Raw genomic sequence first — 72,089 nt, forward strand, 5'->3', positions numbered from 1 at the left:
CATGTTGAAAACATCATTGCCAAAAGATGGTAGGAGTCTGGTGCCCAACACTCAGGAAAGTTTTTTGGACTTGACATAACTGAGAAAAGTATTTATTGTATTAAGCCATTGATAGTAGGGGTTTTGTCTAGTATAACAAGCTACTTGTACTAGCTTGCCTTAACTACTTAGTATTGCCTTAACTAATGACTTTTCTTTAGGTATTAATTTCCTAAAGATGGGAGATACAGCTTCCAGGATTATCCAAGATGTCTGCTCTGGCTTCCAAATGTGTCTGCAAATGGGGAGTTGCCTCTCAGGGTGTGGGCGTGGTTGGCTGGAGGTCCTGGAGGCGGGGTGCAGTTGGAAGGGCAGGGTCCTGGAGTTGGGGTGTTGTCAGTCTGGTTGAGGGATCCTGGAAGCAGGGTTCAATCAGTAGGTCTGGGGGTCCTGGTGGTAGGGTGCAGTCAGTCGGTCTGGGGGCCCTGATGGCAGGGAGTAGTTGGTCCATGTGAGGGCCCCAAAGGCAGGGAGTGATCAGTGGGCTGAGGGATCCTGGAGATGGGGCTCAGTCAGTCCAGCCAGGGGTCCTACAAGTCCTGGCTATTGTCTCAAAATGACAGCAGCCACATATAACCCAACCTGCAGGTACTATGACAGTGAACTTCCAGGCAACAGCAGGCAGCTGGTGCGCCACTGGTGGTCTGTGGTCAGTCTGCTGACTGCTATCAGATGATCGGGAGGTGAACATCGGGTGGTGGGTGATGGGTAGGTGAAAGGCAGGCGATGGACGGGCAAGCAGCAGGCAAATGGTGGATGGTAGGCTCCAGACAGTGCTCAATTTCCTAATTAGAATAATGTACCATCTTTCTTACCTAAATCAAACTCCGAATGCATTGATATTTCCCACTTAGTTTCTTTAAAGAAGATAATTTTAAAATGCTCACAAAATGTGACTACAGAATTCACCTACACTTTTTCCCAAATTTCACCATCATCTCATCCTCACCTAATTTAATATTTTAGTGACTCACTTGCATTGAGTTGTTTCAATACATTCAATTTGGTGTTCATAGAAACAATACATTTTCCATACTCATATTTCATCAAGTTCACATAAATATTTAATTAGATTACAAAAATATAGCAGCAAACACAATTGACTTAAACTGACTTGGAAACGTGTTACTATAGGAGCAAAACTGTGAGACTACAGTTAAACTCTGAGTGTTCATCCCTCTGTGGACACCAGTCAATATGTGGTAATGGGGGCACAGTGAAAGGATCAAGTAGAGGTAGATCAAGTGAACACACTGGAATTTACTGTCCTTGTTATTGCCCTTAGAATGTCTCATACATATTTTCACTTTAAGTTGTTCTTTAGTTTGATAGTTTTGTGATTTATATATCACATTCTAGTAGGAAGGTTGTGCCAACTTTATTGAATGCATTGGATCATAGGCTATGTCTCTGTCATTTACAGAGCATAACATGTTTCTCAAAAAAACTCATGAATAAAATAATTAGATTGTGGAGTCTCTTTTGAAGGTAAATCTTTTATAATTTCTTACAGGGTTGTTCTATTCCGATTATCCAGTTCTGAGTCAGTTTTGGCAATATCTTTTCTCAGAAAACCATCTACTTCATTAGGTAGATTTCCAAAGTATTAGCAAAGAGTCCAGCATAACATACTCTTCTAAGTTTCTAAGACTTTAATTATGGAAATTTTAAGCATACATGAAGTAGATAGAATAGCATAATGAATCCCCAAGTACCCATTACCCAGCTTCAGCAGTAATGAGCACTTTTTGCCAATATTCTTTTCGCCTATTTCCAAATCACTCTTTTAAAGTGAAGCACTGTATTCTAAAACAAATTCCAGACTTCCTATCATCCCCGAAAAGAACTTTCTTATATAAAAGTTTAACCTTTTCTGTCTATAATTTTATCTCATTTTAATTGTTTTGTCTTTTTTTTTCCCTAAGATTTTCTTCAACAGAGACATTGGTTTTCAGTAAATATACCAATTCCACAGTTTCTTCTCTCTAATTCAGACTCCTCTTAATCGTTTAATACTTCACACTCTTCCTCATGCCTTCCTGAAGTTAGTTCAGTTTGTTTTTCTTAGATTGAATGCTTGCTTGTTGAATGATGAGTTCCCTTAGGGATATCAATTTGCTGCTGAATACAACTGTGGCCTCATCCTTTATGGGATTCTTGTTTTCTATGTTTTTGACATGGTCTATAACTGCAGTTTTAAATTTATATATTAAGTCCTGAATTATCTAAATTTTTTTCCTGTTTTTCCCCTCATTTCTAAGCTTTCATTTCAAATGTTCACATCAATTTTCTATCATCTATTTCCTTCACTCACCTCGTGTTCCAGTGTTTATTATTATGCCAAATATTCTAATACTACACTGTCATAAAAATTACTGCTTTTAAATTATGTGTCCTCACATAATTTAAAGAATTGCTTTTAATACTTATTTGTGTATCTGTTTAAAATTAGTCGATTAGACTTTATTTAATAATTTTCAGCACTTCCCTCTTTAATGCTGTGACTTTCCCAACCTTAAATTCTTCACTTGGATATCTGTCTCAGTCATCTGGACCACATCTTTAAGAAATTTCCTGCCAAAATGGCAATGTAAGGGCTGGGGTTGTGGCTCAGTGGAAGAGTATTTGCCTAGCATGTGTGAGGCCCTGGGTTCGAACCTCAGAACCACACATAAATAAAGTTTAAAAAAGCTCATAGCCTTTTTTTTAAAAAATGGCAATGTAAGTATATATTTTGAGGTCCTTCACTCTGTTCCTACACATAAAGATAAAATACAGAAGAAAAAATATCAACATCACGGCCATTCTCAAAAACAAAATGAACCCACGTCCAGAACTAGAACAGAAAGGCAAGACCAGCAGTGGGTTTAAAGCAACAGATCTACTGAGCGGCAGGTCAGAAGCAGCCTGAACTGACCAGAAATGCAGCTTCGGAGGGACAATGGGCAAGGCTGGTACGAATGATGTTCTCACAGCCTGGGCACCAGCCAGTGAGAATGGATGCCGCCACCACGTTGACAAAGCTCCAGCTACACACAAACAGCAGGGCCACGCAGAAGCACAGTTTCCCATAGCACTAGGAGGAGCAGCACCCCACGGGAGGCCAGCTCATGGCTTCAGACAGAGAGGGAAGCAGGGGCTCTCCAGTTCAAGACTGCTGCCTGGGGTGCTCCAGGCTTAGGAGGGCAAGCCTCCTACTGGAGTCCCCGGCAAGCATTCCACAGGCTCGGAACTGTACCTGTAATAGCCGCAGTATCACTGTAGGACAGAAGCACACACAGAAGGCCTGAGGTCATCAACACTGTTGACCTATAATCAATAGTCATGTACTATAGGGCTGCGGCCTATAGAGTGCGGCCAGAGTGCTTACCTGGCACACACAAGGCCCTGGGTTCTTTCCCCAGCACGCAAATAATAATGGTACTAATAATGTATTGTATGCTTAGAAACTTGTTAGGAGGTTAGATCTCATTAAATCTTCTATGACAGGCTGGGGCTGTGGCTCAGTGGTAGAGCGCTTGCCTAGCATGTGTGAGGCACTGGGTTTGATCCTCAGCACCACATAAAAATAAATAAATGAAATAAAATTGTGTCCATCTACAACTAAAAATATTTTTTAAAAATATTCTATGACAATCAAAGAAAGAAAGAAAGAAAAAAAAAAGAAAGGAAGGAAGAAAGAAAGAAAAAGAGAAAGAGAAAAAAAGAAAAAGAAAAAGAAAATGACCTGGAGACTTTCACAGACAAGGAAGAGACCACCTCAAAACTGCTGGCAGGGGATTGTCAGGGAGGGAATCAGAAAGAAAAAGTAGAAAGACAGGAAGGACCTGCCAACTACAGTTCAGAAGAAAAGAAGAAAAATAATGTTAAAAAGATAACCCACACTATCTATAGATGAAGTTACTATAGAAACTCAAAGAAAATCAAAAGAACAAACTTTCATTTTCTAATAAAATTATCTTATAGTCACCTCTAAAAGATAAAGAAAAATAGCCAGGAAAAGTAATAAGAAATTATGAGGCAAAAAGAAAGAAAACAGGAAAATGTTGACATAAAAAAGAAAATATTATCAAATAACTTTTTCAGGAAAGTTGTGTGTGTGTTTTATTTCATGAGCCTCTGCAAATCTTTCTTTCTTCCATGTTTATACCTGAAAAACACCTGAACTGAATAAAAAATATTCTCAAGTCACACCTTTTATGCCCAAAATCCATAACCACCATTTCATTTTCTTCTGCCATTTATCTTTTCAGGGAAGGAGCCTGAGGCTGATTTGAATGCTCTTCTTTTATAGATGGGGAGACGGGTTCAGAGGGACTGTCCAACTGTGATGAGGTTCTTGATCTTTGCAATTCAAAAACTTCATCCAGGTGTGTCTAGATATGACTTTCTTTTCATACACTTTTTTGATAATTATTAAATCCTCTTCACGATTATCCTTATCTGGTTATTGCTTCTGCTAAGTTAAATAAGTACAGGCCTGTGGCCTGAGGCTGTCTCTGTACTTGGAGTTCCTGTATTAAGAATCTGCAACCTAACGTAACCTATACCAAAACCTAAGTAGGAATATGACAGCCAATCACAAGCAGCCAGGTGCAACCCAGCACAGGAAGTCAACTCATCACACCACACCCAAATAAGGGACTCCTAGTTGTAGCCAATCCTGGGGTTTCTCTACTTGACTTCTGTACTTGGTCTGTGAAAAGCTCCCTGCTCACACTGCTGGACCAAGGTCTGTGAACTCTTCTGATTGTCAGTGCTGCCTGATTCATGAATCATTCTTCGTTCAAAAAAAACTCTGATAAATTTAATGTGTCTAAATTTACTCCGTTAACACCTCTAGGTCAGCCAGGGTTCAACTGAAGAAAACAAGACCCACAAGTTGAAGGAGAGAGATCTGTATTACAAGGTATAAATCACCAGCACTGGAAAAACTAAACCTGTGCTGTCCAATGCAGGAGCCACAGGTGACTCTGAGCACTTCGAATGTGCCTAGTCTCACATGAGATGTTCTTCAGTATAAAACAAACAGAAAAAGAATATGCTATGTGTGTCTCAATAATACTTTGTATTGACTGCATGTGGAAACAATAATGTATTTGATATATTGGGTTAAATAAAATATATTATCAAAGTTGATGTGGCATATTTCTTGTACTTCTTTAACTGAAGCTACCAGAAATTTTTAAATTACATATGTCATACTAAATTTCTACAGGACAGCACTGTTCTAGACTGAGCTTCCATGAGCTGTCCCCAGAGTAAGAACAGGATTGCTCCAAACCTCTGCTCCTGCCACTGCAGAGTCAAGAGGCTGCCTGCTGAGACAGGAGTTGCTGCCACATCAGCTGCCCGCCCCCCATCTGGAAGCCAACTCTGAATTAGAAAGTCACCTCTAGAGTTGCCTCTGCCACTTTCAGTGCCAGCAAAATGGATGTCCCATGAGCTCCCTCTCTCCCAGGTGAGTCCTTTCTAAATCCAGTCTCACTTGTGTGCATCATCTTAGCAGAGCCTACATCACATACATAGCTGCATGCTGTTCTGGGAAGGGCAAGTTCTGACGTTCCAGCCTCTACACACTACTAGAGGGTGGAAAGCATATTGTGCAAACCAATCTATAGTAACAGTAAGGATCCTGTTACAGTAGCGCTTGTTTCTTTTTTACAACACAAATTCTTCCATTGACTCACTTTACATGGGGGATGTTTTCCCATTATTTTTCTCTGCACTCAAGAAAATGACATAAGTTTTCTTTCAACAGACTCCACTTGTTCTACCTGGAAGAGGAGAACATTTGGCATTTTGTGACTCAGACAATGTTCATGTCTTGTCTTTGTGCAGGCAAGATGATAGAGGCTCTTATTTTTGTTCTGAAGCTTGGTCACAGAGTGACCTCAGCAGATGCTGATATTCGTGAAATTGTCTACGTCCACTAAGAGCACATCCAGGCCCAGCTGTGTCAAGGACAGCTCATACCAATGCCAAGGGCATCAGGACTGCTTTTCTTTCTCACCACCTAGATGCCAGTATAATTCCACCTGAAATCCTGCTGGAGGGAAAGTGGTTGTCAATGTTTCCTTGACCTGATTCCCAGGATCTAACTGGTACTCATCTAGTGTCACTCTATCTCAGCTGCTGATTCTCTGACTCTCTGAACAGATGCACTGTGTTCCATCTTAAACTCATACTAGTGAGGGAGATATAGAAAGACTTAGGCAGCCAGGGCAACATGGTGAGTAAAAAGGTCAGGGGCAGGGCCAAAGCAGAGGAGCACAGAGAGGGTCTTCTGATGAAGTCAATTCCTGCATGGCAAAAGTGCTCATGGACACACCTTTCATACTGGTGCTCCTAAGCAGGGGGACCCAACAGAAAAACTAAAGCAGACAGGTGGACAGAGGGAACACCAACGATGAGGAGCGAATGGACAGGGGAGGAGAGAAGGAAAGGGGGAAATTACAGAGACCATAAAAAGAACAAGCAAAAAAAAAAAAAAAACTTATGTTCTGAGAATATTTGAATAATAAAATACTTGCTTTTCTTTTTTTTTTTTTTTTTTTTTTTTGGACGCTGTGTTTTCTCAATCCATGTCCACTGGCTATTCAATAAATGGAAGTTCTGGATTCTACCAATACATTGAGAATTTGTTCTGATTTTTGAAAATACATTTTCTTTTCTTTTTTTGGAAGACATACACTAGGAACTTTTAGACAGGCATCATTTTCCATTGGAATCTTGCCAATCTAGTCTTGTATCAAAAATATACCTGCCCTATCTAGTTTCCTTAGAAGTGTGGACAAACTCAGAAGTTTGTCCAAAAACAATGTCAAACTTCTCTTAGCAACTCTCACAGGAGCTTCAATGACCCACAAAAGTTCACTGAAAATGGTTATTTAATTAACATATCTAAACTGGGACCTGCCCACCTTTATAAAAATGAATCAAATATTAACGTAATCTTGACCTGCAGAAATGGGATATATATGTAGAGAATAATAACTGATTTTTCTAGCACCATGTAGATAGATACATGGACCTATATCTGTATATAGATAAAGATAGAGAGATAGACAGATATATACATACAACAACATCTAGCTTGGAATATACTGACCATAAGTCAGAGAGATGACAGATGATTGATAGATACATAGATAAACAGAACTAGAGCTAGTTGGGAATAATTGATTGGAGCTATTTCAGGATACAATGACCCAAAGTAATTTGGAGCTACTTTGGGTTAAAAGCTCATAGTCTTAAGGAGAAAACCATGTTATATGAGGAATAGGATGGAACTGAAGATGATCATCCTAAAGAAGAAATGATTTAAGTAGCAGGAGTAGGGGGATCCAGGGGAAGTAGAAATAATAATATTCATCAAATGCAAATATTTGAAAACTATCATGAAGAAGGGAAATTGCCTTGTTATAAATGGCAAGGCTAAGGTAAGAACCAAAAGCAATAGGTGAAAGCTTTAAGAAAGCAAGTCCTGGATTGGGGTTGTGGCTCAGTGGTAGAGCACCTGCCTCGTATATGTGAGACACTGGGTTTGAGTCTCAGCACTGTATATAAATAAATGAATAAAATAAAGGTCCATCAACAATTAAAAAAAAATATATATATATATATACACCATTCGTGTAATCATACATGTATATAGGGTAATGATGTCTGTCTCATTCCACCATCTTTCTTTCCCCTGCCCCTTATTTCACTCTACACAATCCAACATTCCTCCATTCTTCCCTTATCTCCCACCCATGTTATGTATCATCATCCATTTATCAGAGAAAACATTCTGTCTTTGGGTTTGGGGGAGTGGCCTCTTTCACTTAGCAAGATATTCTCCAACTCCATCCATGTACCTGCAAATGCCATCATTTTATTCTTCTTTATGGCTAATATTCCATTGCGTATATATACCACATTCTCTTTATCCATTCATCTATTGAAGGGCATCTAGGTTGGTTCCACAATCTGGCTATTATGAATTGAGCTACGATAAACATTGATGTGGCTGCATTACTGTGGTATGCTGATTTTAATTCCTTTAGGTGTAAACCAAGAGTAGGATAGCTGGGTCAAATGGTGGTTCCATTCCAGGTTTTCTGAGGAATCTCCATACCACTTTCCAGAATGACTGCACCAATTCACAATCCCACCGGCAATGTATGAGTGTACCTTTTTCCCCACATCCTCACCAACACCTATTGAAGCTTGTATTCTTGATAATAGTGATTCTAATTGGAGTGAGATGAAATCTTAGGGTAGTTTTGATTGCATTTCTCTAATTATTAGATGTGATGAACAGTTTTTCATATATTTGTTGATCAATTGTATATCTTTTATTGATTGAGTTATTTGTATTCTTAGTGTTAAGTTTTTTGAATTCTTTATAAATTCTGGAGATTAATGCTCCATCTGAAGTGCGTGTGGTAAAGATTTTCTCCCACTCAGTAGGCTCTCTCTTCACATTACTGATTGTTTCCTTTGCTGAGAAAAAAACTTTCTAGTTTGAATTCATTCCATTTGTTGATTCTTGTTTTTATTTCTTGTGCTTTGGCAATCTTATTAAGGAAGTCTGATCCTAAGCCAACATGATGAAGATTTGGACCTACTTTTTCTTCTATTTGATGCAGGGTCTCTGGTCTAATTGCTATGTCCTTGATCCATTTTGAGTTGAGTTTTGTACAGGGTGAGAAATAGGAATTTAATTCCATTTTGCTGCATATGGATTTCCAGTTTTCCCAGCACCATTTGTTAAAGAGGTTATCTTTTCTCCAGGTGTTTTTGTCACCTTTGTCTAGTATGAGATAACTGTATTTATGTGGGTTTGTCTCTACATCCTCTATTCTGTACCATTGGTCTACCTGTCTATTTTGGTGCCAATACCATGCCATTTTTGTTACTATTGCTCTGTAGTATAATTGAAGGTCTGGTATTGTGATACCACGTGCTTCACTCTTCCTGCTAAGGATTTATTTAGCTATTCTGGGTCTCTTATTCTTCCAAATGAATTTCATGATTGCTTTCTCTATTTCTATGAGATACATCATTGGGATTTTAATTGGAATTGCATTGAATCCGTATAGTGCTTTTGGTAGTATGGCCATTTTGACAATATTAATTCTGCCTATTCAAGAACATGGGAGATCTTTCCATCTTCTAAGGTTTTCTTTAATGTCTTTCTTTAGTGTTCTGTAGTTTTCATTGTAGAGGTCTTTCACCTCTTTTGTTAGATTGATTCCCAAGTATTTTATTTTTTTTAGGCTATTGTGAATGAGGTGGTTTTCCTAATTTCTCTTTCTGAGGATTCATCACTTATGAATAGAAATGCATTAGATTTATGAGTGTTAATTTTATATCCTGCTACTTTGCTGAATTCATTTATTAGTTATAGAAGTTTTCTGGTGGAATTTTTGGATTCTCTATCGAATCATGTCATCTGCAAATAGTGATAGTTTGAGTTCTTCTTTTCCTATTCATATCCCTTTAATTTCTTCAGTCTGTCTGATTGCTCTGGCTAGAGTTTCCAGGATGATGTTGAATAGAAGTGATAAAAGAGGGCATCTCTGTCTTGTTCCAGTTTTCAGAGGGAATGCTTTCAGTTTTCTCCATTTAGAATGATGTTGGCCGTGGGCTTAGCATAGATAGCCTTTACAATGTTGAGGTATGGTTCTACAATCCTTATTTTTTCTAGTGTTTTGATCATGAAGGGGTGCTGTATCTTAGCGAATGCTTTTTCTGCATCTATTGAAATGATCATGTGATTCTTAACTGTAAGTCTACTGATGTGATGAATTATGTTTATGGATTTCTAGATGTTGAACCAACCTTGCATCCCTGGGATGAACCCCACTTGATCATAGTACACTACCTTTTTAATAAGTTTTGTATATGATTTGCCAGAACTTTGTTCAGAATTTTTACATCTATGTTCATCAGGGATATTGGTCTGAAGTTTTCTTTCCTTAATGTGTCTTTGGTTTTGGTATCAGGGTAACACTAGCTTCATAGAATGAATTCGGAAGGGTTCCTTCCTTTTTTATTTCATGGAATACTTTGAGGCGTATTGGTATTAGTTCTTCTTTGAAGATTGTATTAAACTCTACTGAGAATCCATCTGGTCCTGGGCTTTTCTTGGTTGGCAGGCTTTTGATGTTATCTTCTTTTTCATTGCTTGAAATTGATCTGTTTAAATTGTGTATGTCCTCCTGATTCAGTTTGGGTGGATCATATGTCTCTAAAAATTTGTCGATGTCTTCAAGATTTTCTATTTTGTTAGGGTAAAGACTAACAGGAATTTTTTTTAAAATATTTTTAGTTGTAGGTAGACACGATACTTTTATTTATTTATTTTTATGTGGTGCTGAGGATCAAATCCAGTGCCTCCCTCATGCTAGGCTAGTGCCGTACCACAACCCCAGCCCCTAACAAGGATTTTTTTTTTTTTTTTTTTTTTTTTGCTGTGCTGGGGCCTAACAGGGATTTTTATAGAAAGTATTCAAGAACCCACAGGGCATTTCATTTAGAAGATCTTTCATGTCCTTTTCAATGTAATGACACCAAAAAACACTAAGAAGGAGATTTTAGAGACATGATGACTAAATGAAATGTGGGATCATGGATTGGATTCTGGTCAGAAAAAGAACATTCAAGGTAAAACTCAAAATTTTAATGATGTCTGCAAATTAGTTAATAATATTGTATCAATGTAAATTTCCTGATTTCAATAATTCTACTACAGTTATATAAGATGTTAACATTAGAGGAAAGTGGAGGAAGGGCACATAGGCACTCCATACTATTTTTGCAACTTTTCTGTAGCTATAAAATCATATTAAAATTTAAAAATTGTTAAAATTTAATAATAATATAAAAACTTCTCTCTAAAAAAAATAAGAGTCCATAATATTAAGTTCTAGAGACTAGTCTGTTGCCAACTCATTCCTCCACCTGGTCTCCCTGGAATTTACCTACAATTGTCATTTACTTAGTTTATCAAATGGGATAATCTTAGTAGTGCAAAAACTGAAAACAGCTTATGTTTATCTGATTACTCTTTCCAAACATACTCTGTCACAGTACCTCTTCCCACCTCTGGGTGATATCTCAGGCATATCTCACAGGTTTTGAAGTTGCTTTCAAGAATGAAGACATTAAAATGTCCTATTGAAAACTTCTATCTCTTACTCAGAATCCCCACCAACACCACACCCAGCTTCACCAGTGCCTGCAGTGTGGAAAGGAGGTGCTCTTTCTCCACCTCCTTCACTTTCTTTCCCCTCTCCCTGATGCTCCCGTCCTCTCCAGTGCCAAGGACAGGACAGGGGGATTAGAGGGCAAAGGTCAAGTGTATTTTCGTGGCAGAGGCTGTTGCAATACAGTGAGTAGACCATGCCTTGGTGTAGAAGGAGCACATGGTACACTGGCTCTCTCCAATGGGATGCATTTGTGGGGCTTTTGAAAGCTCACAGTAGGGTCCACCAGCTGAAAAATTCCCTTCAAAGCTAATGCAATTTCCCACCTCCTCCTGGAAGTTTCTTGCAAACGTCCTGCTACTCCCCGAAGTATAGTATAGAACAGATTTTGTTGTCCCTCACCCCATAGTCAGTGCTCCTGGTTCAAGGCCGGCTATCTTCCATGGTCACTCCTCGGGAAACACACATCCTCACCATTGCCAATTCTAGCAGTACAGACAGTTCCTGCTGCAGTCCTTTCCGCTCCTCTAGAGTTCTATCCAACCTCTAGCATCCTAGACTCACCAGGCAGTGAGACCGAGCTTCAACTCATCTAGGGCCATGAACTCTGCAAGACACCTGTCCACCTCATGAACTTTTCCACTCTGCTCTACTCCAATACCAGGACAACATTAGAACACCTAGTTCTCTTGAGGGCTTCCCCACAAAAAGAGAAAAGGAAACACCACTGTCCACTACCTAGAGACTCTCTTAAATGCCCATTCTCCTGCCTCAGCTGGAGATATGTGATAAAAGTTAATAACTGCTGTACAGGTTTCACAGTTTCTGCATGGATATATATGTATTGCTGGTACCCCACTCAGAAACCTGGGGATACTTATCACCTTTTGTTCTCAACTTTGGGACTTCGGATGAAATTTCAAGACATCATAAAAAGTTCCATTGGATATCCTGTTACACTTAAAGCACACCATGACGCCTTCCATATGAGCCTGCAGTCCCCATCAGGGCTATCTGCAGACTTCACACAATGGGAAACAGAGAAACTGTGACTATTGGCAGAGTCCTGCGTCTGGGTTGCTGAGATAAGGCTCTTGGAAAGATTCAAACCAGAGAATTTTGCAATGATTACACAATTTCTTCCGGCCCACCCTCATGCTGAATGCATTCCAGAAAACTGAACATTCCTTAGAGAGGCTATTACATAACTAAAAGAGAAAGGGCTGTAATTATTGTGTAGGAATATGCTTTTGGAAGTTTGAAAATATACCAAGTGAGAAGGAATGACTTACTTAGGACAGGATAGCTTCATGTGGTTAAAGGTCATACTGTAAGAGGGTATTTAAGTCTCTCTGAATCATTACAAAGACTACTTTATGGACACTAGTTTGGGACATGCACAAATATTCATTCACTGAGTTTCTGCCAAACTTCAGGCTATGTGTTGAGGCTGGTATGGACACTAGGAACCCAAAGAAAATTTCCAAAATGGGTTAAAGGTACCAGTTGAGTGGATCTACCACCCATGGATCTCACATGCACATCCTGGGTGGCTCATGAGAAGGAATGGTCGGAGATTAGAAAGTGAGTTGAGGGAAGCAATGAAACAGCTGATCTTTAGGATCCCTTCAACCCCTCCAAACCTGAAGTCCTATGTTCTGGAAGGCTCAGGACTAGGGCCTGACATCCTGCTGGCAATGTACATAAAGCAGAATGAAAGACTGGAGGAACTGGCTTAGTCACAGAAATTACTATCAAAGAGGCAATCAAACCACAGAGTCCAACGTGAGAGGTGTGTCCAGTGCAAAAGGACAGTCAGTCAACAGATTTTCACACATAGAACTCATCCAGTCAGACGGAATTCAGGTAGCTAGCAAGTGATGGAAAGGCATGGAAATGGTCTACCTGGGCCTGCCATGAAATGTAGAACAAGGGACAAAGACTTTGAGATATACCCAGCAAAGGGACCTTTTCTCACCCCTACATTGCAACCAAGGTAGTAAAATTGCTTAAATAAGTTGTGGAATATACCAAAAATCCATCTCTAGCCTGTAACCTAAATATAAGAAACAGGGAGAACAATAAAATGGTATAATTTGCCCTCCCCAACAAGGCAGGAGTCACTGCAGGAGAAGCAATGGCAGGGAGTGGAGGCAGAGTCCCCGCCAAGGGAAGGACATCATCTTGCAACCCTCTTACCCCTGCGCTTACAAGGAGACACACACTAGCAGACCTGGGAAGGAAATCTGGGGGCCTGTATATGGGATTCTACTGCTGCCATACCAAATGACCACAAACGTAGTGGTGTAGAACAACCCAAATCCATTATCTTACAGTCCACGGGGACTACATCTAGTGGGGACCTCCCTAAGCTGAAATAAAGGTGTCGTCATTCTGGAAGCTGTAGGGTCTCCTGTGTTTCCTGCCCATTCAGCTACATGTCATTGTGGGAATGAGGTCTCTGCCTACTCGTTGACTGTAACTAAGGGCCATTCCCAGCTTCTAGAGGTCTCTCCATGGTGGGTGGCCATCTTCCTCCAACTTCAAGTCAGCAATATTGAGAAACATCCTAATGTCACATGCCTCTGACCCTTAGGAGAGGTTCTCCACTTTTAAGTACTCCTGTGGTTGGACGATTAGACTGAGCTCACAAGAAAACCCAGGATAATCTCCCCCTCAAGATTTATAACCTCAATCACATCTGCAAAGTCCCTTCTGCCACATGAGATAAAGTCATAGTTTGTCCCTTTTGAAACTCACACTGAAATTTGATTGCTTTTAAGGCAGTGTTTGGTGTGAGGCCTTTAAGAGATGATTAGGTCAATAAGAGATTTTAATGCTTTCCTTAATGGGCTGAGTTAATTCTCATGGGAGTGAGAGAGTTCTCACTCTCATGGGACTGGATTACTTACTGAGAGAACGGGTTGCTGTAAAACAAGGCCACACCCCATGTTTTCTCTCTTCTAAAAGTACCCCTTGTCCTTCCACTTCTCCACCATGCTATGACACAGAATGAGGCCCTTGCCTGGTGGAACCACCCAATCTTGGACTCCCATCATCCAGAACCAAATAAATAAACCTCTATCCTTTATAAATTATCCATTCTCAGGTGTTCTGTTACAGCAACAGAAAATTGACAAAGACACAAAACACACTTACAAATTCCAAAGACGAGGGTGTACACATCTGCCTACCACAGATGGCTTGATTTGTGTTCCCTGGACCAGAGACTGTTACCTAATTCTCACCAGAAAAGCTCAAAGGAGAGGGGTTGACTGGTTCTGTCTAAGACAGGGAGCAAAGAGAGAATATGGCATTTCCAGAGTTTAATGCGACAAAATGCCATGATACGGGTAGACTAAATGGATGCTGCAGAGGGCAACCTGGCTAGAGCCTTCTTGAAAGAACTCCAACTCCACCAAAGAAGCTGCCCACCAGGATCCAGACTATCATAGCAGAAAGAGGCTGTGTGATAGGGATAAGGGTATGTCACAAGAACAACAAGAGAATGCCTCACCCTGGCAGGGAAATTGTGCAATGTCAGAGCTCGCCAACAGGAAGTCTCCAGAAAACTCACAAAAGCCCCCATCTTATTTTCTCTAATGTCAGAATTGAGCTGAGATTTGAAAAATGAGCCTGGTCTTAGTGAGAAAGGGAGAGAAAGGATCCCAGGAGGAAAGTGTTAAGCATAGAAGAAAAGCAAAAGCATAATAGGTGGGGATGAATAGGGCAGTTGTAGGAAAGAGACCAGAGCTAGCTGACTGGTTCAAAGTGTGTCTGGGAAGCAAAAGAAAGTTACCTAAGTAAGATAAGTCATTAAAACTGGAAAAAAAAAAAAGACCTTAGCCTTATTACAATGTATTATATATTACATTAGAGTTTCCGTAATACGGCACATGTCTTAGTCTATTTTCCATTGCTATAACAGAATACCTGAGGCTGGATATTTATAAAGAAAAGAGGTTTACTTAGCTTAAAGTTTGGGAAGTTGAAAGTCTAGTCAGCATGGCATAGTCTCTGTTGAGGGTTTTATGGCAGGTGACATCATAGTGGGAACACATTCAAGAAAGAGACATCAAAGTTTGGATGGGAAACCAGAGAGTGAGTCAGGTAAGCAAGTCTTGCTCTTGTATAACAACCTTCTCACTAAAACTAGCCAGGGTCCCATATAACCCTATTAGTTTCTTCTGAGGACAGTGAGCCAATGATCCAACCTCCTTGTACAAGGCCCCACCTCTTAGAAGTCCACTCACCACTCAAGGGTCAACTGTATGTGAATTGAGAACATCCCAGAAAACCTTTAGTTATGATAAGTACTCCAGGCATGTAGCAATGAGGTAGTAGGATTTCTTAACCCTTCCTTCTTTGTTTTACTGTGTGAGATACGATCTCCTCAATCCTTCTGAAATTGGTCAATTTGAGGGCAAGCAGGAAATTATTAAGCAACAGTTGCATCATTGTGAGATGTCATTCTTTCCTGGGGTTGTGTTTTATTTAGACTTCTATTTGCAACTGATTCATTCCAAACAAAACAAAAAATGATCATGAGTGTGGGTAAGCTCCTGATGTTTAATTTTCCATCATGCACCATTCTCCCTGCCTTCTGCATACGGCTCAGTTGGGTCTCAAGGGTACCAGCCACACTGAAGGCACTGGTACTTTTCAGGAAGGGCAGTATAATTCTTCTGTGGGAAGATGTTTCTCTCCCCCACCCCCACTCCCGTATCCATGACAACACAATTATTGCCATTGCAATACAATTATTCTCCTAATTTTTTCAAAGAAATATTCTGATCTCCTGCCTCCCATCAACTCCTAACTCCTCACCTGAAGCTGTGAAGTGCCTGGGGACCTGAGGATGCAGGAGAAGGGTGGAGAGTCTATGCTAATGAGGCTGAAGGGACACAGAAAGATAGCAGCCCAGGAGCTCCTGTCCCATAGGTACCACTTTTTCCTCTGTCTTCCCACTCCTAAGTCAGCTAATGTCTCCTCCCCATCCTCTCCATCTTTCTCTTCTCCTCCTTACCTCTGGGCAGTTGCCTCATTCTGGAAAATCTCCCTTCTCAATCCCTCTTCATGCCATTTTTAAGCTGAGAATAGCCCCCACCTCCAGTTAAAAGACCTTAATCATGACCAGCAAACATCTTCCTCTCCTTCCTCACTGTCTCAGAATGCATTTTTCCTCAAGAATCAACATTCATCTAAGTTTTGCTTTCAGTATTGGGGGTTGAACCCAGGGCCATGCATAACTTGGGCAAGGGCTCTACCACTGAGCTCCATTCCCAGCACCAACACTAATCTGCTTTTAAACTCTTCTCTCAGTTTATATCTCTACTTTTCAAAGCGTTCTCTTGTAAGACTCTTATTTGAAATGCTTCCAATTTTTTTTTTCTTTTAGGAGATTACAGGCTTTGGTGGACTGGTCTAGGAATCTTGGACACCATGTTACAGCTCTGTTTGTATAAGAACACATATTTCTGGGGCTGGGGGACTAAGTCAATATAGAGTGCTTGCCTAGCATGTGTGAGGTCCTGGATTCTATTCTCAACACCACAGAGAAAACAAAACAAAACAAAAAAAAAAACGTATTTCAAGTTCAAAAAGCTGAGTTACAAACTTCTGTACCATAGCCGTTTTTAAAATCAAGGAATGTTTATCAATTAGACATTATGAGATTATGATACTTCAGGTAATTGACAGTTGCAAAATAAATGATGTGCATAATAATTACTTTCTATTTTAATGAATCTTCCTTTATCCAAAGAAAGCTCCCAGCTAAAATCAAAACAAGAGTTTGTGCCATCCAGCTATATTTACTACTATGAAGAACAATCTTGCCGTGCATGGTGGTGCAGTCCCAGTAGTTTGGAAGGCTGAGACAGGAGGATTGCAGGTTCAAAGCCAGCCTCAGTAACTTAGCAAGGCCCTAAGCAACTCAGTGAGACCCTGCCTCTAAATTAAAAAAAAAAAAAAAAAAAAAAAATACAAAAAAGAACAATATTTAAAAATGCAAAAATGAAAAGGGAAGAAGAATGCTAAAGAAAGAGACCATACCAAAAATTTAAAATACAGAAAACAAATGATAACTAAATGATATAATACTATGAACAGTAAAATAATTATTGAGGGTTTGTTTTTAATGTAAAGTTAATTGTAATACAAATATGTAATAATATTTTTTCACCTTTTTATTAAAGACTTAACTCTATTAGAAGAAAACCAGTTGAAATCCAGTCATTTTAACACTACTATGGTCATTTTTGCATATTTTTACCTAGTACCACTCTGCCGTGCCCAAATGCATATATTTTTACACACATAACTAGTAGCTTGGGATACAAATAAGGTCATTTTTTTAATATTTTTCATTTGTGGTTTATACATAATGATGGGATTTGTTGAAGGCCATGTTTATTTTAACATTCAAATTAACTCTAGCCTCTGATCCTACACATAGCCAGAGCATTGTTCTTTATTTCCTGCTCCTCTGAGCAGGCCAGGAATCTCAGGAGGGGCTCTCTCAGGCCAAAGTCAGTTCTGGTCACTTGCCTTAGAAGTGGAAAAAAGAAAACTGTGAAGAATGTAGAAATACACATGCATCCTAAAGAGTCATCCAGTATCGACCAGATAGAGTCTCCTCAGTGTAATGGTGCTCAGCCCTGGTCAAACATTTCTCCTGAGAGCATCTGTTCCTTTCCTATCAATTGTGTTCCCTCAAACCTTCCTAAGATCACTAGTAACAGTCTCTGGCCTTTGAATCCCAAAAAGAAAGGTGCAGGTCTTCACTATCATCCTCCTGAGCACTTCCCAGCCCCTATGCCAATCTGCCCATCTCCTCCTTAGCAATCCTCAGGTTCTCTAAAACAAGGGGTGGTAGAATATATGGAGGTGTAGGCTTTTGCCAAGTTAAGTCAGCGCCCACTAACTTCTTGTGCCTATAACAAAAAGGCTCACTCTGGGGTTGTCCCACACAGAGAAACTCTGCTCCAAGGGGACCTCACCACAAGAAATAGAAGTGAGAGCCACTTCTGATGATGAGTGCTCAATTTAAGCAGTAACACCGTCACCATCAAGTAATTAAAGTCAGTCAACCTAAGTCTAACCCTACTACACATATTCCTTTGTATTCAGCTTTTTTCCATGTACATTATATTAAAGCTTTGACCCTAGACTTTCTTCTACCATCCTCCTCTTCCACAGGGTCGGACATGTCTCTCTTCTCTCTGTGATGACTTCTTATCTCCAACAGCTACTGTGCCAATGTCCACTGGGTCATTCATTTGTTTGGACATTCTATAAGTACGTACTGATCATATAGGCTCTGCGCTAGATGCTGGGAACACACCAGCTAGATGACTGCAACCCCTGCCTTCTGGAAGCTACTGCAGGAGAGCAGAAGTCTAAATATGTAGTTACAACACCCTGGGAGGAAACTTGAGTGAAGACTCTACCAGCTACAGGTAGACGGAAGGAGAGAGTGACTGGAAGAGAAAAGGGGGATTTCTTAAAGGTGGGGTCTGCCAAGGGCGCCTTAAGTGATGAATATGGGTTCTAATGGAAAGAAGAACATTTCAGGCAAAAGAAAAATTACATGCAAAGATACCAAAGGATGACTTTGATGAGCTGTAGATGATATTGTTGTAAGTACGGCTGAAGACACAAGTGAGAAGTACCTGGGAGAGAGAGGCATGGAACACAGCACGGAAATGCTTCAGGTGGGACACAAAGCAGTTTATGCTCTAACAACTACTTTCTGCAGAAAGTCAAATAATAAATATTTCAGACTTTGCAAGTCATACTGTCTCTGTCCAAACCACTTGCATTCTGCCATTGTAGCACAAAAGCAGCCCTTATAGAAAATACATAAATGGGAAAAAAAGAAAAGAAAATACATAAATGAATAGTCCAAGAAGTTATGGATAGGTACTTAAATTTGAATTTCATATCATTTTTGTGTATCATAAAACATTATTATTCTTTGGTTTTTTTTTTTTTTTAAACCCCTCAAAAATGTAAAACACATGGAGCCATAGACAAACAGGCTGCCAGCTGGGTTTGATCGACAGGCTGTAGTTGGCAGACTTCTGCTCCCAGCCCGCAAGCTCCAAACTTTACTGCACATTAGAATCACCTGGGGAGTGTTTAAAATTCTCCATGCCCAAATTACACTGAAAACAAATTAATCATAATTTCTAAGCAAGGGAGCCAGGTGGTTCAGTTTTTTTTTTTTTTTTTTAAATCCCAGATAATTCCAAAGTACAGAAACGTTTGGAAACCATGACTCTAGGCTAAAAAGATTTACTACTCTCAATGGAAAAATGGCATACATATTTGGACTTTTGAAATAGTACTCCAAAATTGGGAAGAGATGTGTTCACTATTATGAAAATATACCCATATATATTTTCAGCAGAAAAATTGCAGGTTATGAACTATGTGTTATGGGCCCCTTTTATAAATATAAAAGTATTTAATTAGAAAAATAGAAAATGGAAGGGAAAACTATAGAAAGAACAATAAACAATAAAAAGCTTTATCTCTGGGTGGTAAGAGTATAGGTAACTTAATTTTTTATTGTTTGCTTGCATTTTCTGAGTTTTCTATAAAAGCCAAATACTTCTTTTGTTTAGAAAAAGCTTAAAAGAGAACAAAAGTGTTTTATACAAAGAAAGATGAGAAAAAGAGGGAGAAACAGAACAAGAAAGGTATTTGAGTATAGGTAGGGGTTTAGTATTATTGTGAAATAAATCTGAAATGTGAAATTCTCCAAAATCTGAAACTTTTGACCATATGAACATGACATCAATAGTAGAAAATTCCACACCTGACCTCACGTGACAGGATGCAGTCAAAACACAGGTGCACTAAAAATATTGTATAAAGTTACCTTTGGGCTATGTGTATAAAATGTACATGAAAGACAAATGAATTCATGTTTAGACCTGGATCCCATCCCCAGGGTATCCCATGATGTATGGAAATATTTCAAAAACTGAAATATGAAGCATTTCTGGTCCCAAGTCTTAAGGGATACTCAACCTATATTTACACAGTGGGAAAAATGGACAAGAGGGGTACAAGGACAAAACAGGAGAAACAGGAAAAGAAAATAGATGATAAATCATGAGAGCCTGAAATAAAACCACAGCAGTGGAAGAAGAAACATTAACACGCTTGGAAGTGAATACCTGCCCAAAGAGAACCTGAGCTAGCCAGGTTTTTCAGACAGTGAGGTATACTTCAGACCCACCCTGGGACTGAGACCGGGAAAGGCGGGTGGGGGACAGCTTCACAGCAGGGCCAATCTCAATAACCTCAACTCTGTGGGTCCTGGTTTCCTTACGCACGTCTCACTATAATTAAGTTCCCAGCATGCTCCAGGATGAGGGCCTCATGGGGTCTGGCACTGAGTTCAGCTCCAACCTCTCTAGAGGAGTGATTACTTTCAATGTGTTGAAGTAACAGAAGATACTACTAATGAAATGATTAGTAATTTTGTCATGGAAAATTTTAAAACTTATGCGAGAAAAACTCTAAAGTTGAAAAAGCAACTGATTTGATATTTATAGTAATTTTATTAGTTGGAGTTCTCCAGAGGAACAAAGCCAACAGAAAAAAATACATATGTATATATAAATATAAATATATATATATATCAAAAGTACATATATATCTTATATACATATGTATGGTACATGTGAGATACATATGTATGAGGGGATTTATTAGATTGATTTATACAATCAGAGGCTGAATCATCCCACAGTGGTTGTCTGAGGACTGGAGAACCAGGGAAACCAATAGCTGCTTAGTCCAGAAACTGGGAGTCTCAACAAGAGGGATTCATAATGAAGTCCCAGTCCAAGGCCCCCGGGAGAAGTGCTGGAGCAAGTCCATGTTCAAAGGCTAAAGAATCTGTAACCTGGGAGCTGAGGCTATAGCTCAATGGTAGAGAACTTGCCTCACATGTGTGAGGCACTGGGTTTGATCCTCAGCACCACATAAAAATAAAATAAAGGTATCCATCTACAACCCAAAAATATATTAAAAAAAAAAAAAAAAGAATCTGTAGTCTGACATCCACACAGAATAACAGCCACAAAAATGTGCTCAAAAGTCAAGCATGAGTTTCTTCTGCTTTTTGTTTCATCAGACTCCCCACCCATTAAATGGTGCCGTCCACATTCACACTGGCTCTTCCTCACTTGGTTCACTGATCCACACGCCAGTCTTTCCTGGAAGCACCCTCACAGAAACACCCAGAAGTAAGTACTACCAATTTCCTAGGTATCTCTCAATCTAGTCAAGTTGATGACCAAGATTCATTATCACAAGTATCTTCTGTGTTAGTGAACTTTCCATTACCATAACAAAATACCTGAGACAGTCAAGTTAGAAAAATAAAATGTTTATTTTGTTTCAGTTTTGAAGGTTTTAGTCCATGATTGCTTGAGGAAGTTGCTCTGGGCCTATGATAACACTGTATATCATAGCAGGAATGCATGGCAGGAGAAGGCCTGTTTACCTCATGGCTACCAGGAAGTGAAAGAGAGAGGAAGAGGAAGAGACTAGAGTTCCTTCGTCCCCTTCAGGGGCACACCCCCAATGACCTAACTTCCCACTAGGTCCCAATTCTTAAAGGTTTCCATCACCTTCCAATAACAACAAGGACCAGGTCTTTACCACATGGGCCTTTGGGGACATTCCAGATCCAAACTACAGCAGTAATTAGACAAGCAAAAGGTTAATATTTTTATTGTAAAGTGCTTTTTAAAAAGTTGGTAAAAACATTTTTTTTAAATAATATATGGAATGGGTTTAATTATTTTATTCCCTGCACGCAAGTGACTATACAACATAAACAGTTCACATCAAAAAATTGGAATTACAATTAGTAAACACAAATACAGGAAAATGTTCAACCCCTCTAATAATCAAAGAAGTAATCATTAAAATAACAAGGTATCATTTTACACCAATTTAATTTCTGATTACAATACCTGGGACTGACCAGGCAGTATACTTATATTTGCAGAAAATAAATGAATAGGTCCTATGTTCATATGTGAATACATGACCAGTGTATCCACATTATGGACCACCATGGAAATGGGAAGTTATGCTCCAAGTACATATGATATGCCAAAATACATTCTACTATATTGTATAACTAAAAAGAACAAGTTTTTAAATTTCTTAAAAAGAGAATAAATGGAAATGATGACCCTTTGAGAAAGAACAGTGAAGATAGATGAGAACTAAAAACATGATTCCCATTGATCTGAAAATCCTATTTCCTTCTGTTCATTTTAGGAAAATAATCCCAAGGTTTTCCCTTAACTTTAAAAATCTGTGTGTAGAAAGATTTTTCAGGGCAATATTTATAATATCAAAAAAAAAAAAAAAAACTAGACTGTTGGGAAATGGTCAAGCAAACAATGTTCTGTCTAATTAATGAAATAAAAAAGTCCTAAAAAATGAAAAGTGAGAACAGATTCATTTGGGGGTAGAAGGAATACAAACGCATTTTTTTTTTTAATTTAGAGTTCCATTTATGTTGCTATAATGATGTTTGTATAGTTGGTCTTGATCAATGAACTACTATGATCATCTTCAAAAATGATCAAGAATCTTCATTCTTCCTGCCTCTTTGCTTTTGCTCTTTCATGCAGCATGGAAAATTCAAAATGGCATAAGTAGTGTGACCGAATGTGTGCCTAGCATATATAAGGCCCTGATTTTTATCACAAAAAACAAAAACCAAACCACCATAATTCTTAGTTTATACTCTATGTCTGCAAGGAAAGACATTTCAAAACATGCCCTCTATTGTCCCCAAACATCAAAACTCCAGGCTGACCACTATAGAGACTCATGCGCAGTGAGATACTTCATTTATTTATTAACTAAATTTTTTTCTTTTTTTTATATTTTGCTTTTCCGTATTATCATCCTGAAGTAGCTTGTCTGTATTTTATTAATAAAATGAGAAAACCATCTGTGAATAGTAGATATATTTTCATCAAATCATTAACACTTTTCTTTGATAATTCCTCATTTACTTAGATCTCACTTGACATTCTTTACTAAGAACTAACCAAAAAGAACATGATAGAAAGAATTTTTTAAATGGTCCCAACAATATATAAAATTACTTTAACAGGCATTTCTTTCAAATCAAATAAAAATACTAAACAATAGTTTGTTTTTTGAGTCATGATCCAAAATTAGTCCAGAATTCTCATCAAAACTATTTAAAATAGAATTCTCTTTATCCTAAAGGACCAAATAAATAAATGAACAAAAGATTGTAAATCTTCTTATATATTTAATATTGAAAAAGAATAGCTGAGCCAAGGTTTTTATATGCGAACACAGAACATTTTGAATCAGATTTTACAGTGGTCTGTGCAGTTCTCTTACTTACTTACCTACATTTTTAAAACTCCATCCAGGACATTAAAATTTTCAAAGATATTTAAAATCAAAATGTTTTTAGTCTCATAAGATACCATGAAAGTTACAGCAGATTTTTTTATATTTCTGATTCTTTTTCATCAAAGTAATGGTCTCCTGGTTTTTAAGAGGCCATCTCCATTTGACAGGCATCATATTTTCATGAGGGACTGTCCATTCTATATCTTAGAATCATGTGGAAGGGGGACCCTTTAAAAACTAGGCTCTACCAAAACCCTATTAATTCCAAAGGATGGAGAATGGGAGCCAGCATCAAACTTCATAAAAGCTTCCTCTGAACCTATTCAGCTTTGTGAGTCACTACAATAAAATAGTATTACTATCATCTCTCCCCATCCCTGACTTACTCATTCCCACATGAGAAATTTATTTTTTTGTGAGTGTTAAAGAGTAAAACATGCATTGGTTCATGTTCCTCCATGGGTGGAACCGATGTTTTAAAAAGCAGTGCACCATTTCTTACAAAGTTAAACATATACTGACCATATGATCCAAGAATCACATTTCTGGGAATTTTCCAAAAGAAATGAAAACATTTAAGTCCACACAAACATCTGTATACAAATGTTTATCAACTTTATTCATAATAATCAAAATCTGGAAACAACCTAGAGATCCTTCCACTGGTGAACAGATAAACAAATCAGGATACATCCTTGCAATGAAATACAACTGAACAAGTAAAGAAACAAACTACTGGCATGTGCAGCAACTCGGATGCCACATACTGCACAACTCCGCTTACGTAATGTTGAATATGGAAAATGAAAAACCCCAAGATAGTGTGACCTAGGAAAGGGAGCCATACACTGATAGCTTTCATCTCTTTCAAGATAAAACCTTTTCAAGCTGCTGGCCATCAGTGAGGAGAAAGCGTTTCATCAAACCTAGAATGATAGTCTCTAGGAAACACTAATCTCTTCAAGATAAATTCTCTCCAGGTGCTGGCCACGGACGCCCAACCCAAAAACCTAGGATGTCCCGAGTGTCCAAACTGACATGCTCACTAAATCATCTCTCAGTATAATCTATATAAGCCCAAACTCCTCCTTTGACCAGTGGCTCATTTTCCACCAAGAGAGTGGAGTGGGTCCATCAGAACCATGACTCCATTCCTGAATAAAAGAGCTGAGCTGATTCGTGAAGTTTGCATCAAACCCTGTCTTTTTGTGCTAACACATAACATTCTACAAGGAAAATTATAGGGACAGAAATCTGGCCCAGATTGCCAAGGTCTGGAGGTGAGGGTAGAGAGAGGAGGAAATTAACTAAAAAGACATGGGAGGAAACTCCCTGGGGTGATGGAAATGTTGAGTATCTTGACTGTGGTGGTGGCTGTGTCATTCTATATATTTGTCAAGACACATCCAACTACACATTGAAAACGATGGATTTTACTATATTTTTTAAGTTAGATATGCCCCTTTTTTAAAAAATGGTACCCAGTAATGATTTTTCTGGGACTCACAAGTGTGAGATGGCAATTCTGGGTATGTGAGTCTGCCCTAAACACTCACACTCTCCTTTAGGTGGGTTAACCCAAAGTCTAGAACTTCCAGAAGAGACCCAGTGCTGGGTCCAACCACATCCTCCAATCCACTTTACAATAACAAGCCTATTTCCACTTCCTGAATGATCCCTCGATCTATACCTCAAATATTCTGAATTTGGAAAGTAAGAGAAGAAGTAGAATTAATCATCACCCCAACCCTCCCCTACCAATTGCCACATTGATCAGGATCTCTTGCCAGATGGATATGACACTGTAGCAGGGCAACTGAAATAACACGTGGAAAAACAAAGGTGAAGGGAAGCCCAGGGTGTAGTGCTTTTATCAGTGTTGACTGTTACAGGTTGTAACATATGTTTTGGATGAGATTTTACAGAAAAATAAAAAAAAAAAAAAAAGACTGGTTTTTATTGGCATTAGAAGTTTTTCTGGCAGACTTAGACCTAAGCAGGTGCAACTGAATCAAAGATTAGGTTACCAGCAGAAAGTATTTTCATACCAGGGAAGATTTACAAAACTTCATTTTGCCAGATTATTAAACATTGATGGAATAGTTTTTCCTCCCTTTAAACATGGTTCTTAGAAAGAACAGCAGGCTGGAACTTAAAATTACAAAAGACAGTTAAGAGTACATGGGCCAAAGAAGACTGGCCTTTTCATTTGTAGCATCTGTTGTTTACAGGTGGCACTAATTCAGGAGACACAAATTCTGTTCCCTTCTATCTCGTTTTGAACTGTAACAGTGGTAGAGCCAAGGAAAGAGTTGATTGTTACATAAATCCACCAAGGTTTTTTTTTTTTTTTTTTTTTTTTTTTTTACAGTCCTGAATGTTGGCTTCAACCACAAAAAAGTGGGAAAGTATTTTGATGGATAAGCAAAAAAGAATTGGAATGCAATATATAAACTTTGTTTGATCCTGGTTCAAAAGTCAAAAAAAAAAAAAAAAAACCACTAGAAAAGACATTTGGAAACTAAGGAAATTTGAATATAAACATAGTATTAGATTAAATTAGGAAATTTGCTCATTTTTCTTTGATGCAATAGTGATATATTGTTACACAGGAGATGTCCTTATTTTTATAAGGATGTGATATTAAGAGCAATGTGTTCTGATTTCCAAAATTTGCTTTCAGATGGTATAGAAAAAAAAAATATATATATATATATATTTATGTAAATATATATGTTCAGATTGACAAAGCAAAGGGAATATGGTTAAATATTATTGTTGAAAGTAGAATTTAAGTATGTCAGTGTCAATCATACTTTTCCTCAACTTTTCTTTATATTTGAATTTTTCATAATAAAAAATTAGAGAAGAAAAGAATATAGCTAATCATTCTATAGGGACATCTTATTGGCATGAGGAAGAGAGAAATAACTCAATGAAATTATTAAACCAAGTAAAATGAAATTACTGTAAGTCAGAGATTAAGAATAATTTAAACACAATAATGTAAGTGTAATTAATAGTACACAACTGTACACTTAAAAATCATTAAGATAATGTAGGCCCAGAGGTGTATGCCTGAAATTCAATCAACTTGGATGACTGAGGCATGGAAGACCATCAATTCAATCAGCCTATGCAACTTACTGAGACCCTGTCTCAAAATAAAAATTAAAAATGTCTGGGGATGTAGCTCAGTGGTGGGTTAAATTCCCAGTTCCAAAAAAAAAAAAGGTTTTGGGGTGAATTTCGTGTTGTATTTTACTACCATATTTTTAAGTCTTTAAAAGTTAATTTTCAAAATGAAAAAGAATAATTTAAAAGGCCTCTGCCTGCTACACTCAGTTTTGCTCAGGAAATAAGGAGAGAAAAGCATTGCTTTCCAAGGACATGTTTTAGTGTTACAAGGAGAGCAAGAACAGAGGAAAAGAAACAAAAAGTAAAAGAACAGGGCTCAATTAGGTTACACTCTAGAGGAAAAGAGAGAATTCCTTAGGAGGCATGAAGCCCTAGAGGAAAAGTTAAATCCATATAAAAGGAAAATAAAAAATCTTCAAAGCCAGGCCAGACCAAAAAAAAAAATAATAATAAAAAAGGATATATATCCCAATCTTATTGTCTATAAAAATGGAACCATAAAAATGAGAAGATGAATTGCTACGAGAAGCACTGGTGAAAGCTTATGGAAGAGGGGCCACGGTATCAAGGAGAAGCTGGAAGTGACCCTGTTACACACTGAATTGTGTCCCCAAAACTTCCTATGTGGAAGTCCTCACCTCCAATACTTCAGAACATGACCTAGTTTGGAAATAAGGTTGCAATTAGTCAAGATGAAGCCATACTGGAAGAGGATGGCCCTCTACTCCAGGATGACAGGTCTCCTTACTAAAAGGGAGAGACGAAATGGAGGCACACACACATGTAGAGAGAAGATGATGTGAAGAGATCCTGGGAGACAACCATCCAGGAGCCACGGTCTAGAGTAGATGCTTCCCTCAGAGCAGAAGGAACCAGCCTCGCCAAACCAGCTTCCAGCCTCCAGAATGAGAGCTGACGCACTTCTGTTGTTCAAGTCCCCCAGTGATATATCCCTCAAAAGAAGCCCAGGCCAGAAAACTACCCCAGAACAACCTGTTAAAGCCCATTGGCCGAGGAATCCAGGAATCCCTCAATTGCCTGGGAATGCTATTCCAGGTCGTTATGCCAGAATAAGTGGATGGATTGGAGAAGGAAGACTGAGATGGATCTTTAAGAATTCAAGTTTCAAGATGCATCATTGTCTTTTGGGGTCCTGGGTATGGAACCCAGGGGCTTGCAAAAGCTAGGCAAGTGTTGTACTACTGAGCTACATCTCCCACAAAAAAGACAGACAGAGACATGCTAATAGACACTCAGGCAAGACACAGTAAGTCCAGGCCGAGATGAGGGACTGATTTGATGGGAGAATATTTCTTATGTGGGGTTACCATTTTGGGGGTTGAAGACAGACAAGGTGTGTGTGAACAATGAATGCTTTAGGCAAAGCCAAAACTCCTTAACTTCAACTCTCTCATTAGGAGGAAGAGCCAGAGTAGAAAAATCTGGAAATGTATGTTAGGAAAAGAGAGGTCTAATCCAGAAAAAATAAAATAAAATAAAAAGACACTCAAATTCATCCATATTAGTTCTGTTTATGTTGAAAAGGAAAGCAATAATTTAAAAGACTAGATGTAGATGTTTTTAAACTCGGTTGAATTCCCTAGAAGGATTCGGGGAACCATGGAGGAAAATGGACCACAAAATCATATCCCATCACCTCAAGCAAAGGGGTCGTGAAGTAAGTTCTTTGTTCCTCTGAAATATCAGAAGTTAGGCTCAGAAAAATCATAAAACAGGAAAGACAAGGTCCAAAGAACCCATTGCGGAAGTATTGACTTTCAGCAGGTCTGTAAAACATCAGAGGCATCACCAGCAATTTCAAATCAGAAATCTGCTAAAGAGAGAAAAACTCCCATCCCCAGGCTAGCAGTCAGTGCACTTCTCTTGTAAAAGGCCTGTTAGTAAATGTTTTAGGTTTTGTGGGCCATAGAACTTCTGTTGCCACTACTCGGCTTGGAGAGTAAAAGAAGACATAGGGAATACAGAAATGAATAGACATGGCTGTGTTCCAATAAAACTTTTTTCATGGACATCGAAATTGGATTTGATATCATTTTCATGTGTCATGAAATATTGTCCTTTTGACTTTTTTAACCATCTAAAAATGTAAAAACCATTACATTTATTAATAAATATAACATACTTCATTTAAGTAAAATCTAAATATAAAAATTTGTTTTAAACCATATAAAAAAGGACAACAGATTGAATTTGGCCCATGGACCAAAATTTGCCCACCCGTGGCCCAGGCAATTCCAAAACAAGAGCCATGGTAACACATACCACTCATTCTAGAAAAGGACTAGAGATGTTTCTCCCTGAAAATGAGGAGGCAACCCTCTACAGAGCCCATAATTCACTCTGCCCATGGTGTGGTAGACACGGTCGCAAAAGGTTTTGAATATGCTAAAAAAAGAAAAATGGGCAGCTCAGTTAATTATCTGGGCACCACACCTTTATAAATTTCACAACTTTACAAAAGCCATTCTCTGAGAGAGGAGTCTTTATACCTATAGATGGATTCTCCCCAAGATGCAGTAAACATGGGGCCTTGTCCCATGGTTAATCCATAATTAGTCTCTAGAGAAAGTCTCTCCTGAGTTTATATTTGTTGATAGTGGCTATATCCTGGTGAGACTGTGATAGAATTTCTCTTTGTATTCATGTATTTCCACTGTCTTTTTCCTTCCTTCAAATACCACTGTCTGGAAAGATTATCTTGGTTGTATGCACTACCTGAAAGGTAAGGAATTGACTGTGCTTTTAAATTTTTCCTCGATACTTGTATGTATATAAATACATCCTAGTAATATTTCAGGCTCCTTAAAAAATAGGACTTTTGAAAGATTTTAAGTCGAATTAATTCAATTTCAGTATTCCTGAGAGAATATATCAGTCAGGATTAATAGGTTATTAGGCCAAAACATAGTTTAGACCATAAAAATTTCTTTCTTGTTCCACCCTACAAGTGTGTTGCAGGTCAGCATGGGGTTCTGTTTATCACAGTAAGTCAGGGGCCCCTCTGATGAGCGTCCCATCTCAACCCAATATTCTCCTGAGTCCCAGGGCAGAGGTGTAGCACAGAGCACACTGTCTCATTAACATTCCACCAGGAAGTAACTCCTACCATTTCAGTTCACATTCCATTGGTCAGTATGAGTCACATGGCCTCAGTCACCCCACAGGGAGGCGGGAAACTGGGATGGCCCTTCAAATCTACCCTGAGCTGGGTGTTTACACCTCCACACAAGGCCAGTCGCCCTTGAGGAGGGGGGAGTCCAACTCTGAGTCAAGTGGTTCTCATCAGTCATTTCCATGTTGCCAGTATCTCTAATTAAAAGTATCATCGAAACTTAAACACTTCAGATGTGCATGGGGCCTCATTTTTGTACGAGTGAACCCTCAATCCAAACCCGCTGTTTCACTAGCTGCTACACTCAGAATCCTCTCAAGCTTGTTTTAACTCCAACTCCCAAAACTTTTCCACGTGGGAAAGGAAGACAGGAACAGTGAATGGAGCCAGACTTCCTAGTTTTGAATTCCTGCCCAGCCACATGCTATGTCGTCTTGGGCAAATTACTTCATCTCACTAAACCTTGGTTTTCTCATCTGTAAAATAGGAATGATAAGTATACCTGCCTCAAAGGGTCTTTGTGAGGAGTAAGCATGTGGGTTTAAATAAAATACTTGGTAAATACTGATCATGTCTCAGGCACCCGCACCATATGGTACATCATCTTACCTAATCCTCGCAGGAATTCTACAAGATGTTTATTCCTGAAACCTGTTTGGAAATCTGAGGTACACAGAGTTTAGGGAGCTTGGCCGAGGTCAAATACCTGTTAAGTGGCCAAGCCATGGTGATACACCTACTGGACTCCAAAGATCAAGTTCTTTTTCTTGCATCATTTAGAAACGTTCTTCCTCTTCTGGTACTTCTACATTTTTTAACCACAACATGGAGGTTAAGAGTGCATGCTCCAAGGCCAGGGTGTAGCTCAAGGTACAGCTCTTGCCTAGCATGCATGCAGCCCTGGATTTGATTCCCATTTACCACAAAAGAAAAATAAAAGGGTGGGAATTGTCCCATGGGAAGGCTACTTTATTAGATGATCTTCAATGAATTGTTTAACCTCTCCTTCCATGATCTGGGACAAGTTACTTAACCTCCACAAACCTCGGTTTCCCCACTTACAATATAGGAATTTTAACTGCACTACCTACCTCTGTGGGTTCAGAGGTGGTTAAATGAGATAGCATTTAACACAAAGCCCACCCGTTGTCTTAGAGCTGAAAGTGGATGTTAGCTCCACTTCACCTGACTGGTTCCAGTCAAGGGCTCAGCCTGTCAAAATGGCACTGAATCCCAGGAAATCCATGTGACTCCTGGTGATCACAATATTCCCTCTAAACGCCTTCTCCTGAATTGTTCCTAGAGATCAGCACTGAATTTACAAATTTTCTCTGAACTTTCTCAAACACACATGCTTCCCTATGTCTAAGATATATCTGCTTTAAACTAGAATTCTTTTCCTCACAGTCATGAACTCTGAGGTGATAGTACTGAAAAGAGGGAGAAATGAAAGCCATTGTAACTCACAAAATGCACAAGACCCAGAAGTTATAGGAAGTTGACTTCAGCTGTGATTCATAAGGGCCGTTTGCATCTGTTCCTACTGCTTTACCACAACTCACTTCCCACATTACTCAGTTCTATATATTCCTCACCCACAACTTTCAAATTTGAGGGCATTGATCACAAAATGTTCTTTAGTACATCAACCCAACTGCCAGGAGTGCGCCTCCCCACACTGGGCAAAGTTGGATTGACATCCACCTTTTTTGATATTTCAAGACCTGTGAAAACAACACCTCAATTCCCACCTTCTTCAAGATATTCAGCACTGTTCCCATTACTGCTGAGGAAGATGGAGCTGCTTGATACCATGATTCATATTTCCCTTGAAATCACAAACTTGATTAGAGATGGAGAGAAGACCTAACCCAGACCTCCCGCAAAGCTGGAGAAGCCGGGAGACTGCAAAGAGCAAGTTTTCCCAACCGGTCCTCCGTCCCTCTACCACTCCTGCCATTTTTGCACTATCTTCCTACCTCTTATGGGGTTGTGCACTTATTTTTTTAATCAACACATGTTTTGACTGATTAAACAAATTTAGGGGCTATTAGTCTAACCTGTAACAGCTGTGAGGTTTATATACAGTGTGTACTTTGTATAAGATCTCTTTTAAAGTATATTCATTTTCTAGGGCTGTCATAACAAATTACTGCAAACTAGTTGGTTTTGAAAAATAAAAACAAGAAAGGGAAGAAGGAAGGAAGGATGAGAGAAAGAGAGGGGAAGGGAGGGAGGGAAGAAGGGAAGACAAAACAGAAATGTACTGTCCGGTTCAGAAGGCCAAAAGTCCAAAACAAGGTGTTGGCAAGTTCCTTCTGGGGAGAGAAACTGTTTCATGCCCTCTCCTAGCTTCTTGGCATTCATGGTTCATAGACACGTCACTCCACTCTCTACCTCCATATCCACGTGAACTTTTTCTCTCTGTGTGTCTCTATTCAAACCACCCTCTTCTTTGTTTTATAATGATACCAGTCATTGAATTTAGAGGCAACCTTAAATCCAATATTATTCCATCTCAAGATTCTTATTTAATTACATCTGCAAAGACCCTATTTCCAAATGTCATGTACTGAGGTTCTAGGTGACCACGAACTTTGATAGGTACATTATCCAAACCAGTATAGTAAGTAAATAATGATTAAATTTTTGGGGGGCTGGGGGTGTGGCTCAGTGGTACAGTGCCTGCTTAGCATGCATAAGACCCTAGATTTGATCCCTAAAACTAAGAAAAAAAATTAAAAATGAATTTGTTTTGAAAGTTCAGCCAAATACCACCTGAAATCATCTTGCATCCTGCTAGTCAGAGGTTTGCAAACTGCGCTGGGGAAACAGACCTTGGTGTGCACGACCTCAGAAGGCATGTGGGCCCCTCTCCAGGTTTTAAAAGCAGATTTTGCAGTCAAGATAGGTGCACTTCCACCACTGTATCTGAACCAATGTATGTTTTGGTAAACCAAGATGTATGTCCCCTAGGTAGACCCGATTCTCTGGTTTTGAGAACTCAGGAAATGGTATTAATAATAGATTACTTCAAGTGCTATTTTAAGAAGGTAGATGAACACTAGCTCATTGCATGACTCATTGTTCACCGAAATCAGTAGCTATGTCTGTACAGGTCTCTGTGGGGTTGTATTTCGGGATGTTTTACATTTCCTTTCCATGGCGACAACCAAAGGATGGTAAGGTGGATTTGCAATTTAAAAGAAGCCATTAGGCCATATTGTACTCCATTTTGTGCAGGAAGGTGGGATGCCTGGGAGCTGTGTAGACAAGAACCCAAACTATACTTAGATTAAGCCCAAAATTTCAGTCCAGAGAAGAAGAATGGAGGGGAAGATTTTATTTAAAGCAGGTTTGTGAGTCCTAATCTCCCATTAAACTTGGATTTTTCCATTTGAGATAATATTGAGTAGGCCCTGATCTAATTGCACCAACTTTGGCTCAGGGGGCAGTACTGGGGATTGAATCGTGGCCTCACACATGCTAAGCAAGCATTCTACTACCAAGCTACACCCCAAACTCTCAGCTTCTTCTAAAGAGCATTCGCAGTATGATGAAATTAAAGAACTCAGCAGAGACGTTTTCATAAATTTTATTGGTCATTGTTATTTTTAATTTAAATGCTTTTTTTGCTCCCCAATACTAAAAAGTGTTATGTATCAAAAACATAAGGGGAAAAAAAATAAAGGGAGACAGGTGTGGTGGTGCACACCTGTAATCCCTGCGGCTCAGGAAGACGGAGGGTTCAAAGACAGTCTCAGCAAAAGTGAGGTGCTAAGAAACTCAATGAGACCCTGTCTCTAACAAAACACAAAATAGGGCTGGGGATATGATTCAGTGGTCGAGTGCTCCTGAGTTCAATCCCCAGTACCCCCCAAAAAAATAATAATATAATAAGGGGAAATTATCCTAAGTGAAAAAAATCATCAGATGATGAAGACCAATTATCACATACGCCTGATGTAACATATTATAAAAGATGCATAAGAGCAGATGCTGAGCTTGGAAATGACATGACAATAAGCACATTTCCATAAACACATATGGTGTAGGATCTTTCACATACATATCATTCAGTGTTTATACTGAGTTAAATAATTCAAGATGGTACAAGCAACTCACAGAAATGCAATAAAACATTTCAAACAAATTGCATTACTGCCATGAAAAATAACCTAAACCATAATAACAAAAAGCACTAAGAGGAGAAGAGAGAAGTCTATATTTCTTGGCAAAAAATCAAAGTTCAAGATGTTACTAACCTGCACCCTGTGTTTCCATCCACAAATATATTCAAAAGAAGCAGCTCTAACTTTCATATTTGAATAATCACTGACTTCAAACGGTATGTGTCACTATATGACTCATCACCCAACACCACTGCTGACAGAGAGCTTGGTAAAACTTCTCTTGCAGGATGCCCTCAAAGACAGATGCATACCTCCCAAGAAAATGTGCTCCTTCTCTTTTTGAGCACTCCTAGGTGTTCAGGACACCTGTTGCCCAAATGAACAAGAAGGCTTCGAAGGGTCAAGAACAACCAACTGGAGGTGAAAATGTATTGCTTTGCCAGATACTTACCATATTGAACAGGACAGTGGCAGCATTATAATATGCGTTTAGAGGGAAGGAAGTGGGGATGGGGAAGAGGAGGGGGACCCACTGGTGGAAGGGATGGAGAATGAAAAGGAAACCATTTGCTGGTACTTCCTCTGTTCCTTTTTCAGAAATTCAAAGTCAGCCTCGGTGTACTAAAAGCTCCTAAAAGATAAGAGGAAACAACCCCATTAAACTTGGTTTAACACATCTTTTCTCAAACTGACCTGGCTGCAGGGCCTCTTCTTAATACAACAATGTTTCACATCATGATTTGATTTGATGTGTTTTGGGGAATGTGGTTGCCAGTCTCTAAGATGATCCCCGGTGATTCATGCCTTCTGGGATTCACATCCTGCCTCATCCCCTCGTCCCTACATTTAATAGGGGTGATGCATGTCATGAAAAGGCTACTGCAGAGTTAATAGAGTATAACTTTCAAGGTTAAGCCATTAAAAACTCAGGCTTTCCCCTTGCACTCTCATCCTTGGAGAAGGCAGCTACCGTGTTATAAGGACACACAAGCTGCCTATGGAGAGTCCCACACAGGGAGGAACTGAGGAAGCTGACTTTTGTGAGGACACCATCCTGGAATCAGACCCTACAGCCCCAGTCCAGTCTTCAGATGACTTTAGCCCCAGCCAATATCTTAGGTTGCAAGTTCATGAGAAATCCTGAACCAGTCTGATTTTCAAACCACAGAGATTATGTGAGATCATAAATGTGAAAAGTTTTAAGTCAATAAGTTTGGAAATAAGAAATTATGCATTAGTAGATGACCAGTACAGGACTGTTAACCTAAAGCATTTGATGTCAATCATTTTGGCCCATGATGAAACTTCAGTGTGGACTATGTCTTTACACTAGTGTACCTCTCTAGATATAGTTAATTGATTGAGGAAGGGACTCCTACCTAAAATCAACCAGTCAAGGTCACTCCCTGGGTTTTTTGTCACTGAAGTTGGACAGAGACATTTATTCTGTGGTGGTAAGGCCAGAAGATGTGGAACTCAGAAGGTGTGGAACTCAGGAGCCACCAATGACCACCTTTCCTATTTCTCTAAGAGAAAGATATTGACAACATAGAAGCAGAAGAGTTGAGAGACTGAGAACAAGGACTTAGTAACATGGCAGTTACTTGTCCCTGTTCTTCACCCATCTCAGTGTGGCCCTTCTAATAAGTTCCCTCTTTGGCCTAAATTGATTTAAACTGGGTTTTTTGTTTTTGGTTGTCTTAGTCAGATTTTTTTGTCATTGTGACCAAAAGACCTGACAAGAACAACATAAAGGAGGAAAAGTTTATTTGGGGGCTCATGGTTTCAGAGGTCTCAGTCCATAGATGACCAAATCCACTGCTCTGAACCCAAAGTGAGGCAGAACATTGTGGCAGAAGGGTGTGGTGGAGAAAGGCAGCTCAGGACATGGCAGTCAGGAAGCAGAGAGAGAGCTCCACTCACCAGGGACAAAATATAAACCCCAAAGTCATGCCCCCAGAGACCTACCTCTTCCTGTCACACCCTCTCTGCCTAGAGTTACCACCCAGTTAATCCATTCAACTGGATTAATGCGCTTATTAGGTTAAGGCTCTCATAACCCAATCATTTCACCTCTAAACTTTCTTGCACTGTCTTATAAATGAGCTTTTGGGGGACACCTAAACCATAACACTGGTGTTTGTTTTGTTCGCGATACTGGGGATTGAACCCAGGAGTGCTCTACCACTAGGTTGCATTCCCAACCCATTTTTTTTTTTTTTTTTTTTTTGAGACAGGGTCTCCCTAAGTTGTGACCTCGAACTTGCAATCCTACCTCAGACTCCGAAGTTTCTGGGATTACAGAAGGTATGAGCCACCATGTCTAGCCTAAATTGGGTTTCTAAACCTTGCCTCCTCCAGATGGATCCCACCTAATTCCATACTTCCTATAGCACAGAACTGAGGACACTGAGGTCATTGCTGATGATAGCAATGACATTGTTCACCTTCCCCCTTGATCACAAAGAGAGTGGTTTCTGGTTCACCTATTCTGCCTCTCCTTGGAGACCGCACTCTCAAGTAGGACTGGATCCAAGATGGCAGACTACAGGGTGACTGCATCTCCAGTCGCTCCAGAACCCAGGATTCAAGGAGGGGAGGCATTGAGAGACTTGGATTAAAATACAGCATCGGGTGAGTCTCCTCCACCCGGTGAAGCGCTGCCCAGGCGGCAGGCCCGGATTCAGGTGGCTTATTAGAGTAGGGCAGAGCAGCTAGAGTCCTCCCCAGGCAGCCCTGTGCACTCCGGCGGTGGGCTCCTCCCACAGGGCCAGATTCTCCAGCATCTCGGAGCAGGCCCCCCAGTGAGAGCCTTTCTGCACAGAACCAAGCTTCAAGTCCCTGAACCAGGGTGGTGAGTTCCTGCCTGCAGGTTGCTTCAGGGACCAGGACAGGGCAGCCAGGAACTTCCCCAAGCAGCCCGCAGCCCAGCCCCCTCCGGCGGGAAGCGCCTCTCCAGGCTAGCTTCTCGGAGCAGACTGTCCAGTGAGAGCCTTTCCACACAGAGCCAGCTCCAAGTCCTGGAACCAGTAGCAGGCAAGGGGCAGCTTTCCTTAGAAGCATTCCATTATCAAGTTACTCCAAGACTTCAGGCTACTGAAGGCAGGAAGGTGATACACTGGAAATCTACAGGGACACTATAAGCCAATAGAAGAATTCTGCAATATCACAAAGTCCCACTGACATCTGACCAATATGAGAAAACAAGGGAAGAAAATGTCCCAAACAAACCTAGATACTATACCAATAAAACCCAATGACAGCACAGCAGAAGAAATATCAGAAAGGGAGTTCAGAATGTACATAATTAAAACAATCAGGGAAGCAAACAATGAGATGAAAGAGCAAATGCAGGCATTAAATGATCGCACCAATCAACAGTTAAAGGAGCAAATACGGGAAGCAAGAGATCATTTCAATAAAGAGTTAGAGATATTGAAAAAAAACCAAACAGAAATCCTTGAAGTGAAGGAAACAATAAACCAAGTTAAAAACTCCATAGAAAGCATAACCAATAGGATAGAACACCTGGAAGACTGAACCTCAAATTGAAGACGAAATATTTAATCTTGAAAACAAAGTTGACCAAACAGAAAAGATGGTAAGAAATCATGAACAGAATCTACAAGAATTATGGGATATCATAAAAAGGCCAAATTTAAGAATTATTGGGATTGAGGAAGGCTTAGAGAAACAAACAAAGGAATGAACAATCTATTCAATGAAATAATATCAGAAAATTTCCCAAATCTGAAGAATGAAATGGAAAACCAAGTACAAGAGGCTTATAGGACTCCAAATATACAAAATTACAACAGACCCACACCAAGGCACATTATTATGAAAATACCTAACATACAAAATAAAGACAGAATTTTAAAGGCCGCGAGAGAAAAGAATCAAATTACATTTAGGGGGAAACCAATAAGAATATCAGCAAATTTTTCAATCCAGACCCTAAAAGCTAGAAGGGCCTGGAACAACATTTACCAAGCCCTGAAAGAAAATGGATGCCAACCAAGAATCTCATACCCAGAAAAACTTACTTTCAGATTTGATGATGAAATAAGATCCTTCCATGATAAACAAAAGTTAAAGGAATTTACAAAAAGAAAGCCAGCATTGCAGAACATTCTCAGCAAAATATTCCATGAGGAAGAGATGAAAAACAACGATGCAAATCAGCAACGGGAAGAACTAGCCTAAAGGAATAGCCAAATAAAGGAGAGACCAAATCATGTCAAAAAACAAAAATGAGTCAAATGACTAGGAATACAAATCATAACACAATAATAACCCTGAATGTTAATGGCCTGAATTCATCAATCAAAAGACATAGACTGGCAGAATGGATTAAAAAGAAAAATCCAACAATTTGCTGCCTGCAAGAGACTCATCTCATAGAAAGAGATACCCATAGACTAAAGGTGAAAGGATGGGAAAAAACATACCATGCACACAGACACAGCAAAAAAGCTGGAGTATCCATCCTCATTTCAGATAATGTGGACTTCAAGCCAAAACTAGTCAGAAGGGATAAAGAAGGACATTACATACTGCTTAAGGGAAGCATAAATCAGCAAGACATAACAATCATAAATATCTATGCCCCAAACATTGGCTCATCCATGTACGTCAAACAAATCCTTCTCAATTCCAGAAATCAAATAGACCACAACACAATAATACTAGGCGATTTTAACACACCCCTCTCACTGCTGGATAGATCGTCCAAAGAAAAATTGAATAAAGACACCATAGATCTCAATAACACAATCAACAATTTAGACTTAACTGACTTATATAGAATATACCATCCAACAAAGAACAAATACACTTTCTTCTCAGCAGCACATGGATCCTTCTCTAAAATAGACCATGTCTTATGCCACAAAGCTACTGTTAGCAAATACAAGAAGATAGAGATACTACCTTGTACTCTATCAGATCATAATGGATTGAAATTAGAAATAAATGACAGAATAAAAAACAGAAACTTCTCCAATTCCTGGAGATTAAATAATGCACTATTATATGATGAATGGATAACAGAAGACATCAGGAGGGAAATAAAAAAATTTTTAGAAGTAAACGAGAACAAAGATACATCATATCAAAATCTCTGGGACACTATGAAAGCAGTACTTAGAGGAAGATTTATTTCATGGGGCGCATTCAACAAAAGAAGTAGAAATCAACAAATAAATGACTTAACACTACAGCTCAAAGCCCTAGAAAAAGAAGAGCAGACCAACACCAAAAGTAGTAGAAGACAGGAAATAGTTAAAATCAGAGCTGAAATCAACGAAATTGAAACAAAAGAAACATACGGAAAAATTAACAAAATAAATAATTGGTTCTTTGAAAAAATAAACAAAATTGATAAACCCTTAGCCACACTAACAAAGAGAAAGAGGGAGAAAACTCAAATTACTAAAATGCGGAATGAACAAGGAAATATCACAACAGACACGAGTGAAATACAAAACATAATTAGAAGCTATTTTGAAAATCTATACTCCAACAAAATAGAAAACCTCGAAGACATCAACAAGTTTCTAGAGACATATGAATTACCTAAACTGAACGAGGAACATACACAACTTAAATAAATCAATTTCAAGCAATGAAATAGAAGAGGTCATCAAAAGCCTACCAACAAAGAAAAGTCCAGGACCAGATGGGTTCTCAGCCGAGTTCTACAAAACCTTTAAAGAAGAGCTCATTCCAATACTTCTCAAAGTATTCCGTAAAATAGAAGAGGAGGGAACCCTCCCAAACTCATTCTATGAAGCCAATATCACCCTGATACCTAAACCAAACAGAGACACATCAAGGAAAGAAAATTTCAGACCAATATCCTTAATGAACATTGACACAAAAATTCTCAACAAAATTTTAGCAAATCGCATACAAAAATATATTAAAAAGATAGTGCACCACGATCAAGTGGGTTTTATCCCAGGGATGCAAGGTTGGTTCAACATCCGGAAATTAATAAATGTCATTCACCATATCAACAGACTAAAAGTTAAGAATCACATGATTATTTCAATAGATGCAGAAAAAGCATTTGATAAAATACAGCATCCCTTCATGCTCAAAACACTAGAGAAAATTGGGGTAGTGGGAACATTCCTTAACATTGTAAAGGCCATCAACGCTAAGCCCATGGCCAATATCATTCTAAATGGTGAAAAACTGAAAGCATTCTCCCTAAAAACTGGAACAAGACAGGGATGCCCTCTTTCACCACTTCTATTCAATATCATTCTTGAGACTCTAGCCAGAGCAATTAGACAAACCAAAGAAATTAAAGGGATACGAATTGGAAAAGAGGAACTCAAACTATCCCTGTTCGCTGATGACATGATTATATATTTAGAGGAACCTGGAAATTCCACCAGAAAACTCTTAGAACTCATAAGTGAATTCAGTAAAGTAGCAGGTTACAAGATCAATGCCCATAAATCCAACGCATTTTTATACATAAGTGATGAATCTTCAGAAAGAGAAATTAGGAAAACTACCCCATTCACAATAGCATAGAAAAAAATAAAATACTTGGGAATCAATCTCACAAAAGATGTGAAAGACCTCTACAATGAGAACAACAGAACACTAAAGAAAGAAATTAAAGAAAACCTTAGAAGATGGAAAGATCTTCCATGTTCTTGGATAAGCAGAATTAATATTGTCAAAATGGCCATACTACCTAAAGTGCTATACAGATTCAATGCAATTCCAATTAAAATCCCAATGGTGTGCCTTACAGAAATAGAGCAAGCAATTATGAAATTCATCTGGAAGAATAAGAAACCCAGAATAGCTAAAGCAATTCTCAGTAGAAAGAGCAAAGCAGTGGGTATCACAATACCAGATCTTCAACTCTATTACAAAGCAATAGTAACAAAAACGGCATGGTATTGGTACCAAAATAGACAGGTAGATCAATGGTACAGAATAGAGGACACGGACACAAACCCAAATAAATACAATTTTCTCATACTAGACAAAGGGGCCAAAAATATGCAATGGAGAAAAGATAGCCTCTTCAACAAATGGTGCTTGGAAAACTGGAAATCCATATGCAACAGAATGAAACTAAATCCCTATCTCTCACCCTGCTCAAAAATCAACTCAAAATGGATCAAGGACCTCAGAATCAGACCAGAGACCCTGCATCTTATAGAAGAAAAAGTAGGCCCAAACCTTCAACTTGTTGGCTTAGGATCAGACTTCCTTAACAGGACTCCCATAGCACAAGAAATAAAAGCTAGAATCAACCATTGGGATAGATTCAAACTAAAAAGCTTTCTCTCAGCAAAGGAAACTATCAGTAATGTGAAGAGAGAGCCTACAGAGTGGGAGAATATCTTTGCCACTCATACTTCAGATAGAGCGCTAATTTCCAGAATCTATAAAGAACTCAAAAAACTCTACACCAAGAATACAAATAACTCAATCAACGAATGGGCTAAGGATATGAACAGACACTTCACAGAAGAAGATCTACAAGCAATCAACAGATATATGAAAAAATGTTCAACATCTCTAGTAATAAGAGAAATGCAAATCAAAACTACACTAAGATTTCATCTCACCCCAATTAGATTGGCGATTATCAAGAATACAAGCAACAATAGGTGTTGGCGAGGATGTGGGGAAAAAGGTACACGCATACATTGCTGGTCGGGTTGTAAATTAGTGCAGCCACTCTGGAAAGCAGTGTGGAGATTCCTCAGAAAGCTTGGAATGGAACCACCATTTGACCCATGTCTCGTCCAGCGAGTACAATGAAGACTCGGCTCTCAAATGAAGTTTTAAGGTCTTTATTTTTATGGGAGAGCTTCTGAGCCGAGTGCCTGGTTCTTCCTCCTCCTCCACCACCGCCGTCTTCTTCTTCTTCTTCTCTTGTCGCGCAGCTCTCTCCTTCTTTTCTCTCATGCAGCTGCCGCTTCTCTCTTCTTCCTCTCTCGTCGTGCCGTCGCCGCCTCTCCTCTTCTCTCGTCCCGCAGCTGCTGCCTGCCCTCCTTGCCTTGCTCCTTTCCACCGCGCAAAATACGCAGCTTTATGGGATATAACAGCCAATCACCTTAACAGGTCAGGCGTTTGGCTCATGGAGACTTAATGGTGGGTAACGAGGACATGTACTGATCACGAGCTAAGCACGGACGCGGAGGAGATCAGTCAGCCAATAGAAAGCACTTCCTTAAAGTTGTTTTTCTTTGCAGTTGGGCTTCTCGGTGCCATCTTAGGGCAAGGCCAGCCACCACTGCGGGCCCTACAGGGCAGCGGTCTCCAACAGACCCAGCTATCCCACTCCTTGGCCTATACCCAAAGGACTTAAAATCAGCATACTACAGAGATACAGCCACATCAATGTTCATAGCTGCTCAATTCACAATAGCCAGATTGTGGAACCAACCTAGATGCCCTTCAGTTGATGAGTGCATAAAGAAACTGTGGCATATATATACAATGGAATATTACTGCACCATGAAAAATGATAAAATTATGGCATTTGCAGGCAAATGGATGAAATTGGAGGATATCATGCTAAGTGAGATAAGCCAATCTCAAAAAACTAAAGGACGAATGATCTCACTGATAAGCAGATGAGGACATATAAGGGGGGTAGGAGGGATTAGCGTTAGGGTTAGGTTAGGTTTAGGGTTAGGGATAAGGAGGGTGATAAGAATGGAGAAAGGAAGGACTGTATAGAGGGAAAAGAGGGGTGGGAGGGTGGGGGGAAGGGAAAAAATAACAGAATGTATCAAACAAGATTGCCCTTATGTAAATTTATGATTTTTAATTAAAATAAATAATATTTTAAAAAAAACAAGTAGGACCGTGACAACATTGTCAGCTGGGTTGATTCAGTCAAGCTGAGCCAATCAGATACTTCCTCTAGGTATTTAGAACTGAGTCATATAGGTGTTGAACACAGAAAACCCTTTACACTAATAATATAACTTAAAAGAGGTGATGAACCTCTGGATAGTAAGGGGCTCCAACTCCTTGCCTCCTCTGTGACTTCTCTAAGACCCTCCAATATTCTTCCAACAAGTTTGCAAGGTCATTTCTGCTTCCAGAAGCCAAAAGAAACTGGACTAACACATGCCCCCGCAACCTGTTGCCGTCTGTGTGATCAGGGACTTGTTCATCACTATCTCCAAGACCAGCACAGTCACTCATTAGAACTCGGTAAATCTCTGACCAACAAGTGACACTCGCTGCTCTGGGTGGGAGAGGCTCCTCTTCCTACTGAGGGAAACCTTGATTTTCTTTTCTCTCTTGTACTCATCCGCCCTGGCCTTGATTCTCCCTGTTCTGTCAGCCACTGGGACGATAAGCCCCTCATAGGCAGCACACCATATTTCCACTTACGCATCAGAGAACAGAGGTCCCTGGCCTCTCATCATCTGTGAAACCTGACCCTTTACAACATGCCCAGGATCGTCGGCTCTCTCTGCCTGCTTTTCCTGGACCCCTAGCTGTGCTGAACTAGAGCCAGGATGACCAACCTCCCTGCCGGTGCTGGCTTTACCCTGGCAGTACCACGCTGTCCAGGACCAGAGGCTCTTGACACTCACCGTGGTGTTTCTCTGGTCCTTCTTCTCAGCATTCTGGGGGTGGGGATGGGACAGGGGAGCTTTTCTCATGGCTTCTCTGCCTTGGACAGGAAAAAAAGAATGGGTTTGAGGGAAACTTCCACCTTCTAGAGAATTATCCTTCTAGGACAAACAGACCTCTCGTATGAACAGAATCAGAAGAGCAGGTAAGGACTGGCACAGAGCGTGGGGCTCAGGAGTTCAGTGGCTGCTAATTGCAAGAAGAACTAGAGAATCGTGGTTAGCAGAGGATAAAGCAGCAGCAAGTATCCTGGGTTGACTATCTGTACGCACAGCCCAGTCCCCACTACCCGTTTCTTCCCTTTCTAAAAGTACTTGAAGGAGCTGCCCCACCTCTCTGCTTAGCCATGGGTGGAATTAATAGCCCTTTAACTCCACGCCCTGAATAGCCTGATCCAATCACCTTTCACCCCAGTGATCTATCGCCAGGTGGTATTTCTCTGGTGGCAGCACTTGGTAAGTACCTGACCCAAACTGGTTTCATCAGAATAAAGCCCAGCATTTTCTTGGATAGTTGATGGAGTCGATTTTCCCCCTGACACGGAAGAAGTACATAGACCCAGGAGATATTAACGGCTGTCTTGCACCCATAAAAACAGGTCGCCTTGGGATAAAGTTGGTACCATGGAAGGCAGGGTTGAAAATGAAAACGATCAAAGTTCTGTGTTAATAACACTCATCTCCTAGATTAAACCAAACCTGAAGGCCACTGAAGGGCATAAGCCAATCAACTCTAACAATACATTTGAGTTCAATTTCTGGTACTTACCACCCAAAAGATATGAACCAGTAAACAAGGGCTAACTAGCAAATGACACATGCTAATCTGTGCAGAACTTCAGGAATGGTGGTGTTCTCAGAAAAGACTTTTCCAGTCTCTCAGCCCTGCCCAGTTTATAAGGATGCAAGCAAAACTTGAGTAGAAAAGGAAGGAGAACATAATCATAGGAAAGCAAAGAAAATCCTGTTTTCCTGGATTCCCAGAGGGGAGATGAGGGATAGGATGCATGGGTCCATCCTGTGAAATGTTTTCCACAGCCCTGCATTTGATTCCCCTCTGGCATGCTCCATTTCCCTCACATCACAGCCTTTGATGGTCAAATCCAGATTTGTGATAAATCCAGATTCTTAAATCCAAAATATTTATATACCAGTAATAGATGTTCATGAACGTACAACTAGCATGAGTTTCATGAGGAAAATGCAGTGGTTTGGCCAGGCCTGGTAATGCATGCCTGTAATCCCAATTACTTAGGAGGCTGAGGCAGGAGGATCACTTGACCTCACAAATTTGAGACCAGCCAGTGCAACATAGTGAGACCCTTCCTCAAAAAAAAAAAAAAAAAAAAAAATAAGGTAGTGACTTGTTTTTAAAATCTACAGCCAATCTAAGAAAGCTAAGAATGTAGTGTAATGTGAGACACCAAGAGTAAGACGCTCTTGTTTTTAATCTGGCCTTTATTGCTTGCTTACTCTCAGGCAGACAGGCAGTTAGGCACTGGGCTTAGTTAACCTAATTATATTTTGTATAGTCACTTTTAGTAAAGCTAAAAAATGGGGTCAAAGCAATTTTTCTTTCCCCTCCCCTTCACTGCCACGTGACAACAGAAGGGAGACAGGTCCTGCTCCACTGGAGAAGAGAGGGGCTGTTACAATCAACAAAGGTAAAATGTTAATTACCTTCATATGTATAGTTTTTTTGTTTTTTTTTTTTATTTGTCAATTTAACAAATTAAAATTTAAGTCAAAAAAAAAAGTTTAGGGAACTTCAGTGAAATTTTCCTTTTGGGACTGTTCTATTCAGTTTTCTCAGCCTGCAATAAAATAGCTGAGATAATCAATTTACAATGAGGAAAGGTTTATTTTTGGCTCATGGTTTCAGAGGTTCCAAAGGAAGGTAGCCTGCCGGTGTTGGTCCGGGCCGTGACAGCGCAGTACATCTTGACAGGAACACAGTAGAGCAGGCCTATTCCCCATGTGGTCATCAGCAAGTGAAAGAGAGAGAAAGTGACTGGAATCTCAACATCCCCTTCAAGGGTACACCTGAGTTACCTCATTTCCTTCCACTGGACCTCACCTCTTAAGGTTCCACCACCTCCCAATAGTGCCACAGGCTGCTGACCAAGCCTTTAGCATATGAGCCTTTGGGGGACACTTAAGATCCACACTATGGCAGGAACCTACACTATAAATCAGGCATTAGGCAATTATCTCAGTCAGCTTCCTGTTTCCAATAATGTTGCACACTTAAGAAGTGCGTGAATATTAAAAGTAATTGAATTATTTTAATCTTAAACCATTTCACTTTGTCATATCAAAGCTGTTAAAGCTCTATATAAATTTAGAAGATTCATTCAGAATACTTTATTATTGAGACAATAAAAATTGAAATTGGGGCTGGGGTTGTGGCTCAGTGGCAGAGCGCTTGCCTAGCATGTGTGAGGAGTTGGCTTCAGTCCTCAGCACCACAAAAAATAAACAAATAAAATAAAGGCATTCTGTCCATCTACAATTACAAAAGATTCTTTTTAATTGAATTGCATTTTCACTTTTTCATAAATTTGAGGTAGGAAAATTTTAACAAACTGCAAAGAAATTATTTTAATACTATTTTTTGCAATTGACTTTTTTATGGGAATGAAAATTTTTTTACCCTCCTTGTTATTGAAACTTCAGAAACAAATAACATACCAGGAATCCAAATGCTATTTAAATGTTATTTTAGATAAGCAGGTCTTCAGTTCCTAGGAGGAAAAAAAAAAATCCTGAATCAACAGGTCTGTTTAAGAAAAATATATATACGTCACCTTTTTTCCCTATCTAAAAAAGTTCAGTTCCAGTTTACTTTCATTGTTTAAATCCTGATCTTATACTGATTTCTGCTGTCTAGAAGTTTCCTCTGACTCTCCCTTTAGAAAAGCTTTCCTATGATTTCCCTTCAAGTTTTACAACTTGGTTTAAAACAAAATCAAAACTCCAGGCACACAAATACACATTCTGCTTTCCAAGGTCTCATCTAATAATCTAATTTAAGATTGGCACTTCCTCAGGAATCTTCCGCTGGTAGATTATGCTAGACAGGCATGGCATCCTGGCAGCCAGGGCGAGCTCTGGGCTGAAGCAATTGACGACACCAGACTGTGAAGCGAGACACTACCCCTCCCCTCCCTCAGGGACTGTGTTTTAGTCAGCTTTTTTGCTGCTTTGACTAAATGACTGGACCAGAACAACTGTAGAGGAGGAAGAGTTTATGGGCTTACAGTTCAGAGGTCTTAGTCCATAGAAGGCAGTTCCATTCCTCAGGACTCAAGGTGAGGTTGACCATCACGGTGGAAGAGTGTGGCAGAGGGAAGCAGCTCGCATCATCAGAAAGCAGAGAGAGACAGAGAGAGAGAGACTTCACTTGCCAGATACAAATATATACCCAAAGTCATGCCCCAATTCCCGTCTCCATTCACACCCTGTCACTTCAGTTTCTACTCAGTTAATCCCTATCACGGGATTAAATCACTGATTGGGTTAAGACTCTTACAACCCAATCATGTCTCCTCTGACCTTCTTGCATTGAGCTTTTGGAAGACACCTCACATCCAAATCATAACACTGTGCAAACCTGAATCAGGTGTCATCTGGACTAGGATTCAGATTTCCAGTACAGAGCATACCAGTTGCTCCAGACCAGAAAGATGCCTTAGATTGGTCTCACCTAAGAATGACCTACCAAGCAAGTTAAAACCCACCCATCTAAGCTAGCCTAACCCAGGCACTGACTCAAAACTAAACCAGCTCTTGCTCTTCCTCCAATGGCTTCATTAGCCTGAAATTAATCAAAGGGCTTCGACTGGGTTATAAGTCTACTCTTAAATATACTCCCTAAGTATCCTTTAGCAATGTATATTAATGTTCCATTTCATGCTGATGTAGTATAGTCATTAAAGCTTTATCCCAGGGGCTTGGGATATAGCTTCATGGCAGATCTCTTGCCTGAGTTTGATTCCCAGCACTGCAAAAAATATAAAAATAAAATAAAATTATATAACAAGATTATTTGACATTTAAAAATCTTGATTTTTCTGCATCTAGATTATAAGGATAAAAAAAATCCTATAAATAAATAGTGTGCAAGCAGTACATAATGTTGTTATGAGTCAGGCTATATGGCAATGTCCAGACTCCATTTTACCCTAAGATTCCATGTCATGTAGGAAATGCTTCTCCCATGAGAAAACTCCGCCTCTGTACCCATCAAATGTTGCCTAGCATAGCATGTTTGGCAACACAAAATGGCAATTCTTATACAAAGTGAGATTGTTCTCCCTCTGGTTTCCATTTTTCTTGGGCAGTGTACCCTAACATTTGTTTAAATGTTAGTAACCATTCTCTGATTGTCACAGCAACAGCCACTTATGATTAAGGTACTGACATGCTTTGCTTATGGTATAAAAAGTGTACTCTAACCCTTAGAGGGGGTAGGAGGGTGCAGACTTGCACCTGCCCCTCCGACCCACCAGCTGGTGAATAAAGATGGTTCCGTCTCCTACCTACCTTTTTCTCAGCAAAGGAAACAATCAATAACGTGAAAAGAGAGCCTACAGAATGGGAGAAAATCTTTTCCACACACACTTCAGATAGAGCACTAATCTCCAAAACTTATAAAGAACTTAAAAAAACTTTACACCCAAAATAAAAAGAACCCAATCAATAAATGGGCTAAGGAACCGGGCAGACACTTCACAGAAGATATACAGGTGATTAATAAATATATGAAAAAGTGTTCAACATCTCTAGTAATTAGAGAAATGCAAATTAAAACAACTCTAAGATTTCATTTTACTCTAATTAGAATGGCTATTATCAAGAACACGAGCAATAATAGGTGCTGACGTGAATGTGGGGGAAAAGGCACACTTGTACATTGCTGGTGGAGTTGCAAATTGGTGCAGCCACTCTGGAAAGCAGTATGGAGATTCCTCAGAACACTTGGACTGGACCCACCTTTTGACCGAGTTATCCCACTCCTCAGTTTATACCCAAAGGACTTAAAATTAGCATACTACAGTAATGCAGCCACATTAATGTCTATAGCAGCTCAATTCACAATAACTAGATTGTGGAACCAACCTAGATGCTCTTCAAAAGATGAATGGATAAAGAAACTGTGGTATATATACACAACGGAATATTATTTAGTTATAAAGAAGAATAAAATTATGGCATTTGCAAGTAAATGAATGGAATTGGAGAATATCATGCTAATTGAAGCCAATCCCAAAAAACCAAAGTCCAAATGTTTTCCCTGATAAGCAGATGATGATATATAATGGGGGTCGGGGGCTGGAGGTAAGAGAAGAATGGAGGAACTTTAGATTACGTAGAGGAAAATGAGAGGGGGGAGGGAGCTGGGATATGAAAGATGGTGGAAGGAGACAGGCATCATTACCCTATGTACATGTATGATTACACGAATGGTGTGAATATATATCATGTACAACCATAGAAACAAAAAGTTGTACTCCATTTGTGTACAATGAATCAAAATGCAGTCTGTAAAAATAAAATATAAAATTAATTTAATTTTAAAAATTAAAAAAAAAGATCCACTAGGTGATTTATTGCAATCTTGCCATAACAATGTAGCCTATAGAGACACATATATACAGTATGCTCATATATGTTTTTATAGTATGAAAGTTAGAAATGATAAAATGGGAAGGGGGAAAAATCCCATGATTTTCTCATCATCCAGAATATACATCACTCTCTTCCCAGTGCATAAGTAGCAGGATGATATATAAAATAATAACTGTTTTGTTTGTTTCTAACACTTTGGGATTGTGCCCCCGCCCCTGGAAAAGAAATGATTCTAAAACATCAGGACTTTGAGTGACTGAAAAACCACTGAAGCAACTTTGTTTACCTGGAAGTGATTGTAAGTGTACCAAAAAGAATAGGCAAGATATAGACTCTGGAGGGTGGGAGTATGGGAACAGAAATCAAAAACTGAGTTGTAGCAAGAAAATAAATTACATTTCTTGCATACCTAACTTTGTGTCCTTGATATATCAACCCATTACACACACACACACACACACACACACCGGGCATGCACACACATACACATACAACTTTGAATATGTATAAATGAAAGCCAAGTCACACAAACTGTGCTATAACCTATTTTTTCCATTTAATAACATGCCTAGAACACCTTCGCATGGACTATGTCGGGATGCAAAGTGCTCAATCCACTTCACTCTACCAGGTTATGGGAGAATGCATTTTCCAAAGAGGACTCAACAAAATTTCCTATTCCCTGTGCTCTTCCGTGATGTAACTTTGCCACTCCTACATTCCACTGTATCCGTGGAATCTGATACACCTCAGCTTGAATCTGAGCTGTCTCTGGCAGCAATTTGGTGACAACAGAATGTGGCAAAAGTGACCGTTTCCGGACTTCTGAGACTAGGTCAGAAAAGGCCAGGCAGCTTCCCTGGCATTCCTGCATGGCTCCTGGTCTAGATCCTCTCTTGGCAGCCACTTGTTACACTGTAAGAAGCCTGAGCCCACAGAGGCCAAACACAGGTGCCCTAGGTGACAAACCTGTTAAACAGTCCTCAAGTCAAGCCAGCCCAGGCATCAGATATGTAAGTAAAGGAGTCTCCAAACAACTCCAGATCCTTACTCCTTTTATATTTTTATTTGTTGTTTTTAGATATACGAGACAGTAGAGTGTATGCTGACATACATACATGAAGCATAATTTATTCTAATTAAGATCTCATTCTTGCAGTTGTACATGACGTGGCATTTCACCGGTTATGAACACAGGAAATTTATGTCCCATTCATTCTATCATATTTCCTATTTACACCCCATTCGTTCTATCGTATTTCCTATTCCCATTCCCCATCCCCTCTCTTCATTCCCCTTTGTCTAATCCAATGAACTTCTATTCTCCCCTCTTACTGTGTTAGTATCCACATATCAGAGAGAATATTCGGTCTTTGGTTTTTTGAGCTTGGCTTATTTCGCTTAACATAATAATCTCTAGTTCCATCCATTTATAAGCAAATGCCATAATTTCATTCTTATTTATGACTGAGTAATATTTCATTGTGTATATATACCACATTTTCTTATCCATTCATCTGTTGAAGGGCACCTAGGTTGGTTCCATAGCTTACCTATTGTGAATTGAACTACTATAAGTATTGATGTGGCTATGTCACTGTAGTATGGTGATTTTAAGTCCTTTGGGTATATACCAAGAAGTGGGACAACTGGGTCAAATGGTGGTTCCATTCCAAGTTTTCTGAAGACTTCTTTCCAGAGCGGTTGCACCAATTTGCAATTCCACCAACAACATATGAATGCACCTTGTTCTGCACATCCATGCCAACATTTATTGTTACTTGTATTCTTAATAATTGCAACTCCTTACTTTTTGAATCACCCTTTGCTATTCAAGTCTCCCCAGCTGAGACCCCAAACATTGTAGAGCAGAAACAAGCTATCTTCCCTGTCCTGGGAACATAATAAAATTGGTGTTATTTTACATCACTAGGTTTTATGGTGGTTTCTTCTGCAGCAATTGAAAACCAGGCCACAGGTGCAAGAGTTTCCAGGGAAAACTGAAAGAATGTTGTCATCAGACTGAAAAAGAATTAACAAAGTAATTCCTCCGTAAACAGCTAATGCAGTACAATGAATATCAACACCCAATTCAATTTTTTCTTTTTCTTTTTTTTTTAAGACACAATCATCACAACTTTAATTTGGTCATGTTTATGAATTATCATACAAACAAACAGGAGAAAGGCAAAAACAGTAAAATAAGGAAGAGCTGGAAGAAAAAAGGTTATCTGTTAAGCTCAGAGTCCCATTTTTGGGTATTTCTTTTTTCACTTTTTTTTTTTTTTTTTTAAATAGAATTGACATCAGCTGGGTGAGGTGGCACATGCCTGTAATCCCAGTGGCATGGAAGCTGAGACAGGAGGAACCCGAGTTCAAAACCAGTTTCAGCAACGTCAAAGAGTTAAGCAACTCAGCGAGGCTCTAGTCTCTAAATAAAATACAAAATAGGGCTGGGGATGTGGCTCAGTGGTTGAGTGCCTGAGTTCAATCCCCAGTACCCAAAAATTTAAAAAAAAGATAATCTTTTAAATATTATTTGTATGCACATATGTGGGCTATTTTTGTTACATAACATTTTATCATAAACGTTTCCTTATATTTAAAAAAGGTTGTAAGGCTTAATTTTGTCAATTTGAATATTGTTATTTAACACCACTCAAAAGCATAAACCATAAAATTGGAAGTAATCTTCAAAGATCATGAAGCCTCATTTTACACGAGCAAAACAGGAACACAGGGTAAGGTCTCATGGCTGGAGACTGTAGCACATCTCTGCTCGGTCATATGGTCCCCACCATGATGTGTTTGTTGCCTTATCACAGAAGCAACTGAGCAAACCAACCAGGGACTCAAAACATTAAAACTGTGAGCGAAAATTAAAAGGTATAGATTATCTCAGACATTTTGTCATAGTAACACAATTAGACTGTAAGAAACCTTCAATTGAAACATGTATTTATTTGCAAATGATCCTTTTCATAACATCCTGGGAAGATCCTTTTGAGAAAACCACTTTTTTTGACACTATATAACATGGAACTAAGCATATTAATCCCTTTACTTTGGATGTTAAGAAGCTTAGGATATTATTTCCAATTCTTGAAGCTTTCAAAGTATGCATTTCTCTTCCTCTTATCTCTAGCTTCCATTCTGTCTTTTCCTTTCACTTGAATTCCGTTTCATTTCAATCTTCCAAGTTACAAGTTATCTTAGCTTATTCTCATTTTGAATGAGTACCCACCTTCAGTAGTTTCCTGAGAAGGGCAAAGGCTGTATATGACAAAACAAATATATAAGAAAACATCAAACTGGAAAACACTGACATCATCTCCTCTAAAATCAGGAATGAGACATGGCGGCTTACCCACCACTCCTATTAAATGCAGTACTTGACATTTTAGCCAGAGCAATTAGACAAGAAATAAAAACATACAAATAGGAAAGGAAGTCAAATTATCCCTTTTTGCTGACAGTTCTATACACAGAAAATCCTAAGGCCCACATCAGAAGTGACTAGTATGGCTACTAACACTAATTCTCCAGTACACAAACATGGGGGAAGTCTTTCCATCTCATAATGCTTCTTCAATTTCTTACCAGGTTTGTTCTGTTTTTTGTCTGAAGGGAATAAGATTATTTTCCTAATTTCAACAAGTTCATTAATAATAGTGTTTAGAAAAGCTACTGATTTTCCTACTTCTGTATCCAGCTACATCACTAGTTCATTGTTTTGAATTGGTTAAGATAGTTTTGTGACTTATATATGGTTGATCTGAGAAAGACTCACATGTTGATGAAAATAACCATGTATTCTACAGCTGTTGGGTGGAATATTCTATAAATGTCTATAATGTTCATTTGATCAAAAGTATAATTGAAACTGATATTTGATTTTTTTTTTCCTGGATGACCCAGTCAATGGTCAGAATAGGGTACTGAAGTCACCCACCTATTACTGTTTTGGGCCTATCTCTTCATGTCTAGTAGCATTTGTTCATCTTCTGGTTGTTTTGAATATTCTGTTCATTCATTCACCTTACATACTTAATAGTTCATGATACTGATAATGTTTGATTCTTCCCTATTTCTTCATTTGCATATCTACTCTTCTAATCAGATTTATTCTTTTACATGTTCTTATGATTGTTCTTCCTCTTCTTGTAGGACTCCCATAAGTATGTTTTGTAATGTAGGTCTAGTGGTCACGAAGTCCCTTAGTTCATGGTTATCTTGGAAGGTCTTTATTTATCATCAATTCTAAAGGAATTGGTGAATACAATACTCTTGGTTGGCAATTTGTCTTGCAGGACTTCAAATACATGGATACACAGCCTCCTGGCATTACAGTTCCTTCCTGAGAACTCTGCAGTTAGTCTAATGTGTCTGCCTAAATGTGACTTAACACTTCTCTTTTGCTGCTTTTAATATTCTTTGTTCATCCAATATGTTTGACAATTTAACTGTAATGTGTATCAAGGAAAAGTTCCTTTCTTATCACATCTATCTGGGGTTCTGAAAATGCTTCATGTTATGTGGATGTCCATGTCCTTCTCAAGATTTGGGAAATCTGGTGCTATTATTTCATTTAAATAGGTTTCTCATGCCTCCAACCTGTAGCTCTTCTCCCTTGGGTATGCCAATGAACTGGATATTTGATCTTTTAATGTTGTCCCAAATCTCCTGTATGGCTATATCATGCTTCCTCAATTTTATTTCTCTACTTCTGACTGAGCATAACATTTCAAAAGTCTCATCTTCATTATCTGTTATTCTTTCTTTTACTTTATTCACTCTAATGGTGAAAATTCCAACTGAATTTTCTATCTGACTTATTGAGTTCTTCAGGTCTTCCTTGAATTGTTTTGTTAATTCATCCAGCTGTTTCTATCTCTCTGATTTCATTTACTGCTTTTAACCATCATTCTTCTGAAAGATTCTCTGTGTAGCGGTTCATCCATTTTGATATCTTTGGAATCTGTTACTGGAGAGTTATGAACTTTTGGAGGTGTCCTATTATGTTTAATCATATTTTGTGTGCTTCTAGGTTGAGATTTGCCAATCTGTTCAGTTGAACTCTCTTTCACTTTTATGTGATGGCCTTCTTGGTGAGTGTCTTTCTATTGATGATATGTCCTATGATGTTAAATTATTGTGTAATATTGAGTTTATTTCCAATTAAACTCTAGTGTAATGTCCCAGGGTTTCTTAGGGGATCTGAACATAATGCATGCCAAATTGGAGTCTGAGGTACCCACTATCTGTGCAGGTCTCACAAGAGTGGGAACCCTCTCAAAATTCAGGCAGGTGTAGTATAGGAGCAAGTACATGAAGGTACACCCTCTGGAAATCCCTACTAGGTGGTGGAAGTTTCTACAGACACTGTTGATATTGGCTCTATTACACAAAAGCAATTCTGATACTGATTACTCCAATTATGGGGAAGGGCCTTAAGTTCCTATTTCATGGGGAAAGTCAAGGATGAAAATCACAGCTTCCCCTCTGTGGTACTCACATCCAGTCTTGCCAGGAATGCACAATCTAACATATGAATGCGAATGATGCAGAGATGTGGTATCCACAACAGTTGTATTATTTCTCTCTGCTGTTACTGTTAGAGTATCCAACCAGGAATAGAACTTCAGACTTCCACTTGAGGGCACATCATTGACTAGGAGTTTTTGACCTTTATATTCTTTTAAGTTGAAATATCCACCAAGATTTGACCAGAACTTGGCTGCGGTTAGAACTGGGTACAATTCCTCAGCCGGGCTGGGAGTATAGTTCAGTGACAGAGCACCTGCCCAAGGCACATGCAGTCCCAGGCTCAATTTCCAGTAAGATTTCCGTAATTCATATCATCATCCCCCAAGGCTACCTTTACTCCACATCTAACTTTTCGGTTTCCTCAGCCGACCCCGGGGAAACCGCCCTGAACTAAAATTAGAAACCAGCATGGTGGACGCTCACGTGCCCGCAGCCTGCAGGGGCTCAATTTTTCTAAATTATCTCTGTTACCTCTCACCATCTTCATGAATGTATGGTCTCCTCACATATGGTCTATGCATATCATGTGTCTAGTATTTTAATACACAGCAAACATACTTTATTTGATTCACAACTCTGAAAGAAAAATATTTTATCCTTATTTTACAGACGACAATTTTGAAGCTTGACAGAGTTACTCAGTTAATAAACAACATAGCAGAGACTTACACTCCCACCCTCTGGCTCCAAATTGAGATGCTCTTCCTCTATACTATGACTGACAATATGGCATGGACAGGAGGCTTATATCACATAATCAAGTCAAATTTTACCATATCTGTTGGGACTAATGACAAGTTAACAAGCTCAGGCCTTACTCCCTGGCGAGGTGAGCAAGATCAAGGCCTCAAAGGAGGTTTCAAAAGTTAATCACGATAAATCAGACCCACCGTCAGGGATTGGTTAACAACAGCTCCACGAATGTGATCAGCTCATGCTTGCCATATAGTCCTATGGGACTCTCGCCTGCGTGAACCCCTCTGCCTTGCTGACCTTTAAGCTGATTGGTTCCCGCCTAGCCCCCACCCTATATAAAAGCTGTGTGACTTCCTCAATAAATGAGTTCCTGCTGTGACTGGTCTCCCTGATGTGTCTGATTGTCCTCCGTGGGTCCTACCTATCTGGGTCTGACCTTGTTGGGGAATGTCCCCTTCCCCTTGCCGCTGGTTGAGAAGAGCAAGGGGGCTTAAGACCCTGACACATATCCCTGAAAATACAGTGAGGACTTCAACGGGACCCGGTCATGGAGGGGGTTCCATTGCCTTGCTCCTAGTTCTTTTCTGTAGTGGTACAATCTGGAAACGCATCCACTAAACATTTTATTTTATGGGTATATTTATATAATATCCTCTCAGCCAAATGTTTTATCCAAGTAGTTTGTCTGGGGATTGGTGGCTCAGTAGTGGAGCATATGCTTAGCATTCACAAGGTCCTCAGTTCAATTTCCAGCACCAAAGCAAAAAGAAAAAAGGATCAATACATACATGTGTAATAAACGTCAAGATATATATTCTTCCTCCACCAAGAAATACTATGACCCCCATTGTTGGAGGTTCTCCTGCCACGTCCCAAGTGGATGAAGGAAAGAATTTCTGTCAGAGGACTGGACAGTGCTGGCTATCAATTAATCACCAAGAAACTTATCAATAAACACAAGAGCCAATAATCTTTTCAAATGGAAGCACATGTGGCGAACTGGGCCATGCCAGCGCCGCCTCCAACAAGATGGAGAAGCCCTCTTCACCTTTATTTATACTGGCACAGGTAAACAGGGATTGGGAGGGGCTCTTCTGTGAGGAACAGAATGGAGTGGAGTTAGGGAAACCATTTGCTTAGAGAATCAGCATTCCCTCAGGTGGTGAGCCACCTCTGTACAGGGCCACCTTACCCCCAACCCCATCTGAAACAGTCTCTCATGATTTCCAGTTCCTGGGAGTCAGACCTCTGTATCCCACGGCTCAGCCAAGCCTGATTCTGCTAAACTAAACTTGAATGGCTTCCCACACACCGTCAATACCACCATGCACTGAACTGTTCTTTTTTTTCTTTGATTTTTTAATCAGGGCATACGTTGACCCATAACTGGCATTCTGTGATTGTATTAAAAGACAGATAAAGTGGAGGGAAGATATAGGAAGACAATGGCTACAACACATGCATTTAAAATGTACCACAATTTCAGTATTAACACTTTTGTTTGTTTTAACCTCAAAAGGGGGTTCAAATTTTAAACCATCTAATGTATGATAATGTATGATAACCATCTAATGTATGATTAGATCATACATTATTATAAAATTTATAATTTTATATTATATATATATTATAAAATTTATAAATTATCATAAAATTTAATGATAATGGTTAAATTTTATATCAGCTTTGGTTTTCCTCTATCAACAACAATAGTAATACCAGAAGATCAACAAAAATATGAGCCCGTAATTCATGAGTACGTTCATCAAGCACCAGACACAAAACTAAATGCCTCTGCTCTACCTCATTTCTCTGTGATGTAGCCAGTTAAATTCTCCATATTTAACAGATGAGGAAACAGGTCTTTAAAGGTTGAGTAGTTGACCCAGAGTGGCTCAGCCAAGAAACTATCGGCTTGGACTTGAACTAGGGTGCATGTGACTTCATGCTCTCAATCCCACCTATTTTTGGATTTGGCATGTGTCCTATGCAGGACCTGCCCAACACTTTCTGTACATAATTTCTGTTTGCAGAATTCTCCATGAGACTCATCTGCAAAAATGGAAATCAGAGACACTTTCTCAGCCTTTCTTGCAGCTGGGGGATCTGGCATGTGATCAGATATACACATGTGAAAATTCAACCTGCAGCAGAATTTGAGGAAGCAGGCCCCACACAGTACCTATGCGTCTGAGAAGGTACTGTTCTAATGGGCACCTTAACTACCGCGGGCGGTAGAGGACGCTCTCCGGAAGTGGTCGCTGCCTGACAATGATGGACTCTTCGTTGTATCCACCATGTTGTTCGGGGGTTGTCAAGCCAACCAAGCCTATCCATGACCTCCCAGTTTCTCTGAACTCTCAGACCTTAAAAAAAATTTTTTTTTGTTTTTAGTTGAGATTGTAGCTCAGTGGTGGAGCACTTGCCTAGCATGTGTGAGGTACTGGGTTCAATCCTCAGCACCACATAAAATATATATATAAACAAAGTTATTGTGTCCATTCACAACTAAAAAAATTTTTTTTAATTTTGTTTCTGTTTAAACTAGCTAAAATTTTTGTTATATGGGACTAAGAACCCAAATGGCACAATCCCTGCAGAACTGAGGAACTAATATTTCAAACAGAACTGCAAATACCTATTTGTTTTTCATAAGTTACAGTCAATTTTATTATTAATTATTTATCTTAAATGACACAGATTTTTTCAGAGTGAGTCTTCTAATAATTCATCAAAAGCAGCAGGACAAGCCATCTTCCTCAGCTATGGAGAGAGGTCTGTTGACTTTTTCACCAAATGAGAACCATTTCTTTCATGAATTGAAGTCCAAAAAAACTTCAAATATATTTTCCCCCCTTGGAAGTATTTTCTTTTCTTTGCTTCTTTTGCTATTAATATTAATGTGATGTATCTGGTTCTAGCTGTGAACTTAATCAAACTCTTATTCCGTTGCTTTAACTTTATTCCCAAAGTCAAATCCTGAAACATTTGTTCATTCTCATCATATATTTCATTCTTATTAAACAGCATCCTTGTTCTCTATCTCTGTTCTACTGATGGGGTGACTACTGCACCTTAAATGGCATTACATTCTTGAGAGGCGTTTGGAACACTTTTTTTCTCTGATTTTTCCTACTTTGTAACTAATCACCAGTCTGCAACATTATGTGTGCTTTGGTATATGATATGAGGAATGTGGTAGCCAGTGTTGGCTGCCTACTTGACAACCATCTCCCCTTATTTCTTGTTCACAGGGTACAAATAAAAACAGAAGTAAGGTAGGCTCCTCCCACAGTCCCATCTCTTAAGCTCTAACAATTTCCCTTCCCTTTGCTGTGATTATTTTAGGGATGAGCATGCAGTGGGCATACGAATTTGACCAATCAGACTGAGGATGGTGTAACTTTGGAATGGTTTAACTACTTGATAAATAGAGATCTATGCATAAAGAAGACACCTGTACTTCTTATTTCCTGTGCTTTATGCTGACATGTGTGGATGTAATATTTAGGGTTAAGAGTCATTTTGCAACCATGAAGGTATACACATATACATATATATTTATAAGATCTGGAGAAGGAGAGAGGAGGCAATGGCAAAAAAAAAAAAAATGTTGGAATCCAGAAAACATGTGGATGAAGACAGAGCCAATAAAGTAGAATTCTAACTGGGCAAAGAGGAAAGCTGAGAACCAACCTAACACTTTAAAAGTCTTTGAAATTGGTAGCACCGGGACCTCTGGAACTTGGGTTTGAAGAAGACAATAAAATAAGGAGGCAGCAGTAAATCCCCTAAATTCCTTCCTTATCCCATAGAGCTAGGCCAATTCCCTCCTTCCACACCAGCACAGTGCTGTTGGTTTATTCCCTGAAGAAGGTGAAATAGAGTTTCTAGACTTGAGGACAGCTGATTCATACTGTATATGTTAGGAAAAATTAAAAAATGCAAAAATGCAGCACCAGATGTTAGGGGCAGTTGTGGCTCACTGATAGCTCCCAGAAAAATGCTCCTCAGACACAAGGTCTCACACAAGGGACTTTATTTATGCAGTCTGCTCAGGAGAAAAGTAGGGGCAAAAGAGAAAGATGGCGTGTGGCTTCTCCCAGATATTGGAATCTCGCCGGCTGGGAGGAAACCAATGGCATGTTAGGACATAACGTGGGAGGCAGGAAGATGGCAACAGCATAAGCCGAAAATTCCTGTAAAGTAAGAGGTGGGCACAGCGGAGATTGAGAGGTGGTGGGAAGGCCAGAAATTCATGTAATGGAAAAGGCGAGTGGCTTTATACCTTACAGTATGTAAATCAGAACTATTAAGTAATTGAGTATTCACTGAAGGTTGAAGGCTGAGACCCTCAACCATCCATACTCACTTGGATCCTAAAATATTGGCTAGACCTTAGTACTCCAGGCAGTTTCCCAAGTAATCTAACCGGCTTAAGAGGAAGAACTAAAGATATAGAAATGGAGATAGAGGATAATCACTCAGGGCACCGACAATGAGGTTCCCATGTGACAAGCTTCAGCCACACTCAGAACTGCAAGTTGTCTTTTGGGTTCTCAGTCTTAATCAGGAGCTGATAGCCAAGGACTTCCAATCCTCTGAGAAAATTCCCTAGAATAAAACTGGAAAACAAACAGAAGGAAGCAAAGCAAAGCAACTAGAAGAAAACAGAAACTGTGAAGGAAGAATAAAACTTCGAGAACAGTCTCTAATGTTCTCAGAAAGAAAAGAAAATATTTTGTTTCCATAAAACAAGAACCAAATTGTTGGCAATTTTAAAGTATATCTAAGTGTAAGAACAAGCATGTGAAATTTTAAAATATGCTAACAGAATTTAAAATCAAAATAAAGCCTGGAAGACAAATTTGTAGAAATCTCCTAAAAGTAGAGCATTAAGCAAAGCTATAAGAAATTAAACTTTTAAATTAGAGGCCTAACCCAGAAAGTCCAACATCCAGACATTAGGTATTCCAGAGAAACAAAACGTAAAAATAAACAGAAGAAAAGAACCAGAAAAATGTCTCAGGAACTTCAGGACAATAAATTAACACATTGAATAACTCCTGGGATCCATACACCGTGAGTGGAAAAAGAATCACTCATGGGTTGTCAGTGTGGAATTTCAAAACTTTACTGAACTAAGAGGTGATTCTGCCAGCCACCAGGGAGGAAAAGAGTGTACATATAAAGTATCAGAAATCAAAATGGATTCAGATTTCTCACTACAATGCTAAAGCAAAACCATTCTGTGAGTTAGGTTTTTGACCAGGAAAAACGAGCCACTCCAGGTACAGAAATAGGGATTCAAAGACTATATACAACTTACGGGCTGAGAGTATGAAGGTCAGGTGAGCTGCCACAGAAGCAGATGAGACTCAGGGACTAGGCCCTGGAAGTCCTAGAAAATCTCAGCACTCTAAAGTAAATCACGGCTTTCAATCCCAGCCGCTAGCACCACCAAAGCAGACAAGACTCAAGAGCTTTCCCTCCCGCCCGTGTGTCTACCTACAGATGCCTCTGTAGAATAGTGGTTTCTTCTCTTCTGATTTCCATCTCAGGTAAGTGCTTATCAGTAATACATTCGACTAGAAGGCATCTGGAGAAGGGATTCAGAGATATGCAGTTACAGTTTCTCCTTTTGATGCAAAGGGAACTTTAGAAGGGATAATGGAGATAGGAAGTTGGACAGCAGACAAGCCAGCACAATGACCATGGAGTGATACCTTCAAAATCCTGAGGGCAAATAACTTCCAACTTAGAATTATATTCCCAACTAAGTTGTCAAACAAGTAACCAAACATAAAACCAAGAGATTCCTGAAACACAAATGTTCTCAAAAATTTTAACTGCCATGTACCCATTCTCAAGAAGTTCCAAGCACATGCCAATAATTCCAGCAAATCAGGAGGTTGAGGCAGGAGAATTGCAAGTTTGAGATCAGACTCCGTAACTTAGAGAGGCCCAGTTTCTAAATAAAAAATAAAAGAGGGGGGCTGGGGGGAGATAGCTCAGTCGGTAGAGTGCCTTGCCTTGTAAGCACAAGGCCCTGGGTTCGATCCCCAGCACCCAAAAAATAAAAAAATAATAAAAATAAAAGAACTGGGGATGTAGCTTAGTTGTAAAATACCCCTGGGTTTAATCCCCAGTATATATATATATATATATATATCTATATATATAGATAGATAGATAGATAGATAGATAGATAGGCTTGGCTACACCACATATATAAAAGCAAGAAAGATTAAGCATTAAAAGTAAAGAGGAAGAAATGTGATGCAAGAGATATCCAACAGGAGAGAGATTAACGGGATTCTCAGAAGAATGGTTTTAGCATGATAGCTATGAGTCAGATACAGAGGATACTCCCATCCATGTTGGAGCTGGGTGGTGCAGAACATGGACACATCAAAAGAGTTTGTGTCCAAGAAACCTTTACCAATGGGCATCTTCTCAATGTGAGGACAGCAGGCATATTGGGTCTGGCCTAGAGATTACCTGTGCTTGTCCTGCCATGACTATAGGCCAATGAGTTTCTGCTGGCCTTGCTGCATTAGGCAGGATTCTAAAAGGGTCTCTAAAATCTCCACCCCAAACATTACTCCCATGATTACCTTACCTGGCAAAGGGGAATTTTGCAGGTAAAATTAAATTGACTAAACAGATGACTATTTAAGACAGATTATCCAAATAGGTCTGACCTAATCAATCACTCAAGTTCTTTAAACACAGTATTTTTCTAGCCAGTAGGAAAAAAGGAAGCCAGAGAGATTCTAGGCAAAGGGAAAATCTCTGTTGCTGAGTGGAGGGGACACTTGAAAGCAGCCTCAACTACCAAGAGCTGTCCCTTCTGACTGCCAAGGAAATGGATTCTAACAACCTGAGGAAGCTTGGAAATGGATTGTTCCCCAGTTGAGCCTCCAGCAGAGGATGCGACCAACCTACATTCATTTCAACCTTATGAGACCCTGAGCAAAGAACTGACCTGAGGAAACTGTGAATAATAAATGTGTTGTTGTTTCAACTGCCTCATTTGTGGTGATTTGTCATCTGACAATAGATAACCAACACACTCACATGCTGTCTGGATGAACTGAGAAAATTCACTTTAACCCCCAGAAGGAATCTGCTTTGATTTCCTCTTGAGAGGAAGAGAGAAGCCATAGAGAGTTTGGAAGCACCTGGGAAACTGCTACCTACTCTTTGATCATACTTCTACACAGGTCTATTACCTAACCCAAACTTCAGACCTCCCAGATACCCCAACTGGGATAAACAGTATAAACTCTGGACCCTGACCTCTGACTTCCCAAAAGGGGCTCATGAACTCTCACAAGAACGCTAACATCAAACTTGATTCAGAGATTCATTCAACTTAAGTTTTGAGAGTCTGCCACAATGGTTAGTCTTGTCATTCAGTTGTCAAATATATATAAATAGTATTCACAGATATGTAGACATAGTAAAAGTATAAAGCAAAGAAGGAATGATTATCAGAATAGTCAGCAGAGTGGTCACCTCTTGAGGAGGAAGATGGAGAACATGATTGAAGTGGAACACATGGAAGACTTCCAGGTTACTGGCAATGATTTCCTTATTCACCTGGATAACTAGTAAACAAGTGTTCATTTTACCATTATTTTTCGACTCTACGTATTTTTATACAGTCTTCTGTACATAAATGCTAGCAAAAATTAATATTATTATAAAATTAGGAAGTATAAGACATGAAGCTACAAATTAAAATTTTATTCTAGCTGCTTTGCCTTTAAATTTCATTCTTTAGGCCTTTAGAATGTTAAAAGTTTCATAGTGAATAGTCTCTGAAAATCAGGAACCCACTGGAGTTCTCCTAAGTGGGGAAAATGAAGGGACGGTCATTAAACTATATTAGATTGTTATACCAAAATAAGTTGCATATGGATCAAGATTTATAGTGAAAATCGAAAGCCTGAATGTAAAAAAGGAAAATACGAGAGAACTATTTTAAAATCCAGGAGTAGAAAAGCATTTCTAAGCATGATACAAAATATAGAAGCTATAATAAGTAAATAAGTTAAATATGAATACATTTTTTTAAAATTCTGCTTAGTGACACCACCACAAACAAACCCAAAAGACATGAAAAACTGGAAACAACTATTTTTATTCCTACAAACTGATAAGAAAAAGACCAATAATTCACTCAAAAAAAAAAAAAATGGGCAAAGATATGAACAGACAGTTCTCAGGAAAGAAATTTCAAATGGCTCTTAAACATATGAAAATATGCTCAATCTTCTCCACAATAAGAGACATCCAAATTAAACTACCAGATTGGCACAGAAAAAAATTTTGATAACACCATGTGGATGAAGGTTAGAAAAACAGATGCTCTCACATATTGCTGGTGGGAGTGCAAACTGGCTCAGCCCCTGTGGAGAACAACTTGACAGTATTTCTCGAAATCTGAAATGCATGTTTTGGCAGATACCATGAGTTGTGTACCCCAAAATCAATCCTCCATATTCCTTGCTAACAGAATCCAGTTGCTCTGGTGGCAGTGTGCCAAGTCCCAAGCAATGAATTTACGGATTGAGTTGTTTATATTTATTAAGCACTTACTGTGTGTTAGGTGCTGTTCTGGGCTCTGAGTGTCTGCTGGTGAAGGAAGATCAATCAAACTCTATCCTTCACGACAATCTGGTACCTACTGGTTGAGATGCCAGAGCAAAAGGGTAACAGTGGTATTCTGATGTATATTTCAAATAATAAATGATTCATATAATTTTTCATCCCAATTGAGACACTTTTGAGAGTGTATATTGTAGTAGAATATACACTGGCACAAACCAGGATTGTCCCAAGCAAACTGGGAAATATAGTCTCCCTTTGTAATCCTACAATAATTACATAAAACTGCCTCTGTTGCTGGAACGATGTCTTTCCATTCTAGAGTGATTCCACCAGGAAACTCTGGAAGAGAAATCGAATTAGTCCAAGAGAAGATACATACAACAGACAAATGAGCAAAGATGCTCAACCTCTCTAACAACGAAGATATTTGGAATTAAATCAATAATAAAATGCCTTGGAAGGATTTGAAAGAGAGGAAGGATGTGGTCAGATTGCCTTTAAAGCACCTATAACTCTGATTTGAAATTATAATGCAGTATATAATTCTCTGGGCATATCTCCTAACATAAAAATGATTAAAACATCACTGCTGAATTAAGGGGGGGAAAGTATTAAATGAGTTCAGTTCTTAAAAACAACCCAGAACACTAGAATATGAAAAAATATTAGAATTTCTATCCACTCCCTTTTTCTTGATTAGTACTTTCCCAGTTTCCTTGTTATCCAACAGTGGCTAATGAAACAGGGAAACAACTGCCAGAATTCTGGGAAGGCTTTCTTCCTGTTAAAGCCAGAATATCCAAAAGGAAAGTTTGCTGGAGCTGACTTTTCCCTCAGGCTCCAGTCTTGAAAGTGGCCATCCTGCAATCATGAAAAACAAGAGTCAGCTGACTAAAGGTTGCAGCGAAGAAAGAGAAGAACCCAGAAGCCCTGGATGACCTTGTAGAGTAGCCGGACCCATCCTGACAACACTTGAGAGCCTTCTGGTTGTGAGAAGGAACAGGAGACAGACTTTTGTCTGTAATACTTTGTAATATTTCTGAATTTTATTCTGTGAACATGAATCACTTATCCAAACAGAACTACAATATTTGGGGTCCTGTAATCATTCAGCCCGCAACTTTGTCTTTTTTTTTTTTTTTTTTTTTTTTTTAGTGAAAATGTAATTTTATGAAACGACATACTTTGATGTAAAACACCAAAAAAAATGGAATAGGCTGGAGCCAAGGGCGGGGGGCGGGGGGGGGGGGCCTTCAGCATCAACCCTTATTGATAAAGCTCAGAGTTGTAGAAATCACTATTGGCAGTCAAATTAAACCTACCCTACCCTTTCACCTAATTTATTTGCAAATTATCCAAAGCACTGATTTATATTGTATTTAGAGAACAAAACTTGAGTTTCTAATTGTAGAACCCAGAAATCCATGCCAAATGCTTTGAGCGTTCCCTGATGTACAGTTATGTATTTTTGTGAATGCCTGCAATCCAGTTGCTGATTTTAATGTCGGGGGAAAAAAATCAGTATCCATACTTGTAGGCTCCGATTAAATTTCAAAGACCCAGCCTGCCGTGCCCGGGGTGTGTGATTCCTTGGGAAATTCCCGACATTCCCCGGCCATCACCATAGGGAGGACGCTGTGTGAAAATGGCTGTGATCTTTGTTGATTTTGCAAGGTGCTATACCTCATTGCGACACCAGAGGGCGCGAGGAGGGCCAGCTCTTGTTTTCTTTAAATCTCAAATGGAAGCCGGTGCGGAGAACAACAAAAGACCCGGAACCCAGGGGCCTGCAGACAAAGGGACAAGGCTGCACGCCCTGTTTTACTGGAGTCGAATTTGTCGCTCCCCGCCTTTAAGGAACTAGAAATAAACAAAATTATGAAATCTTCCGCTAACAAAACCAGAGTAGATTAGAATAGGCAACACAGGGCTAGGGAAGAGAGCATCGCAGGTGTGCCTGGCCGCTGTTTTGTCTAATACTAGTAATTATAAAAAATTTAAAAAAAATTATATTTGCTTTTCTGAGTTCAAGAATAACATAAAACACATGGTAGAAAATTCAGAAAATATAGAAAAGCAAAAATGAAAAATCAACACATTCTAACACGGATAGAGCTATTTTTATTTGCACTTATTTCTTCCAGACTTTCAGTATTGATAAACACACAGGAAAATAGGACTTGGCATGATATTTTGTACTTTTTTTTTTTCCATTTACTAGATTTTTCAATTTCATTTTTACCCATAAATCCTGATAACAAAACTTTCCAATCACGAGTCCTTCACAGTTCGGATGAGACATTTCAAAAGTGCTACAGGCAGCTTATTCTCCTAAAAGAGCAACGACTTACATACCAGATCTCAGTCTGGCATTTGAAGCAGGAATAAAATCAGGAATTTTCCTGTGCACTGCATTTAGAAGAAACAGGTAAAGCCAAGGAGAGAAAGAGAAGAAAACTATTTCATCCCACCCCAAAGAGGCAGAATAAATTGTCCATTCCCAACAGCCTAAAGACAGTCTCCACAGGGCTATGGGTTGTGTGGGTCACCAGGACCTCTGTCTCTGGGTGGAGCAAGGGTTGCTGGGGCGGGAAAGATCAGCACTGCTAGACCAGACAGGTCATCATGTGATCTGCAAGACGGAAAAAGTCAGGAACAGGGAGGCAAAAAATAAAATAAAATAAAAAGACACTCAAATTCATCCATATTAGTTCTGTTTATGTTGAAAAGGAAAGCAATAATTTAAAAGACTAGATGTAGATGTTTTTAAACTCGGTTGAATTCCCTAGAAGGATTCGGGGAACCATGGAGGAAAATGGACCACAAAATCATATCCCATCACCTCAAGCAAAGGGGTCGTGAAGTAAGTTCTTTGTTCCTCTGAAATATCAGAAGTTAGGCTCAGAAAAATCATAAAACAGGAAAGACAAGGTCCAAAGAACCCATTGCGGAAGTATTGACTTTCAGCAGGTCTGTAAACATCAGAGGCATCACCAGCATTTCAAATCAGAAATCTGCTAAAGAGAGAAAAACTCCCATCCCCAGGCTAGCAGTCAGTGCACTTCTCTTGTAAAAGGCCTGTTAGTAAATGTTTTAGGTTTTGTGGGCCATAGAACTTCTGTTGCCACTACTCGGCTTGGAGAGTAAAAGAAGACATAGGGAATACAGAAATGAATAGACATGGCTGTGTTCCAATAAACTTTTTTCATGGACATCGAAATTGGATTTGATATCATTTTCATGTGTCATGAAATATTGTCCTTTTGACTTTTTTAACCATCTAAAAATGTAAAAACCATTACATTTATTAATAAATAACATACTTCATTTAAGTAAAATCTAAATATAAAATTTGTTTTAAACCATATAAAAAAGGACAACAGATTGAATTTGGCCCATGGACCAAAATTTGCCCACCCGTGGCCCAGGCAATTCCAAAACAAGAGCCATGGTAACACATACCACTCATTCTAGAAAAGGACTAGAGATGTTTCTCCCTGAAAATGAGGAGGCAACCCTCTACAGAGCCCATAATTCACTCTGCCCATGGTGTGGTAGACACGGTCGCAAAAGGTTTTGAATATGCTAAAAAAAGAAAAATGGGCAGCTCAGTTAATTATCTGGGCACCACACCTTTATAAATTTCACAACTTTACAAAAGCCATTCTCTGAGAGAGGAGTCTTTATACCTATAGATGGATTCTCCCCAAGATGCAGTAAACATGGGGCCTTGTCCCATGGTTAATCCATAATTAGTCTCTAGAGAAAGTCTCTCCTGAGTTTATATTTGTTGATAGTGGCTATATCCTGGTGAGACTGTGATAGAATTTCTCTTTGTATTCATGTATTTCCACTGTTTTTTCCTTCCTTCAAATACCACTGTCTGGAAAGATTATCTTGGTTGTATGCACTACCTGAAAGGTAAGGAATTGACTGTGCTTTTAAATTTTTCCTCGATACTTGTATGTATATAAATACATCCTAGTAATATTTCAGGCTCCTTAAAAAATAGGACTTTTGAAAGATTTTAAGTCGAATTAATTCAATTTCAGTATTCCTGAGAGAATATATCAGTCAGGATTAATAGGTTATTAGGCCAAAACATAGTTTAGACCATAAAAATTTCTTTCTTGTTCCACCCTACAAGTGTGTTGCAGGTCAGCATGGGGTTCTGTTTATCACAGTAAGTCAGGGCCCCTCTGATGAGCGTCCCATCTCAACCCAATATTCTCCTGAGTCCCAGGGCAGAGGTGTAGCACAGAGCACACTGTCTCATTAACATTCCACCAGGAAGTAACTCCTACCATTTCAGTTCACATTCCATTGGTCAGTATGAGTCACATGGCCTCAGTCACCCCACAGGGAGGCGGGAAACTGGGATGGCCCTTCAAATCTACCCTGAGCTGGGTGTTTACACCTCCACACAAGGCCAGTCGCCCTTGAGGAGGGGGGAGTCCAACTCTGAGTCAAGTGGTTCTCATCAGTCATTTCCATGTTGCCAGTATCTCTAATTAAAAGTATCATCGAAACTTAAACACTTCAGATGTGCATGGGGCCTCATTTTTGTACGAGTGAACCCTCAATCCAAACCCGCTGTTTCACTAGCTGCTACACTCAGAATCCTCTCAAGCTTGTTTTAACTCCAACTCCCAAAACTTTTCCACGTGGAAAGGAAGACAGGAACAGTGAATGGAGCCAGACTTCCTAGTTTTGAATTCCTGCCCAGCCACATGCTATGTCGTCTTGGGCAAATTACTTCATCTCACTAAACCTTGGTTTTCTCATCTGTAAAATAGGAATGATAAGTATACCTGCCTCAAAGGGTCTTTGTGAGGAGTAAGCATGTGGGTTTAAATAAAATACTTGGTAAATACTGATCATGTCTCAGGCACCCGCACCATATGGTACATCATCTTACCTAATCCTCGCAGGAATTCTACAAGATGTTTATTCCTGAAACCTGTTTGGAAATCTGAGGTACACAGAGTTTAGGGAGCTTGGCCGAGGTCAAATACCTGTTAAGTGGCCAAGCCATGGTGATACACCTACTGGACTCCAAAGATCAAGTTCTTTTTCTTGCATCATTTAGAAACGTTCTTCCTCTTCTGGTACTTCTACATTTTTTAACCACAACATGGAGGTTAAGAGTGCATGCTCCAAGGCCAGGGTGTAGCTCAAGGTACAGCTCTTGCCTAGCATGCATGCAGCCCTGGATTTGATTCCCATTTACCACAAAAGAAAAATAAAAGGGTGGGAATTGTCCCATGGGAAGGCTACTTTATTAGATGATCTTCAATGAATTGTTTAACCTCTCCTTCCATGATCTGGGACAAGTTACTTAACCTCCACAAACCTCGGTTTCCCCACTTACAATATAGGAATTTTAACTGCACTACCTACCTCTGTGGGTTCAGAGGTGGTTAAATGAGATAGCATTTAACACAAAGCCCACCCGTTGTCTTAGAGCTGAAAGTGGATGTTAGCTCCACTTCACCTGACTGGTTCCAGTCAAGGGCTCAGCCTGTCAAAATGGCACTGAATCCCAGGAAATCCATGTGACTCCTGGTGATCACAATATTCCCTCTAAACGCCTTCTCCTGAATTGTTCCTAGAGATCAGCACTGAATTTACAAATTTTCTCTGAACTTTCTCAAACACACATGCTTCCCTATGTCTAAGATATATCTGCTTTAAACTAGAATTCTTTTCCTCACAGTCATGAACTCTGAGGTGATAGTACTGAAAAGAGGGAGAAATGAAAGCCATTGTAACTCACAAAATGCACAAGACCCAGAAGTTATAGGAAGTTGACTTCAGCTGTGATTCATAAGGGCCGTTTGCATCTGTTCCTACTGCTTTACCACAACTCACTTCCCACATTACTCAGTTCTATATTCCTCACCCACAACTTTCAAATTTGAGGGCATTGATCACAAAATGTTCTTTAGTACATCAACCCAACTGCCAGGAGTGCGCCTCCCCACACTGGGCAAAGTTGGATTGACATCCACCTTTTTTGATATTTCAAGACCTGTGAAAACAACACCTCAATTCCCACCTTCTTCAAGATATTCAGCACTGTTCCCATTACTGCTGAGGAAGATGGAGCTGCTTGATACCATGATTCATATTTCCCTTGAAATCACAAACTTGATTAGAGATGGAGAGAAGACCTAACCCAGACCTCCCGCAAAGCTGGAGAAGCCGGGAGACTGCAAAGAGCAAGTTTTCCCAACCGGTCCTCCGTCCCTCTACCACTCCTGCCATTTTTGCACTATCTTCCTACCTCTTATGGGGTTGTGCACTTATTTTTTTAATCAACACATGTTTTGACTGATTAAACAAATTTAGGGGCTATTAGTCTAACCTGTAACAGCTGTGAGGTTTATATACAGTGTGTACTTTGTATAAGATCTCTTTTAAAGTATATTCATTTTCTAGGGCTGTCATAACAAATTACTGCAAACTAGTTGGTTTTGAAAAATAAAAACAAGAAAGGGAAGAAGGAAGGAAGGATGAGAGAAAGAGAGGGGAAGGGAGGGAGGGAAGAAGGGAAGACAAAACAGAAATGTACTGTCCGGTTCAGAAGGCCAAAAGTCCAAAACAAGGTGTTGGCAAGTTCCTTCTGGGGAGAGAAACTGTTTCATGCCCTCTCCTAGCTTCTTGGCATTCATGGTTCATAGACACGTCACTCCACTCTCTACCATATCCACGTGAACTTTTTCTCTCTGTGTGTCTCTATTCAAACCACCCTCTTCTTTGTTTTATAATGATACCAGTCATTGAATTTAGAGGCAACCTTAAATCCAATATTATTCCATCTCAAGATTCTTATTTAATTACATCTGCAAAGACCCTATTTCCAAATGTCATGTACTGAGGTTCTAGGTGACCACGAACTTTGATAGGTACATTATCCAAACCAGTATAGTAAGTAAATAATGATTAAATTTTTGGGGGGCTGGGGGTGTGGCTCAGTGGTACAGTGCCTGCTTAGCATGCATAAGACCCTAGATTTGATCCCTAAAACTAAGAAAAAAATTAAAAATGAATTTGTTTTGAAAGTTCAGCCAAATACCACCTGAAATCATCTTGCATCCTGCTAGTCAGAGGTTTGCAAACTGCGCTGGGGAAACAGACCTTGGTGTGCACGACCTCAGAAGGCATGTGGGCCCCTCTCCAGGTTTTAAAAGCAGATTTTGCAGTCAAGATAGGTGCACTTCCACCACTGTATCTGAACCAATGTATGTTTTGGTAAACCAAGATGTATGTCCCCTAGGTAGACCCGATTCTCTGGTTTTGAGAACTCAGGAAATGGTATTAATAATAGATTACTTCAAGTGCTATTTTAAGAAGGTAGATGAACACTAGCTCATTGCATGACTCATTGTTCACCGAAATCAGTAGCTATGTCTGTACAGGTCTCTGTGGGGTTGTATTTCGGGATGTTTTACATTTCCTTTCCATGGCGACAACCAAAGGATGGTAAGGTGGATTTGCAATTTAAAAGAAGCCATTAGGCCATATTGTACTCCATTTTGTGCAGGAAGGTGGGATGCCTGGGAGCTGTGTAGACAAGAACCCAAACTACTACTTAGATTAAGCCCAAAATTTCAGTCCAGAGAAGAATGGAGGGGAAGATTTTATTTAAAGCAGGTTTGTGAGTCCTAATCTCCCATTAAACTTGGATTTTTCCATTTGAGATAATATTGAGTAGGCCCTGATCTAATTGCACCAACTTTGGCTCAGGGGGCAGTACTGGGGATTGAATCGTGGCCTCACACATGCTAAGCAAGCATTCTACTACCAAGCTACACCCCAAACTCTCAGCTTCTTCTAAAGAGCATTCGCAGTATGATGAAATTAAAGAACTCAGCAGAGA

General features: G+C 39.4%; 1 long non-coding RNA gene across 1 annotated transcript; it reads right to left on the reverse strand.

Annotated features, from left to right (window-relative positions):
- Window positions 1-34,310: 34,310 nt before the first annotated feature.
- Window positions 34,311-48,356, reverse strand: LOC306662438. Its single transcript, XR_013764109.1, has 3 exons — window positions 46,975-48,356; window positions 43,676-43,755; window positions 34,311-34,710 (listed from the first exon to the last, which is right to left on the reverse strand). It is a non-coding gene; the product is annotated as an uncharacterized lncRNA (long non-coding RNA).
- Between the last annotated feature and the right edge of the window lie 23,733 nt (window positions 48,357-72,089).

This window comes from Sciurus vulgaris (assembly GCF_902686455.1).
Source record: "Sciurus vulgaris genome assembly, chromosome: 5".
Classification (NCBI taxonomy): domain Eukaryota; kingdom Metazoa; phylum Chordata; class Mammalia; order Rodentia; family Sciuridae; genus Sciurus; species Sciurus vulgaris.